Source organism: Trachurus trachurus (genome assembly GCF_905171665.1).
Source record: "Trachurus trachurus genome assembly, chromosome: 10".
Lineage (NCBI taxonomy): Eukaryota > Metazoa > Chordata > Actinopteri > Carangiformes > Carangidae > Trachurus > Trachurus trachurus.
Window position 1 is genome coordinate 33,399,678 of NC_139894.1, and position 72,089 is coordinate 33,471,766.

Below are 72,089 nucleotides of genomic sequence, written 5' to 3' on the forward strand. Positions count from 1 at the left end.
TGCGCGTGCAATCACGTTTGCACACGTTTTAATACACGCAAACCTTTAGTAAATCCGGCCCTATGGGTGTATAGTGCTGTAGATTATTGTGTGTTTTGGCTCAGTGCGTGGCTATGGAGAGAGATTGACCGTTGAATGGTGGGAGCCCATGTTGACACACTTAGTGGAACATAGATTTCCTACAGCAGCTATTCATTTGTTGTTTTCATGCAGAGAGCTGTAATGAATGAGGGGGAAAGTGAGAGGAATGGTTTACCAATGCAATTTGTTTCTAGAGGTCAGCATGTTGTTTTTTTTGTATCTGGCACTGTTTCTTTTTTGTTCTGGAAGTTTCCCCCTTTCTTTTCTCTCCATCCCATTGTATTTTATGACATTTCAGCCATGCAACAGTGACATCTGTCTCTCATTCTAGTCCAGAGTGAAATATCTCCACGTCCAGTGGATGGACTTAAAATTTGGTCCCAGACTTCAATTTTCATCCAGATGATATGTAAGTTTTTATTAAAGGGATAGTTCAACATTTTGGCAAATTGGCCAATTGCCATAATCCCTGTAGTTTTAGAAGTAGGTTCGTTACCTTTAATTGTCGGTGCAAACTATTTTAAGAACGGTGGAGCAGAGCCGTGAGCTGCTCAGAGCTAAGCTACGAAGGCTCATGGAATTTCTTGGTTTCCCTCATCAAACTCATAAAATCCACAATCCAACAACTCCAAAACTGACCTTGAAAACAACTCTGTCTCATAACGTTCTGTTATTATCTCATAGTGTGGTGAATGTGCAGGTCACAACTTGTCCACCAGAGCATTTTGGAGTTGTTGGATTGTGTATTTGATGAGTTTGATGAGGGAAACCAAGAAATCCCATGAGCTTCTGTAGCGTAGCTCTGAGCAGCTCGCGGCTCTGCTCCGCCGTTCTCTGTATGCATGTATGTATGGAAGTTCTGTATGTATGTCTTCTATGTCTTTTAACCACCAAGGGAGTTGCACTTCTAATTATGTTGTGTGTTCATACAGAGACAACAAAGGATTTTGTTGAACCTGAATCTAGATCCATAAAAAGTGGAACTTTTGACCCATCCAATATTTCATTTCACGAGCAAGAATCAAATCAGACTGAAGCTAATTGTTTATATACTATAAAATGAATAAGTAGTCTCTGACAGATGGGGATGAGGAAAGGGAACAGGACTAAGTTTTGAAAAAACATCCATGAAGACAAAAAAAAAAAAAAGAATATGAAGACGAAAAAAATATTTTAAGAAGCATCTCTTCATCTGCTGGTTCAACAGCTTGGCAGTGAAGGACATGAACTGTCTAAATACAATTGTAAAAGTTATTGAAACTCTAATAACTAACTGAGTTGAATTCTCTCAGAGAGAAACGTGTCCTCGAAAAGGCAAAATGTGTTATTAATCAAAACCATGCTCTGGACAAAGAATTTGCACAGTGTTACATGCAGCCTCCCAGGAAGATCAATCACCAATCAAACCAAAGTAATTTGTTCCTCTGCCATTAAGCTGTTGAACACAGAGTTGAACTGAATCAGTGCAGTACAATTGTAACTGCACTCATTCCCATAGGCCTCATCATGCTTCCTCTGGCACTCTGAGAGTAGCCTATGTGGTGTGTATGACTGTATGCTGCTACACTGTAGAAACTGAATTGAAAATAAAGTTATGTAGGCTATCTATATCTGTAACCAACACTTTAAGTAGATGTAAATTCAGCCGGCCTGTGTTGGCTGGCAGGCTGTGGTTTAGATGGCTCACAGTGGAGCTGGTGGGTTTAATGAAGAAGGAGTGACTGCAAAATATTTTTTGAAGCTTGACAACTTGTAAGAGCTCGTATCACCACTGTATCAAATGGGAACGTGAAGTAAATTACTAATCGGGTCGAACTGCTTATTTGGCAGGAAAAGATCCACTCCGGTGAGAGGTTGAAATTGCAGTGATGGCAAGATGGGCACATTTGTGGGATGTAGAGGTAAACTAAGAGAGAATACTGGAGGGAACCAAGTAAAATGGCAGCGACATTGATTCCACTGTGCTCAGGTCTTAGTTTAGAATATTAATGATGGCGAGGAGTCAATGAGAATTGACCTTTTTTCTCTCTATCTTTCTTGTTATCATGAGCATATCATATCCACCCAATCAATGTCAAGTCATCCTTAAGTCTGTTTGCTGTAAAGGCTTCTGTATGCTGTAATTAAGAATGGCAGAAAGTTGCAGCTGCAGTCTCTCAGCTTTCCTGCGTTACATTTATTCCTTTTAGTTTGACACATGCATCAGCAGTCCAGTGGTGTGTGTGTAGGTGTAGGTGTTTGTGTGTTTCTTTCCCTTTCTTTCTCTTTAGGAGTGATCTAAATCTGATGACCATTGTTTTGATGCAGCAAAATATGGTGGCCATCACCTTACTCCTGCAGGTCAATATAGACTAGAAAAAAGGAGATAGAGAGACCAAGAGACAGATTTAAAGATGTATTCAAACAATGAAGAGTGTGTGCCAGCAGATGTGTCTTATTCATGGAGGGATAATGCACCCACGGCAGAACATGGCTGACATTTCAGCCGGCACGAACAGGAACGTGGCACCCAGCTTCATGGGGTCAGCAGTGGGATGTAATGGAATATGATTGAATGTGATGGAGGAAAATGGCAGTAATAGCAGTGTCGGTGCTCGCTCGCTCGCTCGTGCGGAATCATGTGAGGAGACTTGATGAAAACACTGTCTGGCGGACGGACGGGTGAAAATGCACGTTGACAAAAATCAAAGTGTTGATGAACTGACAGGGAGACGTGGCGGATTCAAATCCAATCGGGTCTGACGGAGCAAATACTGAGCTGCAACATGAGACGACTGCAGAGGTGGAAACCCCTGCAGCAATAGTCATTACATTTACATCCTGCTTAGTACAATGTACTGCAATGTGAATGCAATAGAAGACAATACAACCACATCTTAAGGTTTACGTTGGGAATCGATCAAAAGATTGATATAATTCCTGTCTGCTTTCCTTGGTGCATGTAAACCCCCTCCACAACATAGCTATTCTGTTAGTTATTAGTTGTGAGGTTTCACAGCGGTTCATTGAACTAAATGAGACCATCAATAATGCTAACATTCTCATAATAACCGTACTGACATGCTGATTTTTAGCATCTCTGACTTACCATATTAGCCGTCCTACTTTAATGAGTTAGCAATCACTTGTGGAACCAGCTTCAAATGATTAGTTTTCTCTAGCTTTCAATGCTAAGTCTGTCTTTGTGAAAAGCTCCAGTCAGTGCACTTCATTGGTTCAAGTGCAGGCTTGGATAAGGTGAGTTAAATATGATCATATAGAACATTATGTGACACAAAGTAAAGCCTGTGCACTTCTTATCGCTTGTGTGTTACAGAATGTGGTGGTCAGAGGACGATGCACAGAAGAAAACTTGTTATGCTCTGAGTCTCTGGTTACTAACTAGCATTTGAGCCAGCACAATTAGCCATATTCACAGTGCCGCCATCTTCGCTAAACGTCATCACTCGGGGTAGGAAGACTCAACGCCGTCACATTTAAGCTATTTAATGTCCCGGTGTTCACCACAACATCTGATATCGGCTAAAAATACAAGCTTGTTAGCTTCTTCCAGGCTTGAATAACGTGAGATATATCTCGGGTGTTCATTGACTATTGACAGTTTTACTGCTTTCCTATCTTACATGACATTAGCTAGGGTGTCATCAACATTCACGTTACTGTTATCAGTTGCAGCTAATGCAGACTAATGTATTTTTTTTTATGAAGTCGCCAGCTAATATGGAATGACTCTGGGCTAATGTAATTGTTTTCTCACCCCGAGTGTATCATAAGGAAAGATAGCGACGCTGTGAATATGGTCAATAATTATTAACTGTCATTAGGCAATTTGACCGTAACGTCTTTGTGGGTGCCCAGTGTCACCTTTAAATGGGCAACTTGCTGCCAATCAGAATTGAGTATTCACCCAGACCCTGGACTGAATTGAATCCACTGAATGCATTTATATATACATACTATATACACATGTTTTAATTTTCTGGGCTGGTATACAAAGGACTCTGGCCCGGTCAGCTCCAGGCTTTAACACCTGCAGTCGGGCCAGGTTTTGTTTTAATTCTCAGGCCCGTTGAGAACTTTAGGTAATTGTTCTGTGACAGTTTTGAAGTGTGCTGTTCTCTCTGGTGAGGCTGTCTGAGACGGCCGAGCCCATACCTGAGGTCTGCCTCGTTAAAGACTCCTAAAAACAACAACCACGGAAAGTTTACTCTCCTGTTGTAGTAATTTGTTGCACTAGTTTTGTTTGTGCTGCCCGCACACAAACAGGGCTGTGCGCTCCCATGAGAGTAAATGAAGTGAATTTCCTCAGGGAGTGAAACCATTTACAGTTTATGAAAAATGATTCCAAGTCAGGAGAGCAGCATTTGAACAGGACCGTGACATTGTTGCACCATCCCTCGATGATGTAAAAACATGTCCCCTCGCTCCCCATTCTGGAGCTGGAGCCCATCCAGCTGCAGCAAGCTGTCTGGGGCAGACTCACACAGCCAGGTCCCTGTTTAACACAAAGCAGCAGGGAGGGGAAAGCCCTTTCTGGAATGAGGGAAATCTGATAAAAAAGGAAATTGTTTTTTTATGGAGCCAAATGTTCCAATTAGTTGGGTTAGATGCCCAAACCAAATTCAATTGCTCCATAAAAACACCTCAATCAGAATAAACAGGCCCAAACAAAAAGGAATTTCATGTGGTTTCAGAGGGGTAGAATATTCCTTTTTACAGACCGATCAAAAGTAAAATTATATCACGTAAATGAGGATCTTGACTTCCTTAATTAAGATGAGGCCTGAAAAAAGTATGGCTCTGCTATTAGCTATGAGGCTTTAGACAACAGAAGTGGTTTTGACTAAATGCCCTTGTGAGACTGGTTGCATGTTATATTTGGCTTTGTTTTATTATCTTAGTTTAATGTGTTAGTATGCTAATATCAGTTGATTGTGAGTAAAAGGTCAGGAGATCATCCAGTTTAGATGTTATATCTGCATGGTTTATCTAACACTTGTTCAGTAAAACCAAAAAAAATATGAACCTCATGGTGTTGAAAAGCTGCAGACTCTCAAAGTAAGTAGGTTTTCTCCTCTGGGGAATATTAACATGAGGACAAAGTTTATGCCAAAACATCCCATAGGTTCCCAGACATTTGACCCTGAACCAAATATGGAAACCTGCTGCTGGGGCTATAGAGAAAAGGTCGGGAGGTCACCAAAGTATTTAGCATACATCCTCATTAGCAGTCAGATGGATGTCTGACCAACATTTCAATGCGATCAGTGTGAAAGTTATTGAGTTATTTATGGTTAGACTGAGCTGGTGGACTGACTACTTGACTGCCTTCAGTTACCCAGAAGCATTTCACATCAATTTCAAATGTGACTGTTGAAACAGCTAGAAACACATGTGTGTTCCAGCATGGCTGAACGAAACTGAAACATAGTGAGGTCTTACATGTTAGGGGGTTATGTGTCGAGTGTCAGTGCCCATTGAGTAACAGTATAAATGGTTTTGTATAGTAATTGTTCATTAATCAGTATGCAAGACTTTTAGTATGCAACACTGTTGCTCCAAAAGCACAGGATAAATTATAAAAAACACAATTTTATCATTGAAATGTATGGGAAAATTATAATGTATTGAGTTTTGAGAATTAAGATTTATTTTTAAATACGCTTGTTCTTGAACATGGACTTAAACAGAGGATTGGCACCAATAAATGGGACTGTGAGGTGAAGCACATTTGGACTGACTACGCCGGTACACATGGGAATACATTTGGTAAATCTGTACCACCTGCAATACGTAAGTAATGGGTAAATGATGAAATCATAGTCAGTAAGAAGGCATCAGATGTGTTTATGCCAGGATACAAATCATCATGTCAAGCATTTCTTTTTCAATTCAAACTGTGATCTTTTCCTTGTGGTAACCATGCCAACAGATGTAGATATGGCCAACTGTCATCATTGTAACCGTGGCGACTAATGACCAGCGGCCAATGACATGCTGCTGTAGAGGCACTATTTCAGGTGACTCTTAGTTGTTCAGGATGGTAGGTGAGTTGGTTGGACTACATTTAAAAAAAAAACTCACTCATGACAAATCCAGACTCCATTTGACCTAGACCCTTTCAATCAACAGCACAGTTTGTAGGAAACCACATGGAAAAACGTGCATTCTTCACTGTTGATATGGACATCATAGGTGTAGAGGGTGGTAACTGCAGCACCCTCATCACTTCACCTAAACAAGAACAACTGTGTCTTTGGCTCAACAAACAGCTCTCAGTTCAAAAGTCAGTTCTAAACCACCATTTGTAAATTAATCACGTTTGTGGACCATGGGGTTGGTGATTTTGCCTGAGATGTAATTTCAATATTTCAATCTTATCAAATATGATATTTAGAAATTTAAAAGACTTTGCTCAGAGTTGTGGTGACCTTCCATCAAAGGCCATTTTTAGAGTTGATGGAAATAAAAAGTTGAAGAAAAGAAAGAGTTTTGGTGACCTGATTGCTGTGGTGTAAATGAGCAGCCCTGACTAACCACTTGCCTGCATTCCCATAGATGGTGCTGCTGATGGTGATGGTGGCGCCATTAATGATAAAAACCAATGATAATAATTTAGACAGTGATGAGTGTGGTGAAGCCACCGCTGAGATTGGCCTAAATTGGTTCCGATACATGAATTGAAACATTTCATTTCTGATAACTGATATTTAACTCTGACACTTCTCTGTGATTAATTTCTCTCATTCCCGTTTTCGGCTGAAGGGCCCTCATCCATGTCAATTCACTAAGTGTGAAGCATAATCCTCGCTTATTACTTCTAATAATATTGTTCTACTGTCTGCATAATAATTACTTCTTCTACCGTTAGGCTGCAATTTTCCTCTTGGTAAATTACTAATTAAAAAGCTCATGTTTAGGTGATGGAAAATGAAAGCAAATAGAGTGATTACAAAGATGGAAAGTGCAGCCCGGAATGCTCGTGATCGTGAAAAAGACCCACAAATAAACCAAGGACCAGTGGAAAAGGTTATTACACATCTGCAAAAGCCAAGGTGATTTACTCTCTAATTGGGATAATGCCTTATGAAATATGTTTCTGTGAAATTAACTCTGCGACCTTCTGGCTGCTCTTTAAGGGCCTCTGGAACCTCCACAAAGACATGTGCAATACATTTCATTTCCCTAAGGAAGCCCGGAGGTCCCCAGGACACAGTTTAGAAGCTGCAGCAGATAGCTGGAGGCTACACAGGCCGGTGGCTGTGTACACTGTGGCATCTCAGTGCTGCAGAGCACAGGGCAATACATCTCAATTAGAGTTAGAGAAGCAACGCTCATGACCTGGTCATGAATTAGGCTGGTGACCAGAGCCCCAGTTTGTGTGTGTGTGTGTGTGTGTGTGTGTATCAACCCCAATTCCCAGAGCCTATTCTCCAGAATAGAACAGGAGGCCTGTGTTTCGCTCTTGCCCAGGCTTGATTGCTTGAGTCGGGTTTCTCCCCCCCCAACCCTTAAACCCTCTGCCCCATTAACAGGGCCGACACCTGAGATGGGAGGCCAAGCAAGCACACACAGTGTTTTTTTTTCTTCACTGAATTTGAGGAGACCGTCTGCTGATAACATTTATTTTCCATTATTTGCAGGATTGTTGTGTTTCTGAACCTCGGCCCTTTAGCTGGTTAGAAGAGGTCACAGTGACTGAATAATGCAACAGCACCACTCAAGAACTGGACTTCATTCAGTGGACTTGGAGATGTAGTGACCCATACGAACTATGACTATAAGATCTGGACTGGACCTGCTGTGATCTTGGTATTGCGAGATATCGTATCAAAAGAAAAATCTAGATATGATGATGATGACCTAGATTCTTGCAATAACTTAAAAAAGGATATCACCAGACTCTTTGACTTTGAAGCAGTGATGGATTGATACAACTTAACAAAACAGTAGAGAGCATGTAGTGAAAACCCTATTGTCTAGTCAATGTGGCTGTTGCCGCTAACACTTCTATAAAAATGAGAAAATACATCAGGACCTTGACAGCAGCAGGAAACATTATTATATCACATTACATTATATTGTTGCCTTTAAAATGATTAGATCGGGTATTCATGGGCCTTTCACACCGCCTGTTCAAGGCAGGGATAGTCACCAGTAAAGTTAAAGAGCTTTGCAGGTCAACACTTATAATGGCAGGAGTGGTAGAATGGCTGTTGTTGCCATATTTGATATTGAGGACCAGACACTAGCTGCTCTATTGTGCAAAGTGGAGGAGCCGAGACCTGCTAATACAGGCATAGTGGCTTGGACACTGATGCCAGCAATAGGAAAGTGTAATTCCGGCCCTCAGAATCACTATCAGCCTGGTGAGTTTTAAAGGAGACATGTTCTGCCCCTTTCCCACAAATTAAAATAGTTCCCAGTGTCTTAAAGACATGCCTCTGACATGCCTCGGTCAAAATACCCCAAGGGTCAAACATCACAGCTCTTTTTATCCTCTCAAAACAGCCCTGTTCAGAACGGCTGGTTTCAGTGCCTGCCCCTTTAAATGCGAAATGAGCCACTGCTCACCTTGCCCCGCCCCCTATACCGGTACCAGTACTCACAGGTAGGGGTGGTATTATTCAAATTTGAAAACTAACGACATCATTGGATGACAACTGAGGGAGCAGCTCGTAAAACCACATTGATTTCAATCTCGGAAGCCTGAAAACTACTTTTTTTTTGTCAGTTCTCACATTTTGGGGGCTGGAAAGCAATCAAAAAGTGATAATTCCATAATTTGTCCCTGTTAATGTTGTATGTTTCTTAACACATGCATTTTTGTGTGAATGCATGTATCAGTAATGTTGCGGTTGTTATCCAAAGGGTGGTGCTGACTAAAGCCTTGTTGTCATGATGGTCTTGGTGTGGTCTTTGAAAGGACAGATAAAGGGTCCATGATGGCCAGCATAAAGGAGCAGGCATCACTTTCTTTTCACAGTGTCTAATGTAAGATGAACAGATACGCCTCTCTGCATCTCGGCTGTTCTCCACTAGCACTGCCACTACACCACAGTAACAGCCTCCACCACCAGGACAATACATATGAGTCATCAGACCCACTTTCATCCTCCCTCTTCTTTCTTTTGCAGCTGGACTGAATTCACAATTACCCACAACATGCTGTCTTATACATTTGTGCATGTTCAGTTATAAAGCTGGTTGGTCTTGATGGACAAAAACCATCTGAGGCTCTAGTAACAACAGATCAGTGAGCCAATCAGAAGAGAGGAGAGAAATTATTTCAGCCAAGGATTAATAGATAACAAATCTGGATGTTGGGTCCAGGTGGGTAGGGTTTTGGTTTGTTGTGACATCACAAAGTTACAGAAGTCTTTACCGCTCATTTTAAGGTCAGGTTTCTGAATACAGTATGCATTCCTTTGTAGATTGAGTGTTATTGTAGAACCTAGAGCTGCTTCACAGTCAAACCAAGATTCTGTATGTTACCTTTAAAACTAGTTCAACTAGGACACAAAAAAATCAATTCAGTGGGAGAAAATGTTTCAAGTCCCAATCACTTTTATTTCATTTTCTAAAAAAAAAAAAAAAAACTAAATAAGTTCATTCCAACCACCCACTTTGAAAACAAACATTACTCACTGCACCAGTGTCAGCCAATGGAGGACGTTGGGCACACACACACATACAGTTAACACCAGTAAATCCAACAGAAACAGCCATCTGTCTGGGAAATGATCCACAACAGGGTTCTGTTTGAATTGGATTGAGTTCACCAAGGGGTTAAACTTTGTTGACTTGTATGTGCATCTGAATAAAGTGATGAGGTGGGCGCTAAAACATCTTAGAATTGGGATCGCCACATTTTTCACAATACTAAAAAAAAAAAAAGTGGTTGGGACTCTTTTTTGTTCAGGACAACATTGTTTGGTTCTGCCACTATCAGGCTGATGTTGAAAAGAGGAAGGTTGAATCAATATTGCATAATGTCAGCTCATGATAAACTGCAGAGAAATAAACATACATGCCACTGTTGAGTTCATCTCTTAAGGTGGTAGAGCTCCGTCTGTCTCGTTTGCATTTCCCCACACAGTTTTGCAGAATACGCAGATGCACATTGTATTTTTAAATAGTTACATTGTAAATTGCGCTCCCCCCTGGATGCACTCATCAAAGAGCCTGAACAGTTCTGCGGTCTGATGAGAAGTCCCCGAATGTGCGCGCTGATATGGAAAACTCAACCCTGACACAATGAAGACAGAATTAAACAGAAAAGTTTGACAAAAGAAACACCGGCTGTTTGTTTACTGCAATGGATTCTCCCCCCGTGGAGGCAGCTTCTTTCCCACTGAACCAGAATGAATGACAGCAAAAAGGGCTTCTCGTGCGGGGAGGAAGATGAGCGCCCCTATCTACGACTCTCCACATTAAGACCCATGAAGGAAACAGAACTGGAAAAAAAAACACCCACCCACTACAGCTTCATAGTTTCACTCCCTTGCTGAATCGCTCAGTAATGCAGGACTGTAAAGTCAAATTTTGTATATTACTCCAATGTCGGTAGTAGTATGAGACTGGAATTCAGCGGCAGCTGGTGTAGTTTTCTCCAGCGGCTACACCAAACTTCAGAATAAAACTTGACTATTATATTATACAGGGCCCATTCTAAGGCGTATTCCTCACTTTTCTCCACAATAGAGTACCAACATTGTAAAAGACCAATGCCACACATTTAGGCCCAGCTTCTACACTCTGAACATCACTTGGGCCCAGTGTGCGGTGTTTCTTGGACAGCTGCTGCTGCCACTATGGCGGGTGGGGATGGTGGTGGTATGTGTTGTGGTTCATTTGGGTTAGATTTTTTCTTTTTGATCAAAATTTTATTTCAATTTTCAAGTTAGAAGAAAAAAACATTAATGACTAATACCAAGGCACAAGACACAGAAAATAAAACAACTTTAAAGTAAATTAAAAATGGATAGAGAATAGCCTATACAAAAATAAATGGGTATGGGCAAAGCCACTGGATGGGTTGTTATAATAAAATAACACTCTTGGAGTCAATATTGACTTGTTGGCCACAGTTTAACTTTACTGAGAATGTCAGGTGAAGAGATAATAACGCAAGCATGAGAAGTCGAATATCAAACATACCATGATAGTATAATATATCATGGTATGTAACAATGTGTTTCATTTACATTGGAAGTCGGAACTCGCAGCTTGGAACAACGTTGAACGATTTCCAGTTGACGGAAGTCAGCAAAATGGACCATTCATAAAATGAAATTACAACGTTTATATACCTGAAGACGATAGATGTTTGAAATTCCGACTCCCGAGTACACCCGAACGCACCATCAAGGAGCTCCTATATCTGTATGTACAACTTATAACCAGAGTCTATGGGACAACGCAGAACATTTACTTTTCAAAGTATTTTTATTTTATTATTTAAAATCGTATTCAAGGTGCTGGGGAGTGGTGGGACGGCGCCCTAGCGCCCTCAGCCACTTGCTGGTGTCTGTTTCTTTCCCTAGCCTATATGATTTTGGCCTATTCCCACTCCATGATGTGTTTTTTCTGCAGTGGTCTGTGATGGCTGATTTGGAATGTTCCTGCTGTGCTTTGTCTTTTGTCGCTCGTCTCTGTGTTTTCCGTTTCTTTACCCCTTCAGGACGGACCAGGATGAAGGGGCGTTCATGCTGTTGCAGACTGGAGCACCATCCTGAAAAGGTGAAAAAAATTAAAAAAAAAGACAACCTCTTACCTTACATATACACACACTTATACATAAAAAATCCTATAGCAATTTGTAGACATAATGAACTCCATCGAGCTATGGAGAACTGCTGTTGGACATACTCACAATTCCATTCTTAGTAATTAATGGTCCAGTCAGAGTAGACACAGGGAATTTCAAAGTCTGAAACTGTATCTCTATACCATGTCTTCAGTGAACATTTAGAGTGTCTCAATAGATTCAAATGGAAACTAAGTCTGACCACGGCCAGAGAGTGTCAAAGACCACATAAGGAATAAGACGTAATAAGTAAATATGTGAGGGTGTAGGTGTAGAGAAGGAAGAAAATATTGCTAACAAGAATGTAGTGTGTTAGGTGACAAGTGTTACATTAAATGAAGCAGTATATTAACAAAAATGGCATCATACCATGAGAAACCGTGGGCTGTCTGTGCTGACAGAAATCCATTAACACACTTGACATTGGACAAATTGTCACATTTCATTGTTGCTGAAGTTAAAATGGCTGAGAGAAGATGTTTAAAAATATAATGTCTAGACGTGTCAGAGAAGAACAGTATGTTGCCATAACATTGTTTACAAGGCTATGAGCCTTGTCATCCGCATAGCTGCATCTATTGGTGAGTCCTAGCAGTGTGCAGTGGTTTAGGCTACCGTAGATGGCCATTTATTAGCCCGGGCGTTTAATATGCTAAATCGACTTGGAGCCCAGGCGTTTATAAGAACCAGGCGCGTATTTGCAACAGGCTACAATTAATTTTTGCAATGAGCAGCACCAAACCATCATGCAAAGAACAAGGAGGTCACCAAAGGACCACTGGAACAAAACTACTCCCGACATCGTTATTCACATCAAACAATAAATACAAAGACTGTGTTACGGCGACACAGGGAGCTGATCAGATCAGCCAATCAGATCAGTGTTATGAACGATAGCGGGAGGGGGGGTCGATCGCGGTAATTTCAACACTGTACATCACCGCAATTATTTGTCTTTGTCTATTAGCAGTCCAGCGCGACCTGTCCCGCTGGCGCACCTGTGTGTGTGTGTCCGCCTGCATGCGAGAGAGAAAGAGCGAGAGGAGGGGCTGACTGACAGAAGAGGTGAGAGCCGGTGATACGCTGTTTAAAAAAAAACTTTTGTTTTCTGTGCAAGACTATGGTAAACACTTAATCGCCCGGGCGTTTAATTGAACCGGCGTTTATTATGCCAAATGAGCTCGGACCCCGGCGGCTATTAGAGCACAGGCGCGTATTTGCACGCGGGCGACTATTTGGTCATCTACGGTATATCTTATTTCACATTGAACCCCTTTGTTGCACTAGTAACAAAACTAAACACACAGACATGTTGACCTATGACCTTTGAAATCTGTTGACCTTTGAAATCGTGAAAAAATTTGACACAATTTTCACTTTTGGGAGCAAGAGTTAGTTAGGTTTTAGACTCGCTGGAGGGGCTTGGTGGTCGAGTATATGCCTGAAGAGCTGATCGCTTTTTGACTCTTGACCGACATGATCTTTAGCGCATGCCATTCCTCCAGTCTCTCTCCCAGTTTTCCTGTCTCTCTACACTGTCCTATCATATAAAGGCCCCAAAACGCCCAAAAATATCTTGAGAAAAAAAAAAGTTTTAGACTTGCTCTCATAACTCTGTAAATCAAGTGAAATTTCTTATTTCTGAACTAAAATATCGAAATAGTTACTTGTTCGGTGACAGCGCTTACTAAAGTAACTCTCGAATCAGAAAGCATCAATCTGTGGCAGTGGGACTCGCTTTTTTTATTTCATTACTTTTCTTTTCTTTTCTTTTTCTTTTCCTTTCTGATGTCTTGTTTGATACCAATAGGTCATGATGTCTCTGTCATGTCTGGCCTTGTTCCCCTGGTACTTAAAGTTGCAGCAACAACTGAATAGTAGTTTTAAAAACCTTTATTGCTATTTAAAACAGTTGGTGTAATGGTAACGGAAAATGTACAACATGGAATAATCAATTTATGTAATATTAAAACTATATCATGTGTTTCTATTTTACCTATGTCTATTCACATTTCTTTATTCTATGACAGATGTATTTTTATGGCACTCCTGCATCTTCATAATTGTAAATACCTTGAATTTAATGATTAACTGTTCAATTAAAGAGAGTCACATCATAAGCTCCAAAAGATAAAGCAGCTCTGAAAGGCTGCACACTGACTCCAGCCTGCACAGCCTTTGTGAAGGGTCCCAGTGGTAGCCCAGCTCCTCAGCTGCCTCAGCCATTTGTCATTCCTGCTTTTTTCTTTTGAGGCTGAGTTAACACCGAGGCAAGGAAATGCCTACCACAGAGACAGGACCTGACTTGGCATCAGAGGATATGAAATCAGACATCTTGGATAATTTAACACAGGCCATATGTCCACAACCACTTCCCAATATGTGAGGAGTATAATTGTGCAGCCCAAGCTCTCATCAACAAGCTTCATTGTTAGAAGGAAATAAAAGCAGGGCCTTTCTATGAGCGGCACAGTTGGAAGTTGAATTTAAATTTCAAAATGGGAAACCTGAAAATGAGGCTGCCAGATCCTAATGAAGAAAATAAATGCATAGAACATTATTTTTGATGAGTTATTAGAGGGAGATGGTTAACACTAGAACCGCCAACTGCCGTTCATTGGACGACTTTGATTTTCATTTGTGCATAACTTTATTTAAAAAATACATTGAAGTCCACCAGTCTGTGACTTTTCCTAAAATGATGTTGGGCAGCACCCCGTTTTGTTAAATACAATTAATATTACTCACACAAAAAAATATCGATCATGTTTTCTCATTTTTACCTGTAACCGCCACGTTCGTTCATTGGACGACCAGAGAATTCACCGATTTGTGCCGACATTATTGGGCTTATGCGCTCTCTCTCTCGCTCTCCCTCTCTCTCTCTGTGTGTGTGTGTGTGTGTGTGTGTGTGTGTGTGTGTGTGTGTGCGTGCGTGCGTGCGTGCGTGCGTGCTTGCGTGTGTACGTGTGTCTCTGTGTGTACACGTGCGCAGGTTGCGCTGATGCACACTCAGGTCCACACTTCACACACGCACGGTGCAGAAATTATTTTCCAGACTGGACAGACTAGTTGTAGAAGAGGTGTAGCCTACATTCAGGGGGGAAATATCAATATGATATCAAAAGAAAACAAAATTCGTTTTATAAAGCCAGTATTTAGGAGCAAACTAGTGTAAAAACAGAGTCGCTGTGCTCTTCATGTAAAGCGCCGACGTGAGCGCACGCGGGGGGGGGGGGGGGGGGGGGGCGCAATCCTGCGTCGGTATGATGGACAGCTCCACCTGACATATCAAACAAAGATCACTAAGGACTATGGATGTTGCCGTAAAAGAGGGGGGAAAAAAAAGAAAAAAAGTCGTTTATACGGTGGAAACCTGGCTTTACAGGCGGGGGCGGGGTTCCTACGGTATGCCGCCCCCCCCCCCCACTTCGCGGAGGCTGCGGGGTGCAGCCTACTTCATGGCCCAGAGTAGCTGTTAAAAGACTACGACAAATGTAACACCTATACAGCACTAATTAACGCTTTATTACAGTTCGTCCAATGAACGACTCATGGCGGTTATAGGTATATAGTGTGCAACGGCGGTGCTAGTGTTAATGGGGTTGGTTCGACATTTTGGCAAATTTGCCAATTGCCCTAATACCTATAGTTGTAGGAGGTCAATTACCTTTAATTACTGGTGCATGTTATTTTGAGATCTGCGGGGCAAAGCTGCTCAGCAAACACAATGGAGGTGAATGGTACAGGTCCCCTGTTCCCCATCAAACTCTTCAAATACACAATCCAACAACTCCAAAACACTCTGGTGGAAAATTGTGACCTGCACATTCAACACACTATGACATAATCTGGTATGATTATGTAACATTATGACACATGAAGCAAATATTCAAAACTACTTTTGCTTTTGAAAGCACTCCGCCTAGCAGCCGTGTCTGGAATGTAGTTCCGGCTATGCATTTGCCTCCAAAACAACTCTGTCTCGTAATGGTGAATATGCAGGTCAAAACTTGTCCACGAGAGCATTTTGGGACAGGGGACCTGTACCATTCACCTCCATTGTGGTCGCTGAGCAGCTCATGTCTCACATGCACTGATAATTAAAGGTAATGAACCTACCCCTATGACTATAGTGATTATGGCAATAGGCAAATTTGCCAACATGTTGAACTATCCCTTTAAAGATGAACTACTGGTGGCGAAGACGATGACCGGACATGTGCTCTGAACTGTAGGTTCAGAATAAAATCCTTCAAACAGAAAAACTCAGTTTGTACATCTGTTGACCTAAAAGGCTGTTGCTCTGTTGGACTCATCCAATATCTCTCTAGGCTTCTGAACCTGTATGAATGTAAGAGCTATGGAACATTAGTGCAATTAATGTGTAGCTGCCATCAGACAAGTTCATTTAAATTAATAGTAAATAATCTTGAGTTAAAAAAACAAGAATAATTTATGTGTAAATGAGGGATTATATTTTTACACACCACACCTTCACAGTGCTTGAGATGGTAGAGCGGCAGTTGGTATGGGGTCTGGTATGGAAGAAGAAAAGAAGAATTAATTTTTCTTAAGTTAACAAGGCCAATGAGGTACTTTCATTTATTTATATACAAATATGAAAATTGTTTATATAGTGCTTTGTAACCTTCTAGGTGTGACCTGAAGCACATTTTTATGTTTATTCAGTTCTTATGACATTTTCCTCAGCGTGTTGTATGGGAAATAAATGCCTGTGACATGAAGAACGCCTTGTGCCATGATTTACTCAACAGTAATTACATGATGGCACATAAAAACATGAAACGATGCAGAGACAGATATGCATTTGTTACAGGCAACTAGGACACAGCAAATGAATTGACATTTACTATAAAATAGCTTTTGGGATTAGAAAGATTCCAATTAAAGAAGTTGAAGAAGCAGAAGTCTTGGTGATGGCACTAGACTAATTTATTTTGCATACCTTTAGCTCAGAATATTTCACATAACACCCCTCTAGAGCTGAATATTAGACAGTCTGTCATCATTTACTTAATCAGTAACAGTTCTTTTTACCTGTGGGAAAAGATCCAGTTTCCCCACCTTCTCGAGTGATGGGCTACATAGTGTGTATGTAGCCCATCGTGAAGAACCTATGAAAACATTACTGCATCATCCGTATAAACTGGAATTGTTCAAGATCAGTCATGCAGCATTGTACACGGCTGCTCACATCTTTATTCATTGTTGGCACATAACCAGAAAGGCCTCTGTAGGTTTGGGTTTGTCTTTATGTAATAAAGGTTATCGTCACTGCAAAGTGTTTGCAATATTTAAATTCAATGCATTTTTATTGATGTTGTGCATTTGTGAGGGACTTTGCACTAGATGAATGCATTACACAATTTCTCTCATCTTTGAATAGAACAATAAGTCAACCAGAGCACTGTGAACATGGTGCTGTAGTAGTTGTTATATTCTTATTTTCTCATATTGGTAGACTAACAGAACAGAACCAAGCACTTCCCTGTAGTCACCATTTTCAACTATTTGCTGCCATTTTGCATTTAAGGAAGCTGCAGTTTGAGCTGTGCAGAGCCATAGATTTGGGATTAGATCTACCATTGTATTATTTTTATACAATGCTTTACTTGTCAAAAGACAGTGTTTCTTTTTATTTTAGTTTTTTGTTTTTAACATCCTTAGACCTCCTGTCATTCATAGACAATAACAAAGACTGCATGCCCAAACGAAAGCTTATTGTAAAGGAAAAGAAAAAAAGTGGAGGAGGCAGCTCTGTGCCAAACACGGAGGCTGTTGGTGCAGCAGCTACAGTCATGTGTCAAGATTTCAACTTTACACTGCATTTATTTTAATATATTAGAATACAATAGTTGCTTCAGCTGTACACAGTGTGTTAAAATATCCACAGTACCCCATGTGATGTTCTGTCTATTACTCTGTTATTCTCTTAATACTGAGATTTGTTCACATCATTGTTAAATAAATTCAGTAAAATATACAGTATGTAGGCCTATAGTATGCAGTATGCAGATGAATAATGTAAATTAACTGTTGGCCTTCAAGTTTAACTATGTTCCATTTTTCCATCATATGTAAAATAATGAATTTCCAACAGGTTAAGACAACCAGCGTTTCATACATTAAAAAAAGAAACCAACCTTAGATTGGAGGAAGGGGCTGAATCTACCTGAAACTTGTGAGTTAGCATCAGCTCAACCACTACCAGTTACACAATCACAAGCTAAAAAAAACATAGACAAATAAAAGATGCTAGATGTGCTAATATATGATGCTCCGTGCTCTTCCATCAGGTAGATCCAGATTTCTAAATTAGTACAGCCAGAACTAGAATCGAAACTGATTGATTTCCAGGTTGTCTGGACGGACCTTTGTTAAAGCAGAAGTAAGTGATATATTTGTGTTAATATAAGTCTAAAATAGTGAAAATATACGCACATCCCTTGCTTGGGGTGCTGGGCCAAATGGACAGTAGTAAATAGAAAAAACAGCCCGCACAACCTCGTTTTTGCTCCAGAATATTTTACTGACACAACGTTTCGGGCTCTCAGCCCTTCATCAGGTAATCATCATAATGTGTTTCACCCGTGTAACATCTATATGTAGACACCCCCTGGTGACGTCATGTGACGTGGCGTCATTCACAAAAAAATAATCACACACAAAATGGCAACATAGTAGCCTGTGTGAGGACAACTGACCAATGGGGAAACATTTGACATTCATACATCATACATAATATCTGAAACGTCCTCCAAGAATGACATCAGGTTAAAAAGAACAGTGCGAAATATACATATACATATCTTGTCCCTCACATGCATCACAAAAAATGACTAATAGGGAACTCTTCATTCATGCCTCTAGGAGACATCGTGCCCAAAGTGAATATCCAAAAGGATTCTCGTTGCAACAACAGTCTATTCGTATCACCTCCTCGTCTTGGTCGTTTAACATGTTCGATTCCCTGATACGTGAGGGCTGCCACGTTGTGTTTTGCCTGCAGAAAGTGCATCGCTACTGGACTTTTTGGGTCCTGATTTCTTATGCTGCATCTATGCTCTGCAATGCGTGTCTTTAGTGCTCGATTTGTTTTCCCCACGTATCCTAAACCACACGGACATTTAAGTAAATATATAACATTGGTGGTGGTGCACGTAATAATGCTTTTGATATCAAAACGCTTCCCTGTAAGGGGATGCGTGAACGTGTGGCTCTTACTGGTGAAATTACATTGCGCACAATTGGCACATCTGTAATTGCCACCTGGGACCTGTGTGAACACAGTGTCCGGTCTCTGAGGGAGGAGGTCTGATTTTACCACAATTTGCCTGATGTTGGGGGGACGTTTGTATACGAGTCTAGGTGTGTCCTTAAATGTTATGGACAGCTTGGGATCACCGCTCAGGATATGCCAGTGTTTTTTTACAACTTGTTCGAATTCCCTTCCCAAATTAGAATATTGTAGAATGCATAACGGGCTGTTGTTGGAAGACTTTTTTCCTGTGGCCTGTAGACACTGGTCCTGTGTTACATCAGTGAATTTGTCCCGTGCTTGTCTTAACCAGTCTTGTGGGTAGCGTCTTTCCTTGAAACGCATATCCAAAAGATCTGCTTGATGTACATAGTCAACGTCTTCACTACATAATCTACGGATGCGGTTATATTGGCTGATGGGCAGGCTCCGTTTTAAAGAAGGTGGATGAAAACTGTCCGCTCTTAAGAGAGCATTTCTATCTGTGGGTTTTTTATATACTGTTGTTTTGAAACCTTTTTTTTCCCTTATAATCAGGATGTCGAGATAATTGATTTCATTCATATTAAACGACATCGTAAATTTTAAAGATTGATTACAAGTATTAATCCATTGAAAGAAATCATGAAGTGTTTGTTCATTTCCAGTCCACAACAGAAAAATATCATCCACATAACGTTTCCATATTTTAATGTGGGACAAAAAAGGATTTGTGGGACCAAAAACCATGTCTTGTTCAAATAGACCCATAAAAAGACCAGCGTAATTCGGAGCCATCCGACTACCCATCGCTGTGCCACGCACTTGGAGAAAAAAGTCACTTTCAAACATGAAAAAATTCCTCGTGAGAACCAGTTCGGCCAACTCTCTAACACAAAGTGTGGAAGGTAAAGACTGTGGGGCACGTTTGTTTAAAAAATAAGTCAATGCTCGTAGTCCATCTTCATGGGGAATACAGGTGTATAGACTCTCGACATCCAGAGTGACCATGATGACCTCACCTTCAATATTGTCTATGTCCTTAAGAGTATTGATCATGTCCATAGAGTCTCTTACATACGAAGACAGCGAAAAAACATGGGGTTTTAAGTGAGAGTCCACATAGGTAGAAATTTTCTCTGTCAGTGACCCTATTGAGGCCACTATAGGTCTACCTGGGGGGGACTCAAGAGATTTGTGTATCTTTGGTAAAGTATATATCACCGGAGTGACCGGGTTCTCAATTTTCATAAAATCCAAAGTCTTTTTGTCAAAATCTCCATTATCAAAAAAATGCTGTAATTTATTGTGAATCTCTGTTTTAAAGAGAGGAGTGGGATTTGACGACAACTTTCTGTAGAATGTGGCATCTTCAAGTTGTCTGAGAATCTCATTTTCATAATCCACACGATTTTGCAGTACTATGGCCCCGCCCTTATCTGCGGGTTTGACGACCACTGTATAATCATTTTTTAGTTCAATTAAAGCATTTCTTTGTTCTTTCGGGAGGTTATTCATGGTTCTATATTCTCGTTTTTTATTCATGATATGGATCACATCTTTTTCCACGAGACGACAATAAGTTTCTAAGGAGGGGTTTCTGTTTCTAGGGGGGCAAAACGTAGATTTTGGCCGAAACAATGATTTTGTGTTAGTCTCATTCACATTAGCGGAGGATGAGTGAATAGGCCCATCCGCAATCACATGTCTCATCGCCAAATCATTCGGACCACTGAGGGGGCTATAAAATTCCCTCAACCTCAGGGAGCGGAAAAATTTTTGAAAGTCAATGATGGTATTAAAGTCATTACATTGTGTAGTGGGGACGAATGACAAACCTTTGCTGAGGGCTGATTTGCAAGATGTGCTTATGGTCTTACTGGACAGGTTGATCACATTCAATGTTTCATCCTGCTCCGTGTGGGGTAGGGGGAGCGATGCCTTTCTCTTACTCCTCCGGCATTTCCTCCAGGTCTTCTCCCTCCTCGTTCTCCTCGCCCTCGTTGTCCTCCACGGCCCCGGTTCCCTCTCTCTAAAAAACTTCCCCGTTGGGAATAAACTCCATCGCTGAACTCAGACTCGAAGGAGGATGTGTCTGAAAAATCAGGAACTCTGCGTCTCCAGGTGCGTCTTTCGCCGGCACGGGGAATCCTCTGTGACGTATCTGGGGGTGTGTCCCGGGGAAACCCTCTCCATCTGTACACCTGGGCATCCTTGTAGTCCTTACTGTCACGTTCAAACTTTTTGATTTTTTGAAACCTCAGTTTTGTCTCCATCTCCGTCTTGAAATGTGTGAGTTCGCCTTCTAATTTGGACAGTTTTTCTTTGTCAGTGACCATCTCATTCAGTTGCGCACTCGTATGGTTGATCTCTTCTCGTGTCATAGACAACTGCTCAGACACTTCCTGGATCACCAACGCCATCAGATCGAATGAGCATTTGTTCATAATTTGGCACCACTGGTCGCAGAATTTCTCATTCGTTTTGCCGATCGTTGGTGCTTTCTGTATTCTCAAACCTCGAGGGATTTGTCTCTTTCGTAGATAGTCACTGAGTGTCATGGCGTGTAGATGTAGGCGCGTTTCTCTATCATAGAGGCGTCTCAAGTTTTTGCCCAGGCCCTCACTTGTCTGAAGGCTTTCTGTGGCTTCATCAAAAAGAGAGTCTTTCACCATAATCCTGTTGTAATCCTCTGTGGAAAAGTCTAATGTTTTAGAAAGTTCATGGTTATCTCCTGATGTCATCTTGAAACAATTCTTGTGGAGTCTCGTCCGGAGTGCCGTATCAAAAAGATATCAAAAATAGTGAAAATATACGCACATCCCTTGCTTGGGGTGCTGGGCCAAATGGACAGTAGTAAATAGAAAAAACAGCCCGCACAACCTCGTTTTTGCTCCAGAATATTTTACTGACACAACGTTTCGGGCTCTCAGCCCTTCATCAGGTAATCATCATAATGTGTTTCACCCGTGTAACATCTATATGTAGACACCCCCTGGTGACGTCATGTGACGTGGCGTCATTCACAAAAAAATAATATAATCACACACAAAATGGCAACATAGTAGCCTGTGTGAGGACAACTGACCAATGGGGAAACATTTGACATTCATACATCATACATAATATCTGAAACGTCCTCCAAGAATGACATCAGGTTAAAAAGAACAGTGCGAAATATACATATACATATCTTGTCCCTCACATGCATCACAAAAAATGACTAATAGGGAACTCTTCATTCATGCCTCTAGGAGACATCGTGCCCAAAGTGAATATCCAAAAGGATTCTCGTTGCAACAACAGTCTATTCGTATCACCTCCTCGTCTTGGTCGTTTAACATGTTCGATTCCCTGATACGTGAGGGCTGCCACGTTGTGTTTTGCCTGCAGAAAGTGCATCGCTACTGGACTTTTTGGGTCCTGATTTCTTATGCTGCATCTATGCTCTGCAATGCGTGTCTTTAGTGCTCGATTTGTTTTCCCCACGTATCCTAAACCACACGGACATTTAAGTAAATATATAACATTGGTGGTGGTGCACGTAATAATGCTTTTGATATCAAAACGCTTCCCTGTAAGGGGATGCGTGAACGTGTGGCTCTTACTGGTGAAATTACATTGCGCACAATTGGCACATCTGTAATTGCCACCTGGGACCTGTGTGAACACAGTGTCCGGTCTCTGAGGGAGGAGGTCTGATTTTACCACAATTTGCCTGATGTTGGGGGGACGTTTGTATACGAGTCTAGGTGTGTCCTTAAATGTTATGGACAGCTTGGGATCACCGCTCAGGATATGCCAGTGTTTTTTTACAACTTGTTCGAATTCCCTTCCCAAATTAGAATATTGTAGAATGCATAACGGGCTGTTGTTGGAAGACTTTTTTCCTGTGGCCTGTAGACACTGGTCCTGTGTTACATCAGTGAATTTGTCCCGTGCTTGTCTTAACCAGTCTTGTGGGTAGCGTCTTTCCTTGAAACGCATATCCAAAAGATCTGCTTGATGTACATAGTCAACGTCTTCACTACATAATCTACGGATGCGGTTATATTGGCTGATGGGCAGGCTCCGTTTTAAAGAAGGTGGATGAAAACTGTCCGCTCTTAAGAGAGCATTTCTATCTGTGGGTTTTTTATATACTGTTGTTTTGAAACCTTTTTTTTCCCTTATAATCAGGATGTCGAGATAATTGATTTCATTCATATTAAACGACATCGTAAATTTTAAAGATTGATTACAAGTATTAATCCATTGAAAGAAATCATGAAGTGTTTGTTCATTTCCAGTCCACAACAGAAAAATATCATCCACATAACGTTTCCATATTTTAATGTGGGACAAAAAAGGATTTGTGGGACCAAAAACCATGTCTTGTTCAAATAGACCCATAAAAAGACCAGCGTAATTCGGAGCCATCCGACTACCCATCGCTGTGCCACGCACTTGGAGAAAAAAGTCACTTTCAAACATGAAAAAATTCCTCGTGAGAACCAGTTCGGCCAACTCTCTAACACAAAGTGTGGAAGGTAAAGACTGTGGGGCACGTTTGTTTAAAAAATAAGTCAATGCTCGTAGTCCATCTTCATGGGGAATACAGGTGTATAGACTCTCGACATCCAGAGTGACCATGATGACCTCACCTTCAATATTGTCTATGTCCTTAAGAGTATTGATCATGTCCATAGAGTCTCTTACATACGAAGACAGCGAAAAAACATGGGGTTTTAAGTGAGAGTCCACATAGGTAGAAATTTTCTCTGTCAGTGACCCTATTGAGGCCACTATAGGTCTACCTGGGGGGGACTCAAGAGATTTGTGTATCTTTGGTAAAGTATATATCACCGGAGTGACCGGGTTCTCAATTTTCATAAAATCCAAAGTCTTTTTGTCAAAATCTCCATTATCAAAAAAATGCTGTAATTTATTGTGAATCTCTGTTTTAAAGAGAGGAGTGGGATTTGACGACAACTTTCTGTAGAATGTGGCATCTTCAAGTTGTCTGAGAATCTCATTTTCATAATCCACACGATTTTGCAGTACTATGGCCCCGCCCTTATCTGCGGGTTTGACGACCACTGTATAATCATTTTTTAGTTCAATTAAAGCATTTCTTTGTTCTTTCGGGAGGTTATTCATGGTTCTATATTCTCGTTTTTTATTCATGATATGGATCACATCTTTTTCCACGAGACGACAATAAGTTTCTAAGGAGGGGTTTCTGTTTCTAGGGGGGCAAAACGTAGATTTTGGCCGAAACAATGATTTTGTGTTAGTCTCATTCACATTAGCGGAGGATGAGTGAATAGGCCCATCCGCAATCACATGTCTCATCGCCAAATCATTCGGACCACTGAGGGGGCTATAAAATTCCCTCAACCTCAGGGAGCGGAAAAATTTTTGAAAGTCAATGATGGTATTAAAGTCATTACATTGTGTAGTGGGGACGAATGACAAACCTTTGCTGAGGGCTGATTTGCAAGATGTGCTTATGGTCTTACTGGACAGGTTGATCACATTCAATGTTTCATCCTGCTCCGTGTGGGGTAGGGGGAGCGATGCCTTTCTCTTACTCCTCCGGCATTTCCTCCAGGTCTTCTCCCTCCTCGTTCTCCTCGCCCTCGTTGTCCTCCACGGCCCCGGTTCCCTCTCTCTAAAAAACTTCCCCGTTGGGAATAAACTCCATCGCTGAACTCAGACTCGAAGGAGGATGTGTCTGAAAAATCAGGAACTCTGCGTCTCCAGGTGCGTCTTTCGCCGGCACGGGGAATCCTCTGTGACGTATCTGGGGGTGTGTCCCGGGGAAACCCTCTCCATCTGTACACCTGGGCATCCTTGTAGTCCTTACTGTCACGTTCAAACTTAATACACTTAATCGTGTGGATTATGAAAATGAGATTCTCAGACAACTTGAAGATGCCACATTCTACAGAAAGTTGTCGTCAAATCCCACTCCTCTCTTTAAAACAGAGATTCACAATAAATTACAGCATTTTTTTGATAATGGAGATTTTGACAAAAAGACTTTGGATTTTATGAAAATTGAGAACCCGGTCACTCCGGTGATATATACTTTACCAAAGATACACAAATCTCTTGAGTCCCCCCCAGGTAGACCTATAGTGGCCTCAATAGGGTCACTGACAGAGAAAATTTCTACCTATGTGGACTCTCACTTAAAACCCCATGTTTTTTCGCTGTCTTCGTATGTAAGAGACTCTATGGACATGATCAATACTCTTAAGGACATAGACAATATTGAAGGTGAGGTCATCATGGTCACTCTGGATGTCGAGAGTCTATACACCTGTATTCCCCATGAAGATGGACTACGAGCATTGACTTATTTTTTAAACAAACGTGCCCCACAGTCTTTACCTTCCACACTTTGTGTTAGAGAGTTGGCCGAACTGGTTCTCACGAGGAATTTTTTCATGTTTGAAAGTGACTTTTTTCTCCAAGTGCGTGGCACAGCGATGGGTAGTCGGATGGCTCCGAATTACGCTGGTCTTTTTATGGGTCTATTTGAACAAGACATGGTTTTTGGTCCCACAAATCCTTTTTTGTCCCACATTAAAATATGGAAACGTTATGTGGATGATATTTTTCTGTTGTGGACTGGAAATGAACAAACACTTCATGATTTCTTTCAATGGATTAATACTTGTAATCAATCTTTAAAATTTACGATGTCGTTTAATATGAATGAAATCAATTATCTCGACATCCTGATTATAAGGGAAAAAAAAGGTTTCAAAACAACAGTATATAAAAAACCCACAGATAGAAATGCTCTCTTAAGAGCGGACAGTTTTCATCCACCTTCTTTAAAACGGAGCCTGCCCATCAGCCAATATAACCGCATCCGTAGATTATGTAGTGAAGACGTTGACTATGTACATCAAGCAGATCTTTTGGATATGCGTTTCAAGGAAAGACGCTACCCACAAGACTGGTTAAGACAAGCACGGGACAAATTCACTGATGTAACACAGGACCAGTGTCTACAGGCCACAGGAAAAAAGTCTTCCAACAACAGCCCGTTATGCATTCTACAATATTCTAATTTGGGAAGGGAATTCGAACAAGTTGTAAAAAAACACTGGCATATCCTGAGCGGTGATCCCAAGCTGTCCATAACATTTAAGGACACACCTAGACTCGTATACAAACGTCCCCCCAACATCAGGCAAATTGTGGTAAAATCAGACCTCCTCCCTCAGAGACCGGACACTGTGTTCACACAGGTCCCAGGTGGCAATTACAGATGTGCCAATTGTGCGCAATGTAATTTCACCAGTAAGAGCCACACGTTCACGCATCCCCTTACAGGGAAGCGTTTTGATATCAAAAGCATTATTACGTGCACCACCACCAATGTTATATATTTACTTAAATGTCCGTGTGGTTTAGGATACGTGGGGAAAACAAATCGAGCACTAAAGACACGCATTGCAGAGCATAGATGCAGCATAAGAAATCAGGACCCAAAAAGTCCAGTAGCGATGCACTTTCTGCAGGCATAACACAACGTGGCAGCCCTCACGTATCAGGGAATCGAACATGTTAAACGACCAAGACGAGGAGGTGATACGAATAGACTGTTGTTGCAACGAGAATCCTTTTGGATATTCACTTTGGGCACGATGTCTCCTAGAGGCATGAATGAAGAGTTCCCTATTAGTCATTTTTTGTGATGCATGTGAGGGACAAGATATGTATATGTATATTTCGCACTGTTCTTTTTAACCTGATGTCATTCTTGGAGGACGTTTCAGATATTATGTATGATGTATGAATGTCAAATGTTTCCCCATTGGTCAGTTGTCCTCACACAGGCTACTATGTTGCCATTTTGTGTGTGATTATTTTTTTGTGAATGACGCCACGTCACATGACGTCACCAGGGGGTGTCTACATATAGATGTTACACGGGTGAAACACATTATGATGATTACCTGATGAAGGGCTGAGAGCCCGAAACGTTGTGTCAGTAAAATATTCTGGAGCAAAAACGAGGTTGTGCGGGCTGTTTTTTCTATTTACTACTGTCCATTTGGCCCAGCACCCCAAGCAAGGGATGTGCGTATATTTTCACTATTTTTGATATCTTTTTGATACGGCACTCCGGACGAGACTCCACAAGAATTGTTTCAAGATGACATCAGGAGATAACCATGAACTTTCTAAAACATTAGACTTTTCCACAGAGGATTACAACAGGATTATGGTGAAAGACTCTCTTTTTGATGAAGCCACAGAAAGCCTTCAGACAAGTGAGGGCCTGGGCAAAAACTTGAGACGCCTCTATGATAGAGAAACGCGCCTACATCTACACGCCATGACACTCAGTGACTATCTACGAAAGAGACAAATCCCTCGAGGTTTGAGAATACAGAAAGCACCAACGATCGGCAAAACGAATGAGAAATTCTGCGACCAGTGGTGCCAAATTATGAACAAATGCTCATTCGATCTGATGGCGTTGGTGATCCAGGAAGTGTCTGAGCAGTTGTCTATGACACGAGAAGAGATCAACCATACGAGTGCGCAACTGAATGAGATGGTCACTGACAAAGAAAAACTGTCCAAATTAGAAGGCGAACTCACACATTTCAAGACGGAGATGGAGACAAAACTGAGGTTTCAAAAAATCAAAAAGTTTGAACGTGACAGTAAGGACTACAAGGATGCCCAGGTGTACAGATGGAGAGGGTTTCCCCGGGACACACCCCCAGATACGTCACAGAGGATTCCCCGTGCCGGCGAAAGACGCACCTGGAGACGCAGAGTTCCTGATTTTTCAGACACATCCTCCTTCGAGTCTGAGTTCAGCGATGGAGTTTATTCCCAACGGGGAAGTTTTTTAGAGAGAGGGAACCGGGGCCGTGGAGGACAACGAGGGCGAGGAGAACGAGGAGGGAGAAGACCTGGAGGAAATGCCGGAGGAGTAAGAGAAAGGCATCGCTCCCCCTACCCCACACGGAGCAGGATGAAACATTGAATGTGATCAACCTGTCCAGTAAGACCATAAGCACATCTTGCAAATCAGCCCTCAGCAAAGGTTTGTCATTCGTCCCCACTACACAATGTAATGACTTTAATACCATCATTGACTTTCAAAAATTTTTCCGCTCCCTGAGGTTGAGGGAATTTTATAGCCCCCTCAGTGGTCCGAATGATTTGACGATGAGACATGTGATTGCGGATGGGCCTATTCACTCATCCTCCGCTAATGTGAATGAGACTAACACAAAATCATTGTTTCGGCCAAAATCTACGTTTTGCCCCCCTAGAAACAGAAACCCCTCCTTAGAAACTTATTGTCGTCTCGTGGAAAAAGATGTGATCCATATCATGAATAAAAAACGAGAATATAGAACCATGAATAACCTCCCGAAAGAACAAAGAAATGCTTTAATTGAACTAAAAAATGATTATACAGTGGTCGTCAAACCCGCAGATAAGGGCGGGGCCATAGTACTGCAAAATCGTGTGGATTATGAAAATGAGATTCTCAGACAACTTGAAGATGCCACATTCTACAGAAAGTTGTCGTCAAATCCCACTCCTCTCTTTAAAACAGAGATTCACAATAAATTACAGCATTTTTTTGATAATGGAGATTTTGACAAAAAGACTTTGGATTTTATGAAAATTGAGAACCCGGTCACTCCGGTGATATATACTTTACCAAAGATACACAAATCTCTTGAGTCCCCCCCAGGTAGACCTATAGTGGCCTCAATAGGGTCACTGACAGAGAAAATTTCTACCTATGTGGACTCTCACTTAAAACCCCATGTTTTTTCGCTGTCTTCGTATGTAAGAGACTCTATGGACATGATCAATACTCTTAAGGACATAGACAATATTGAAGGTGAGGTCATCATGGTCACTCTGGATGTCGAGAGTCTATACACCTGTATTCCCCATGAAGATGGACTACGAGCATTGACTTATTTTTTAAACAAACGTGCCCCACAGTCTTTACCTTCCACACTTTGTGTTAGAGAGTTGGCCGAACTGGTTCTCACGAGGAATTTTTTCATGTTTGAAAGTGACTTTTTTCTCCAAGTGCGTGGCACAGCGATGGGTAGTCGGATGGCTCCGAATTACGCTGGTCTTTTTATGGGTCTATTTGAACAAGACATGGTTTTTGGTCCCACAAATCCTTTTTTGTCCCACATTAAAATATGGAAACGTTATGTGGATGATATTTTTCTGTTGTGGACTGGAAATGAACAAACACTTCATGATTTCTTTCAATGGATTAATACTTGTAATCAATCTTTAAAATTTACGATGTCGTTTAATATGAATGAAATCAATTATCTCGACATCCTGATTATAAGGGAAAAAAAAGGTTTCAAAACAACAGTATATAAAAAACCCACAGATAGAAATGCTCTCTTAAGAGCGGACAGTTTTCATCCACCTTCTTTAAAACGGAGCCTGCCCATCAGCCAATATAACCGCATCCGTAGATTATGTAGTGAAGACGTTGACTATGTACATCAAGCAGATCTTTTGGATATGCGTTTCAAGGAAAGACGCTACCCACAAGACTGGTTAAGACAAGCACGGGACAAATTCACTGATGTAACACAGGACCAGTGTCTACAGGCCACAGGAAAAAAGTCTTCCAACAACAGCCCGTTATGCATTCTACAATATTCTAATTTGGGAAGGGAATTCGAACAAGTTGTAAAAAAACACTGGCATATCCTGAGCGGTGATCCCAAGCTGTCCATAACATTTAAGGACACACCTAGACTCGTATACAAACGTCCCCCCAACATCAGGCAAATTGTGGTAAAATCAGACCTCCTCCCTCAGAGACCGGACACTGTGTTCACACAGGTCCCAGGTGGCAATTACAGATGTGCCAATTGTGCGCAATGTAATTTCACCAGTAAGAGCCACACGTTCACGCATCCCCTTACAGGGAAGCGTTTTGATATCAAAAGCATTATTACGTGCACCACCACCAATGTTATATATTTACTTAAATGTCCGTGTGGTTTAGGATACGTGGGGAAAACAAATCGAGCACTAAAGACACGCATTGCAGAGCATAGATGCAGCATAAGAAATCAGGACCCAAAAAGTCCAGTAGCGATGCACTTTCTGCAGGCAAAACACAACGTGGCAGCCCTCACGTATCAGGGAATCGAACATGTTAAACGACCAAGACGAGGAGGTGATACGAATAGACTGTTGTTGCAACGAGAATCCTTTTGGATATTCACTTTGGGCACGATGTCTCCTAGAGGCATGAATGAAGAGTTCCCTATTAGTCATTTTTTGTGATGCATGTGAGGGACAAGATATGTATATGTATATTTCGCACTGTTCTTTTTAACCTGATGTCATTCTTGGAGGACGTTTCAGATATTATGTATGATGTATGAATGTCAAATGTTTCCCCATTGGTCAGTTGTCCTCACACAGGCTACTATGTTGCCATTTTGTGTGTGATTATTTTTTTGTGAATGACGCCACGTCACATGACGTCACCAGGGGGTGTCTACATATAGATGTTACACGGGTGAAACACATTATGATGATTACCTGATGAAGGGCTGAGAGCCCGAAACGTTGTGTCAGTAAAATATTCTGGAGCAAAAACGAGGTTGTGCGGGCTGTTTTTTCTATTTACTACTGTCCATTTGGCCCAGCACCCCAAGCAAGGGATGTGCGTATATTTTCACTATTTTTGATATCTTTTTGATACGGCACTCCGGACGAGACTCCACAAGAATTGTTTCAAGATGACATCAGGAGATAACCATGAACTTTCTAAAACATTAGACTTTTCCACAGAGGATTACAACAGGATTATGGTGAAAGACTCTCTTTTTGATGAAGCCACAGAAAGCCTTCAGACAAGTGAGGGCCTGGGCAAAAACTTGAGACGCCTCTATGATAGAGAAACGCGCCTACATCTACACGCCATGACACTCAGTGACTATCTACGAAAGAGACAAATCCCTCGAGGTTTGAGAATACAGAAAGCACCAACGATCGGCAAAACGAATGAGAAATTCTGCGACCAGTGGTGCCAAATTATGAACAAATGCTCATTCGATCTGATGGCGTTGGTGATCCAGGAAGTGTCTGAGCAGTTGTCTATGACACGAGAAGAGATCAACCATACGAGTGCGCAACTGAATGAGATGGTCACTGACAAAGAAAAACTGTCCAAATTAGAAGGCGAACTCACACATTTCAAGACGGAGATGGAGACAAAACTGAGGTTTCAAAAAATCAAAAAGTTTGAACGTGACAGTAAGGACTACAAGGATGCCCAGGTGTACAGATGGAGAGGGTTTCCCCGGGACACACCCCCAGATACGTCACAGAGGATTCCCCGTGCCGGCGAAAGACGCACCTGGAGACGCAGAGTTCCTGATTTTTCAGACACATCCTCCTTCGAGTCTGAGTTCAGCGATGGAGTTTATTCCCAACGGGGAAGTTTTTTAGAGAGAGGGAACCGGGGCCGTGGAGGACAACGAGGGCGAGGAGAACGAGGAGGGAGAAGACCTGGAGGAAATGCCGGAGGAGTAAGAGAAAGGCATCGCTCCCCCTACCCCACACGGAGCAGGATGAAACATTGAATGTGATCAACCTGTCCAGTAAGACCATAAGCACATCTTGCAAATCAGCCCTCAGCAAAGGTTTGTCATTCGTCCCCACTACACAATGTAATGACTTTAATACCATCATTGACTTTCAAAAATTTTTCCGCTCCCTGAGGTTGAGGGAATTTTATAGCCCCCTCAGTGGTCCGAATGATTTGGCGATGAGACATGTGATTGCGGATGGGCCTATTCACTCATCCTCCGCTAATGTGAATGAGACTAACACAAAATCATTGTTTCGGCCAAAATCTACGTTTTGCCCCCCTAGAAACAGAAACCCCTCCTTAGAAACTTATTGTCGTCTCGTGGAAAAAGATGTGATCCATATCATGAATAAAAAACGAGAATATAGAACCATGAATAACCTCCCGAAAGAACAAAGAAATGCTTTAATTGAACTAAAAAATGATTATACAGTGGTCGTCAAACCCGCAGATAAGGGCGGGGCCATAGTACTGCAAAATCGTGTGGATTATGAAAATGAGATTCTCAGACAACTTGAAGATGCCACATTCTACAGAAAGTTGTCGTCAAATCCCACTCCTCTCTTTAAAACAGAGATTCACAATAAATTACAGCATTTTTTTGATAATGGAGATTTTGACAAAAAGACTTTGGATTTTATGAAAATTGAGAACCCGGTCACTCCGGTGATATATACTTTACCAAAGATACACAAATCTCTTGAGTCCCCCCCAGGTAGACCTATAGTGGCCTCAATAGGGTCACTGACAGAGAAAATTTCTACCTATGTGGACTCTCACTTAAAACCCCATGTTTTTTCGCTGTCTTCGTATGTAAGAGACTCTATGGACATGATCAATACTCTTAAGGACATAGACAATATTGAAGGTGAGGTCATCATGGTCACTCTGGATGTCGAGAGTCTATACACCTGTATTCCCCATGAAGATGGACTACGAGCATTGACTTATTTTTTAAACAAACGTGCCCCACAGTCTTTACCTTCCACACTTTGTGTTAGAGAGTTGGCCGAACTGGTTCTCACGAGGAATTTTTTCATGTTTGAAAGTGACTTTTTTCTCCAAGTGCGTGGCACAGCGATGGGTAGTCGGATGGCTCCGAATTACGCTGGTCTTTTTATGGGTCTATTTGAACAAGACATGGTTTTTGGTCCCACAAATCCTTTTTTGTCCCACATTAAAATATGGAAACGTTATGTGGATGATATTTTTCTGTTGTGGACTGGAAATGAACAAACACTTCATGATTTCTTTCAATGGATTAATACTTGTAATCAATCTTTAAAATTTACGATGTCGTTTAATATGAATGAAATCAATTATCTCGACATCCTGATTATAAGGGAAAAAAAAGGTTTCAAAACAACAGTATATAAAAAACCCACAGATAGAAATGCTCTCTTAAGAGCGGACAGTTTTCATCCACCTTCTTTAAAACGGAGCCTGCCCATCAGCCAATATAACCGCATCCGTAGATTATGTAGTGAAGACGTTGACTATGTACATCAAGCAGATCTTTTGGATATGCGTTTCAAGGAAAGACGCTACCCACAAGACTGGTTAAGACAAGCACGGGACAAATTCACTGATGTAACACAGGACCAGTGTCTACAGGCCACAGGAAAAAAGTCTTCCAACAACAGCCCGTTATGCATTCTACAATATTCTAATTTGGGAAGGGAATTCGAACAAGTTGTAAAAAAACACTGGCATATCCTGAGCGGTGATCCCAAGCTGTCCATAACATTTAAGGACACACCTAGACTCGTATACAAACGTCCCCCCAACATCAGGCAAATTGTGGTAAAATCAGACCTCCTCCCTCAGAGACCGGACACTGTGTTCACACAGGTCCCAGGTGGCAATTACAGATGTGCCAATTGTGCGCAATGTAATTTCACCAGTAAGAGCCACACGTTCACGCATCCCCTTACAGGGAAGCGTTTTGATATCAAAAGCATTATTACGTGCACCACCACCAATGTTATATATTTACTTAAATGTCCGTGTGGTTTAGGATACGTGGGGAAAACAAATCGAGCACTAAAGACACGCATTGCAGAGCATAGATGCAGCATAAGAAATCAGGACCCAAAAAGTCCAGTAGCGATGCACTTTCTGCAGGCAAAACACAACGTGGCAGCCCTCACGTATCAGGGAATCGAACATGTTAAACGACCAAGACGAGGAGGTGATACGAATAGACTGTTGTTGCAACGAGAATCCTTTTGGATATTCACTTTGGGCACGATGTCTCCTAGAGGCATGAATGAAGAGTTCCCTATTAGTCATTTTTTGTGATGCATGTGAGGGACAAGATATGTATATGTATATTTCGCACTGTTCTTTTTAACCTGATGTCATTCTTGGAGGACGTTTCAGATATTATGTATGATGTATGAATGTCAAATGTTTCCCCATTGGTCAGTTGTCCTCACACAGGCTACTATGTTGCCATTTTGTGTGTGATTATTTTTTTGTGAATGACGCCACGTCACATGACGTCACCAGGGGGTGTCTACATATAGATGTTACACGGGTGAAACACATTATGATGATTACCTGATGAAGGGCTGAGAGCCCGAAACGTTGTGTCAGTAAAATATTCTGGAGCAAAAACGAGGTTGTGCGGGCTGTTTTTTCTATTTGTTAATATAAGTCTTAAATAGTTATATCTTCCGACAGCAATCACTTACATAGAGTGTTTGGTCTGAAACACGGGTCTGTCAGTCACTCTGCTCTGCTCTGAGCCGAGGAGAAAACATTTCTCGTATCCTACAGTTTTTATCCAATGAGGAGAGAGAACGGCATGCAGGGCTGTGTGTGCAGCCAAGGGACGCCGTGAATGTGGTGACGTCGGGACGAGGACTGTTATGGTGCGTTCAAGGCAACCCGTAACTCGTGTTTTTCCGACCTGTGAAGTCGTACCAGTTCGATCTGGTACGAGTTCACCGGTCGGAAGTTACGAGTGGCCGTTATAGTGACTTTCACAGGTAAAACAGGTCGGGAAAACACGAGTGGGTTGCCTGGAACGCTACAAAGTCGTAAGTTGTGACTTGAAGCTGTAATTTACGGTTTCAAAAGCCTGCCTGGAACGCAGCATTAGCCAAAACGACCGGATCGCTTACTTCTGCTTTAATATCATAATAATAATATATCAGTAACACCTTAAAATATATGTATTTTTTTATTAAGTATTCACTTTGCGCTCAAGGATGAACTGATGGTTTTGGAGGTCACAAGTCATGACCTTGTGAATACAGCATCTCCATAAAGCCTTAAGGGAACTTATTAGGGGGTAAAATGATTTGAATTTGGTTGTCAAAGGTCAAGGTCATGCTGACCTCTCGCTCAAGATTTCACACTGATGGTTTGACAAAATGTTACACAAACAGTTCATGTCTTTTATGACTCTGGATAAATAGAGATGCAAATGGAACCAGTCTGAGTGGCAGAGACAGACAATTTCTTTAAATGTTCAATGTTTCCTGAGACACATTACTGGATGGAATGGAGATTGTATTGAAAAGAAAGAAAGAAAGAAAGAAAGAAAGAAAGAAAGAAAGAAAGAAAGAAAGAAAGAAAGAAAGAAAGAAACAAACAAACAAACAAACAAACAAACAAACAAACAAACAAAGAAACAAAGAAAGGAAGGAAGGAAGGAAGGAAGGAAGGAAACAAAAAAACAGTTCAAAACAGCTGTTATTTTGAAAAAAAAAAAAAGAATGAATAAATTGCCAAGAGGCATTTTTACATTTTAATTCATGATGATGTCCATATAGACTTAAAAGAATCAAAGCCCCATTAACAACATAAGTATCCTCTCATACAATATATGAAACACATCAGCAAAAACATCAGGTGGTTAATAGCTGAAATGCTTCACCTGGGCTTTAGAGATCACAGGCTTTTATTGCCTCCTAAAAATATCAGACACACTGGCTGAGGTCGAGGATGAACACTAGAACCTAGGATGTCTCCATTTACCACAACATGAGCTTGAACTGGCCGTTTACAGTTCATCAGTTTGTACCAATGACATGAAAGCACAACAAGCACTATTGGACATTGGTCAACAAGGAATGCTATCAGGAAAACTACAAGGAAAGATCGAAATCCAGGTTTGTTACCGTCAAATCAATGTTCTAATAATAACCTTTATTTAAATAGCTTCTTTTAAGACACATTAACGAAGCACTTTAATTAACAAAGCACTTTACAGGAGACAATAAAATGATAGAGGTTGGGGATGATTGATTGTGGGGAAAGAGTTTAAATAAATAATTGCATGAAACAGTCTTAAATTAATAAATTAATCAATATGAACAAGAGGATGATTTAATAGAAGTAACAGTCATAAAAAGTGTATTTAAGGAGGATTTAAAGAGGATAAAGTGTCTAATTTCCTCTGGGAGTTTGTTCCAAAGAAAGGCCTGGAGTTGTAGAAGTGCTAACAGCTTTGGCTGAGAACCTTAAAGGCATAGTTCAGTTTTTTTGAAGTAGGGTTATATGAGGTACAACTGCCCCGTAAGTATAATATCTGCAGCAGACAGCTCTCTGCTCTCCCCCAGTTCGCCATACCAGTGCATATAGTGCTGGACACTATGCATTGAACTAAGGGGATAAAGTGTACGTTATGTACACATTTTCTTTTAGAGTGCATCGTGTGGTTGGTCTAGAACTAACTAACTCACTCCTATTCCTCCGCACAGGCAGGCTGAGTGACGCGCAGTATCACTCCGCCTCTTCCACACATCGGTAAGAGTCTGACCCAAACAGCTGATACACTCTTAGAAATAAAAGTGCTAAGTAGAACCATATAAGGTTCTTCGGCTTGTCCTCAAACACTTTCTTCGGGAAAGGATCAAAATGGTTCTTACTGGAACCCTTAGTGTTCCTTTTCTTCAGGAAAAGGTTTTTCAGAAGTTGTTCCAGGTAGAACATCAGCCTTTCGAGGAGAACCCTTTTAGAACCCTTATTTCTAAGAGTGTAGGTGGAGTGATACAGTGATTGAGATCAGGTCCAGATCAGTGGCTAATTCTGTATAGTAATACCTTAAAATCAATTCTAAAAATGTACCAGAAGCCAATGAAGCGACACCAAAATGTGAGTGATGTGTCATCTTCTTTTGTTTGTTTTTTTCAAAAATCTGGCGGCCGTACCTGACACGCCGCAGCACTGTTGGCTCAGACGAGTAGACAGAGTCCAAAGAGGAGATCAAAGCATGGATATCAGTGTTTGGATTCTTACAGGATAGGATGGGATTTGATTAGAAACACTTTAGTGATTTGTCAGAAACATAATCAGCTTGCCTGCAGACATCATTGAGAACAGTTTAGTCGGATGGGACGGGGTTTTAAAAAAACAAAACAAAACCCAAAGAGCTGTTCCCCGTGCACATCTCTCTCCCACCCACAAACATCTCTTTTTACCTCCACCCCTGCCTCTCTCTGTCTCTCTCTCCCTCTTGGAGCTCTCTCTCACTCAATCTCTGTCTCCCTCCAGCCTCTCTCCACCCACTCTCTCTCTTTTCATCTCTTTCCTTACACACTCATGGCCTCTCTCCATTTACCCCTCCGTCCTCAAACTAATTGAGGCAGGTGGCTTCTTTTATTCCCTCTCTCCAAACCTCTCAGCACTGCAGTTGCCAGGCATCTCGATTACATTGTGTGCGAGTGTGTGTGTGTGTGTGTGTGTGTGTGTGTGTGTGTGTGTGTTTGAATGTGTGTGAATGTGCATGGGCACCTTTATTGGTGATTCTCTTTTTTGTATTGGACCTGAATCCACCGCTGTTGAATCTCTATGCAAGTTGTGTGCATGTGTGTGTGTGTGTGTTTGTGTGTAGTTGTGTGAGTCGATGAACATTAAAGTGAGATCCTAATGGCTCTTTTCTCTTCCAGCAGTGGCCTCTCCAAACGCCACTCTTTGGGCCTCAACATGCAATTAATCAATTCAGCTTGGTAAGAGGATCTATTTATACCAACACACACACACACACATACACAGCACCCTGCAGCGGTGGGGGTGTGCAGAGTGAGACAGATATAGAGACCTAAACAAAGACAGACAGACAGAGAGAGAGAGAGAGAGAGAGAGAGAGAGAGAGAGAGAGAGAGAGAGAGAGAGAGAGAGAGAGAGATGTAACCACTATGGATTCTGTCAATTAAGGAGGATACTGGCAAAGCTAACAGTCCCATAAATGGTACCCATCAAGCCCTGATGCATCCCACCAATCAGCCGGGGTGAATAAAAGTCAAGCCACCGCTCCTGACACCGCTTCGTTTATTTTTGTGTGCGTTCTCCACAGTTCAGTACACATTTCAGCTGCAAACAGATCTCTGATGTGGAACGGTCGTCCACAGGATCCATTCTTCCACCATCATCATCATCATCATCATGGTGGAACATATCCACCATGATGATGATGATGATGGTGGTTGTTAGAGGGGATAGAGCCTTTTCCACTACCGGCCCCAAACTGTGGAATGACCTCCCTTTGCACATAAGACAAGCTCCCTCACTGTCCATTTTTAAAACTCGTCTTAAAACCCATTTTTATTCCTTGGCTTTCAACCCAGCATGAGACTCTGTGTGTTGTTTTAGTGTTTTAAAATGATTATTGTTTTTAGTGTCTATATTGTTTTTATGTCTTATATTTGTACTGTTTCTACATTGTTTTTTATTATGTTCTATTCTTACTTGTGTACAGCACTTTGTTTCAGCTGAGGCTGCTCTTAAAGTGCTTTATAAATAAAGTTGAGTTGAGTTGAGAGGTCAAGGTCAGGTTTATTTATATAGCACCTATAGAACCAAGGTGCTTTACAATTAAAACAATTCCAGTTACAGTTTAAACATCAGATAAAAGCACAAACATACAAGCATAAAATATAGGAAACAATAAAAAAAACTGTAATGATAAAACAATCAGGGGTTAAAAGCCAGGGAGAAGAGGTGGGTTTTCAGTAGGGATTTAAAATGTTCTAAATTTGGAGCTGTTCTAATGGAGAATGGTAAGTTATTCCAAAGTTTAGGAGCGGCGACCGCAAAGGCTCGATCGCCTCTTGTTTTTAGCCTTGACTTCGGTATGCTGAGGAGGAATTGGTCAGCTGACCGTGATGTTCTACACAGAGTGTGGGGAACAAGCAGGTCACCTAGATAAAGGGGAGCCAAGCCATTGTTGGTCCAAAAGCGCCCATACAGTGACATCATTTTCATACTTATGAAACTTAATCAAAGCCCCCAGTTCTAACCTTATCACCGCCCCCGCTCCCCTCGAGATATTGTGTCACAAAGCGTTGATACCCTCCGACTTAAACATCTCTAATGTTGTGTCATGTGTCCAGAGGATGTTTCCCCAGAAACATTGAAATGTGTCAACATGAATTTAAGCAAATTCCACTCAGGGATTGTTTATGTTTTATGTTTTTATCATTATAAAGCAGTTTCTTCTACTATGGTCTGGAATGACAAAGTGATTCTCCTCATATGAAAATAGAAATACTTGCTCTTCTAACTTGCTATTCATTTCCCCTGCAGCTCTATGTCAGGATGCTCCCAGTGATTTCATTGGTCGTTGATCCGACATAACATCAGATTAGTGATGCAGTGTGAGCCCAAATACTGCTGAGTAACCCATCGTTCTCTATCGTCTTGAGACTGTCTCTCCACTCAGTTACATATTCCATATGTACGGGATATGACCCCCGCTGCTTGTCAGGGCACGTGGATATTTCTTTAAGACACACCGGCTTGCCCGGCCACGCCCCATTGCGTAGCTATAAAGCGCCTGCGCCGGCGTGTAATCACTGATTGTTTGATCTCCACGTTGTACGTCAGGGTGCTGTGTCTCACAATCCGAGAAATTATCACTGAAAGAGGAGCAATAGATATAGCAGTGAATCCGCTTACTTGTGTGAGTCGGGGCGTCTGTCACTGGCAGCCTCCCTGGATTGCTGTATCCGAAGCTCTTTCTGTCTGTCCTTTTCAACAAAAAGAAAAAAAAGAAAACCATAGCCTGTCTGGTCCGGCCGGAGGTTCTCTGGCTCCCAGCGGCGGTGGCTGTGCTCCTCCCGGCGTATCGCTCGCGGCTCGTGAGCTAACGCGCTTGGTGGATACACACGGACTGCGTCCGGTACTGTGCTCTCTCCCCAGCGTATTGCTCGCGGTTCGTCAGCTGACGCGCTTGGTGGTTGAGTACTGACTGGGTCGGCAGTGTCTCCCATCGGCGTATTGCCCGCGGCTCGCGGGCTGACGCGCCGGGTGGATTCACGGCGAACATCGTAGCTGTGTGGTTGAGCCGGAGCTCTTCAGCTCCCGGCCTCGGCAGCGTTCCTCACCGGCGTATTGCTCGCGGCTCGCGGGCTGACGCGCCGGGTGGATTCACGGCGAACATCATCTGTGTGGCTGAGCCGGAGCTCTTTGGCTCCCGGGCCGGCCTCGGCAGTGTTCCCTCACCGGCGTATTGCCCGCGGCTCGCGGGCTGACGCGCCCGGCGGCGAACGTCTGTCTCCCTTCTCCAACAGTTCGAGCACTCTCACCCCATCATAAGCGTACGGTTCCCACAGGGCCGGCACGCAAAGTACACTCACAAAAGCAAATTAAAAGCAAAGTTAGCTGCGGTGCTACAGGCTACCTGTAAACAGGAAGTGTGGTACTTCCTGTTTCCGGTCCTGGGCAGTATGGCAAGCCAGGAGGGCTATTGCTGTGTGGGCTGTGGGGTGGCCATGCCCCTAGAGGATGGGCATGATAGTTGCGTGCTTTGTTTGGGGCATGAGCATGCCTTGGCCTCAAGTGAGAAACCTCAATCATGCATGGACTGTTTTATTCTGCCCCCACATACTAGGGAGGCTCGGTGTCGTTTCTTTGCCCCAAAACGCTCAGGCCCTCAGGTTTCTGAGGGGCCGAGGCGGAAAACTGGCAGAACGGCTGCAGCTTCGGAGGGGAGGGGGGAGTCTTCAGGGGTCCGGCAGACTCCTCTGCTCCCCCTTCGGCCCATGGTGATCCGGCCTCCGCTCAGTTCTTTCCTGCCCCCGTCTTCAGGGTTGGACAGGGAGGAAGAGGCAGAGGTGCGCCCTGCATCAACCCAGGTGCCCCTCCTGCTTGATTTTAAGGAACTGCTGTGTCAGCAGTTCCATTCCCCAACTTCTACCCACAAGTGGTCTGCAGCATGTCGCCGGTTTTCTGACATGCATGACAGGGACCAGGTTGCTTGTGGGACAGTTCCCCCGGTGGACCGAACCCTCACCCCACTGGTTTCCCCCTCCAGCTCCATCCTTGGCAACGCCACCTGCTCCAGCAAGAACTGCAGGCGAATGGATAGTCTGCTCGCTAAGCTACATAAAGCTATGGCGGTGCAGACCCGGTTGGCCAACACTGGGGCTATTCTGTCTCTTTACCTCCGTGACTTGTCTCGGCAGGTTCAAGATGACACAGGTGCGGGGGCGGAGCTAAACATGGCCTCCTCATGCCTCTCCTCCGTGATGAAGGAGCAGGCTGAGGCAGCAGGCTGTGCTTTGGCTTCCTTCTGGGTGGCTAGGCGCCACCTGTGGCTGTCTCAATCCCTGCTGCAGCAAGAGGATAGAGACTGCCTGCTTAAGGTGCCGGTGGAACCTCCCGCTATGTTTGGGCCCCATGCTACTGCTTTGTTGCAGCAGGCACAGGAGGGCCGCCGCTGTGCAAGGGAAGTTTCAGTGGGCCTTGCCAGGCGTACCACAGACATGGTCTCGTGGTCTCAGCCGGCACCAACTCCAGTGGCACCAACTCCAGAGGCCTCAACATGGCAAGGGGATCTCAGACCTGCGTTGGAGGCTTCCCGTCGGCGTGGGTACCCCCGACGGGGCAGGAGGCGAGGACCACCTGCCAGGGCTGAGGGGTCCTCTGAGCGTCCCCCAAGGTCCTGACAGCCACCAGGCCCTGGCCAACCAGCCTCCTCCGTCTGCCTTCCGGGGTATGGTTCGACTTGGGACTCTGCCTTCGTCTCGTGGTGGAGGGACCGCCTGCACCATGGGTTCCATGGTGTGGGCGGCCCCTCTCACATGCAGCCCGTGCAGAGATGTCTGCTGGGCTTGCATTTGTGCCCGCAGGGGTCCCACGGGACCATAGTGGCGGTCCCTTGGAGGCTTCACAGGGCCCCCAGTGTCGGCGGGTCCTGGCAAACATCAACATGGGCCAGGCTCCGGCGTGTGCTGGGCGTGGCCCGACCTCACATTTATTTGTCTCCCCTCGGCCTTGCGTCTTGCAGGCTGAGTGTGCGGCTGCTCTGTGGCCAGGCTGGCCCCTGCGTCTTGCGGGGCCATTGTCGGTCTCCTTGGGTTAGTCCTGCGTCTTGCGGGCTTCCATGGCAGCCCTTTCCCTCTCAGGGTTGGCCCTAGCGCCTTGCGGGGCCTTCTCCTGTGAATTGTATATATTGTATATTTGTACATAGTTCGTGTGTTGCACGTTGTGGTGTGGGATTGTGGTTGCACCGTCTCCTCACGGGGTGTCTTAAAGATCTATCCCGTACATATGGAATATGTAACTGAGTGGAGAGACAGTCTCAAGACGATAGAGAACGTATGGTTACATGGTAACCTTGGTTCTCTGAGTGAAGAGACTGTCTCTCCAGTCCTTAGGCCGCTCGGAGACACGTTTCGATCAAACTATCAGTGATTACACGCCGGCGCAGGCGCTTTATAGCTACGCAATGGGGCGTGGCCGGGCAAGCCGGTGTGTCTTAAAGAAATATCCACGTGCCCTGACAAGCAGCGGGGGTCATATCCCGTACATATGGAATATGTAACTGAGTGGAGAGACAGTCTCTTCACTCAGAGAACCAAGGTTACCATGTAACCATACGATCTCAATATTTGTTGCAGGCTCCAGATCAGATTCCTTTCGTCCAGAGCTGGCCTGTGGCATAGGGAACTGCTCAAGGTGCTATCCATCCAGGGGGCGCCACAAAAGAGGAAATATAAAAGAAAGTGTAACTTTCACTATTCTTACACTGGAGCACTGCCAGTCACCCTGGAAAAATAAAAAAAAATTGCGATGCCAATTGGCGCCCTCCCTTTGTGTGCTGTCCAAAATGTATAGTTTGCTTTGCCACATGTCATCTTTCTCTTCAGCCAGACAGGTGATCCATCTAAAGATAATTTGCTCACTGAACCTTTAACCAATTTTGAGGCCTTTTTTTTTTGGTAGAAACACCAGATTTTAAACTACATGTGAGGACACCTGGTTGGATCAAAAAAAGAAACGGTAATACTTAAAAAAAAAAAAAGGGTCTGGAACAGCCTGGATTTTCCAAGTTTGATTTCCGGGTGCTCCCTGAATTTGTTTGAATATTATGATTTTTATTTCGATGTTCAGTGAGGGAGAGAAAGAAGAAAAAAAAGTGCATCAAAACGGCTAGAGCCTTTGTCACATCAAAATACAGTATAAGCTTTAAAAAGCAGTGGCATAACATGACTAAAGCATGAAAAAAAACAAAAGAAACATTCAATTATGTATGTATGACACCTGAGCTCATAACAAATAGCTGCTCATTCTGTCTCTGAATAAGTCAATAAATAAATAAATAAATAAGGAGGTTTATTCTCACTAACTTTCCATTATTCTCAGATGATTACATCGGTAATGAAGGATAAACTTCAGTGTTGTAGCACAAATATTATAATCAACGCACACAATTCCAAAAATTGCAGTGAGAACGTGATCAACTCAGCAACTGACACAACTGACTCAAAATAACAAACTAGCCACAAACACATATACATGCTGCTGATGTTCCATGGCTGTTGTTTTTCTTTCTGACCAATGAGATAACAGTTGGTTTGGACCACTTGAGACTGTTACTATGTGAACACAAACGACCCAAAAGATCCTTGAATCGGAACAAAGAAAATGAGCCACATGTCTGAACACACCCTTAAAATCCTTCACTTTAAGGCTAACGGAATGAAGATGAGGATTGGACTATGGGAAATATGACGGACAAGTACAAGAAAACTGACTGATATTTACAAAGACCTAGTCAACAGCAAAAAATAAGACTTTTAAAGAACTCCAAGCCAGTATAAATGTTAAGTTTGTGTCTGTATGTCAAATAAAAAAATAAGTAAAACAAGAAAAATCCTTCACTTTGGGGCAGCGACTCATTCCCTACCCGGAGTTGGCAGTCCACCGGTTTCCTGCTGAGAACCATGGCTTCAGATTTGGAGGTGCTGATCCTCATCCCAGCTGCTTTACACTCGGCTGGGAACCGATCCAGTAAGTGCTGAAGGTCGCAGGCCGATGGTGCCGTCAGGACCACGTCATCTGCAAATCGCATGCAGCTATGCAATCCAGAGACCATGCTTCATGAATATAGCAAACTAAGAAAACAAAACAAAAACAAAGTGGAGGTCTCCTTTACCCAGGGGAATCTTCGCTCCGCCTGGCAGGGTCTGAAGAACATGGCAGCGGTGAACTGTATTGCATCCAGTCACAAACCCATCCAGGTTGATGGCTGCAATACAACATCTTTACCCAATGACCTCAACTCATTCTTCTCAAGATTCGAAATGGACAACAGCACAGAGCTTAAGACCATCATCTCCTCACTCCATCCTGGTGACACCACCATCACCTTCAGCAGGGAAGAGGTGGTGAGAGCCCTCAAGAGGACAAAACTCAACACTGCCACCGGACCTGACAACATCTGTGGGCGGACCCTGAAGCACTGTGCTGAGCAGCTGGGGGAGGTATTCCAGCAGCTGTTCCAGACCTCCATGAACTGCAGCACAGTGCCCCGGAAGTGGAAACATTCCACAGTTATCCCCATCCCCAAGAAGGGCCCCACTAAGGTATTAAATGATCTGAGGCCGGTGGCCCTTACCTCCCTGGTGATGAAGGCGATGGAGAGGATAATTAAAAACTCTATCACCAAGTCTGTTGAGCCTATGATGGATCCATTGCAGTTCGCGTACAGGGCCGGCAGGGGAGTGGATGATGCCAAGATATTTATCCTGGAGACCATCCACAAACACCTGGAGACCCCCAACACCATCGCCAGGCTCCTGTTCGCAGACTTCTCTTCTGCATTTAACACCATGCAGCCACACATCCTTGCTGAGAAGTTAAATACTCGCTTTAACTTGGACCACCAGGTCATTAAGTGGGTTATTGACTTTTTAACCAACCGGTCTCAGAGGGTGTTTGTCAATGGTTCATACTCCAACATCCTCCACACCTCCACCGGCTCCCCGCAGGGCTGTGTCTTATCGCCCCTGCTCTACATCCTCTACACTGATGACTGCAGGTCCACTCAGCCAAACTGCCACCTGGTGAAATTTGCTGACGACACAGTCCTGCTCTCTCTGCTCTCTGTCCCTAACCTGCACCATGGCTCTGTATTTCAGGATTTTATTACCTGGTGTGAGGGCGCCTGTCTCCAGCTGAACTCTACCAAAACCAAAGAGGTCATTGTAACATTCTCCAGCAAGCAGAGACAATTAGCAGAGGCTGTCACTACCACCATCCAGGGGGAGCCTGTGGAGTTGGTGGAGGAATACAGGTACCTGGGCACAACATTCGACGGCCTTCTAAGGTTTTCCTCCAACACCGAGGAGATCATCAAGAAGTGCCACCAGAGACAATACCTGCTCAGGAAGCTGAGATCGTTTGATGTGAACAAAGATATTCTCCTGACCTTCTACCACTCCTTCATTGAGAGCGTACTTACATTCTCATTCATCTCATGGTTTCACTCAATCAGCCTGCAAGACCGGACACGCTTACTCAGCATCACCAAAGTCTGCTCTAAAATCATTGGACACCCTGTTAGAGCTTTGTCTGCCTTTTGTGACCAGCAAACACTCCGCACCGCTCACAGGATCCTACACGATTCCTCACACACATTACATTCTGTGTTCGAGTGGCTCCCATCGGGACGCAGACTGCGTTGTCCGCGCTGCAGGACACAAAGGAGGAGGGCCACCTTTGTTCCCACAGCAGTCCAACTTATGAACAATGACCCCTCCCTGTCTCAACAACCTTGCCCAGCCCCCGCCAGACTGAATGCACATAGCACTTTAACATGATGCACAGAGCACTTTGAAATTGACAGCTGCTATAATTTTTTACTGAAGCACTTTGTGAATGTTTCTATGTTGTCTGATGTCTTGTTTGTCTTAATGCTGCTCTTTATGCCTTTTTAAATTGCCCCTTGGGGACAAATAAAGTGTTGATTGATTGATTGATTGATTGATTGACTATTTATTTATTTTCCATTTAGTCACTGCTCTTGCTCTTTTTTTATGATCATGTTTTTTTATTTTTTCATTTTTCTTTTTCTTTTTTTCTTTTTTCTTTTTTTTTTTTTACAATATACCCACATTAAATCATATACGCAACATAATTTACATACATACAACCATGCATTTCATAAGCATATTGCGGGCAGTGTAAAAATAAAGAATAAAAAAAGAAAGAGAAAAAATATATAAATATAATATAGCTACCCTCCCCTCCCCTTGCTGGATTCAGTCAATATCTGAACATAAAGAATAAAATGCATAGCAGATAATTTGATTAATTACAGGAGAATTGTATCCCTCCCTCCCTCCCTCTCCTCTTTAACTAGTAAATAGCAAAAATAATACACTGAAAATAATGAAAATAGTCATGAGACAAAGGTGATCCCATCAATTCACACTGCTAGTAGTATCTTCCAAAATAAGTATGCTGGCACACCTACATACTCATTTTATCATACAAATATATTCATTTTATTTAAAAGTTTCTTTGTTTTCATTTATTCTAACAGGCCTCTTTGATAGCAGCCATTCTGATTCGTCACGGCGGGGAAAGACCAGGTGCTACTAATAACATTAACAATGGTGCTAAGCTGTTTTAAGTGTTGCACTAAACCATGACAGTGTGAGACGGCACCACAACACCATGAGCCTGAAAGTGATGCAGCTAGATGGAATTCAGCCATCATTCAATTTATTTTCTACACTTGTGCTTTTACCACTGTCACATGTCAACATCATCATCTGTGAAAATGACTTGCTAATAGAAAGCAGTTTGTGTCACACTCCTGACAGATCTCATGATACACGTGTAGTCGTGTGAATGCAGCACAGGTATGTGGCACACACACACACACACACACACACACACACACACACACACACTGGTGGGCTGGGATATTTACAATAAACCTGATCTAAAAATAGACACTGATATATATCTGTGCACAGTGTACAGTCTGGTGACAGTCAGTCATGGTATGCCATGGTCTTGTGTGTAATCTCTGGTGTGCACACAGAGACAGTGCGTCGAGGACAAAGTCCGGGAACAAACGTCCCTCTGCTCTGTTCTGTTCTGTTCTGTTCCGCGGCTGACTGCAGACTCTGTTGGGACACTTACGATTTCCTCCATTCTTCAGGCTCCGTGCTTCCTTCAGCACATTCAATTTGAAATAAAATAACGGCTACCGCATTAAAGTGCCAAGCCTCGGCTCGTCAGCTCGGTTGACAATAAACTACCCCTTAAATAGGACCTTCAGTGTCGTTGAAGGATCACTCAAGGCAGAACCGTATTTCACTCTCACTACCTCTGTCCTAAAGTTTCAAATGCACCAGTAAATATTCCCGATATTCCTCGCTGACCCCACGCTTGGATCAGCCCCCTGAAGCATGGCACTTCCCTCCAGACATGTTTTAATGGAGTGGTTGTGGAAGCCCAGAGGAGGTGGTTACCAAGTAAAGTAGAATAATTTATTCTGCAATAATTCCATAACACAGTGACAGACTGTATGTCTGACTATCTTGGTCATGGATTTAACAGTTTCTGTAATAAAACATGCTATGCTATCGTTTATGATGGCATCTGCCTGATACACTATATATCAGTAGCAGGAGCATTATGAAATAGGTGAAAATCTAGAAAATCTAAACTTTATTGCTACAGGTCATGTGACCCGAAGCTATTTGAACACACCATTATGCCAAATGCTGTATGCGAACCTGATGACGCCACATGCGAAATGTGTTGTTCGCCGCAAATAAATGAAAGTAGAGCCCTAACAGTGGGATATTTGACAAGAATATCCCTATAAAAAGTTCATGCTACAGTGATATTCTATCATGAAAGCAGGCCTTTTAAGTAGAAGGATGCAATGGTTATTTATTCATCTCATACAAAAGCTAACAACAGTGGTGGGTATAGCACAACAAAAATCTCAATGTCTCAATAACTTTATCAAATTGTTATCTTGGTCTCATGATGTCAAAATGTGAACATGGTGGAGAGAAGAGGACTGTACAGATTGTCATTGAACCAGAACATTTAGTGGTTCAATTGTCACTGAACCACTATGTTATTCATTAAGTACTGAAACATTGAACAATTGGACATGTGCATTCAAAAGTTTAGAGAAGGTTAAATTAAGTTCACCTGTAATGGTTATGGGTCATGTTAGGTGCATTCTGAAATTTAATCCAAAAGCCAAACATCCCTAACTTGTTGTATATTGTTTATGATAGCCTGCACCGTTACATTACATGAAAGTGTATTGTGATTTGCTTAGTCTTATTTTTCTTGCATCTAACTGCAAACTTCAAACTACATTTCCCAGAGGGCGTGGCTTCACCTATCAGGGTGTGTACTCAGGTGTTTTACATTATGACCCATGTGTGAACGTATCTTGATCTATTTCTGTTCATTATTTGCTGTCCCATGTACAGTAAATCCATGCTCCAATGAAAGTCTGAAATTCACTGATTTAGTGTGTGGATACTCTATGTCTGGCCTCTGTAATAAAACATCTGAAAGCCAGAATGGAAGCTGTGTGGTCTAATTTGTGCCTGTGATGTGAAAATGTTTAGGATAGCCTATAGAACCCTGTACTTATCATGAGCTATGGATGTCTGAACTCACAGTGAGAAATTAATGCTGCACATACTGTAAAGCTGCTCTAATATCTGACTGAAATAAAAAAAAAAGCTATCACAAAGTGAAGGAGTGGAAAAGAACTTCAGTTCAGTTATTATTCACGAAATACGATCCTTTAAAATAAAAATTAATCTCTGCTGAATCCCTTTTTTTTTTTTTTTGAGCCAATTTTTATGAATTATTTAGCGATCCCAGTATGTGTGGAGTGGAGTGTTGCATTTACACTTTGTTGTTAATGTAGCCAAATTCCTCTGCCGTGGGTTTTGGGTGATTGAATCTGCCCTTGAAAGTCCGTAAAATGTCAGTGAATGAAATTAAAAATGGGTGGGCAAATAATGCCCCTGATAATTAGGAATACCCTTCACCTGGGTCATTTTACACAAATAGGACTTTTTCTTTTTTCAGTGGCAATATCGGAGCATGAATGTGACCAGTGTGTGTTCCCCGTGGACAACCACAGTGACCCATTTTGTCATTGTGGTGGAGGAAAGAAAAAACTGAAAAGAAAAAAAAAAAATACGAATGAAGAAAAAAAATAAAATAAAACAAGTACATTGAAAAAAAAAAAAAAAAAAAAACATGATAACTCCAGTCAAATGTGAAATATACTGTACAGTAAATACAACTAAATCGTCAATCATTTATAATAAACTGTATAATGTCATTCAGATTAAATAAAAGAAGCTGTCCTTGTGGTGAGAAAGGTGAAAGGAGGTCATTTATGTAACCAACTATGTGCAGCCGTGTTGTGCATTGAATTTCTTTGCATTGATTTGATTCCATGGCCATTATCATTCAATACTTATAGTTTCCTGTTGTGTGCGTCTTTAGAATATTGATTAGAGAAAGTTAAGCACCACAGCAGAAATCCAGTTGTAGCTCTTCACTGCCATGAAAAAGGGTCAAGTGGATCTGTCAAACTCTTTCTATATATTTTTTTTTTCTTAACTTTCACTTGAAACTGGCTTGACTATGTGTGACAAAAGTGATCTTGACAATTTTCTAACAAACCAATTGTAAGAACATGACTCACTGTGATGCTAATCCTGTAATAGCAAATGACCCTCACTGATTGTATTTGGATTGTATTTACTTCCTACTTACTAAAGAAGGCCGAGGAATAACTGAGCAGAGGGAGAAATCATCGGTCTAGAATGAAGAATAACATGTGAACAACAGAAACACGAGCAAATTGAAATAAAACAATACCATGATAAATCAAATCAAATCAAACTTTATTTATAAAGTGCAATTTATGTATAAGGTAAACTCAATGTGCTGTACAACATATAATTATGAAACAATTAGAATAAATAATCACAAAGTGTGAGTACGGAAATAGCACGTGTACAAATGAAAACCATGTCAATCACATATATATTTCTACACACACACACTCAAAGCGCACACGCCCACACAAGCTTCACCAAACGCTGTTGGAAAAATAAATGTTTTTAACCTGTTTTTAAAAGTGGTCACTGATGCTGCATCTCTCACTGTCTCACGCATGGTGTTGGTCCATCTGCGTGGGGTAACTATAAAAAAGCTGCCTCCCCTTCCTTAGCCTTGGTGTGAGGAATGACTAAGTCTGTTTTCACTTATTGGATGTGAAAATTGATACATTGTTTCATTTTTCAGCTTGGTCATTTTGCGTTCACATAATTTCTTCACTGGACGAAATGCTGCATTAGTGCTGTTATTGGTCAATCTATTTTCTGGGGGACCTGTTAAACAGCGTCATGTTTCCATGGTAACCTCCCAGGAGAGAAGAGAAGAGTTGAAACAGAAAAGTAAAAGAAAAGTAATATCATGGCGGCTACTCTTTTTTTCTCTCCTTTTGTCAGCTCCAGTCTCACAGTCTCAGCACAGATCAGTGGACGCTGCTGCCGCTGAGTTTTTAAAATTAGTGCTCGCGATTCTTCCCGTGACAACTCTCTGGCCAATCAGTGGAAGGCAGTTGGCTGACCTCACGTTTTAGTATCGCTTCGGCTCCCTTGGAACCAGGGCTGAGGCGTTGCCAAAAAAGTACCAGTTACAAGGTAGTAGTGAAAACCAAAAAAAAAAAAAAAAGATTAGAGCCGTGACGTGCTGTACTGTGCTAGTGGAAAAGCGCCATAAGTTACCACTGCCTGTCGACCTGATGATTTCTTATCTACTGTGGGGTGAGGCCATGTAGATCTTGGTAAAATAGGAGTAGGACTTTTTCTGTCCATCAAAATTATAATATTTTAACATTTCTCTAAAATTGCCTTTTTTCCATCATTAATACAACTGATGCTGCCTATAATACTGTGAATTCTAAAGAGAGGGGGGCTTGGTCTAAGCTGTGGTTTTACCCATGCGCGTGATTCATCACACCCAGAGTATAAAGACACACAAAACACACATGATTCATAGCCTACCACCTTGTAACTGAAGCAATTACAGGAAATGTTAACTTTGTATTATGTAATGCAGGTAGTTGGTCAGTGGTATATTATGGTACAAAGTCTTGTCTTCATTCATTGCTTCATTGCATAGGGAAATAGAAAGGAAGACCTCCCTCTTATAGAACAGAGACAGGCTGTGGGCTATGTGAGAGACCTATATACCACCTGGACATAGATTTGAAAAAGAATAATCAACCAGGATGAGCCTCAAGGAGGAAAGCAGGATCGTGTCATCACCCTGTCTCTTTCCTTTCTATTCAAACTGCGTTTTTTGTCAGTCAGTGGAAGACACGGTTCAATTAAGTTCATGCACATATTGTTTTTTTTAGAATCCACCCCCGAGGTAGACATCCCAAAAAAAAAGTAAAAACACCACATTGGTCTTTTTCATCTCCTTTTTAGATAAGTTTGCTCAGAGGACAAAATCAAACTCATTAACTCTCCGTAACGGCGCGCCAAAATGAATCTGTGTGAGGAGATCAGCCATTTGCACACGAGGTGATCATTTGCAGTTTGTAATAACGATGCTAAAGGGACTGTGTCAAAATCACAGTGACACTAATTGAAAAGTCTTCAGAGGGCCACTTAATGTGTCCCAGATGATGATACTGACATGCCTTCTCCAGTATGTGGGGATGTGATGCGTGTTTGTTACACATTTGATGGAAACCTTTTCAATCTGATGCTGCAGGTTCCGGGGCCTGTGGTATTAATTACCACTTATAAAGCAATTATCTGCAGTCATAAATGAGGCTGAGACGCGAGTTAAACTGCACATGTGGGCTTTCTCAAATTCTTCAATTTTTTAAATACCTCTTATTGCTATTCTTATAAGACCATGTGATGACTCAGTCTTGTTATCATCTTCTGTCAAATGTGTCACTGCTCTAATTTAGTTTTTAGCATCGTCAGCCTCCTCCTCCCCTGTGTCAGGCCCTCGACTGTTCACTGTAAACATGAACGTTTCTGCTGGTCCTAGTTGCTCTTCATACATGGATATGGTATATGAATTGCATTTATGTAACACTGATCTAGCGCTTTCAGGGTATAAAATTAACTTTTTGACTGGCAGGTAGGTCAAAAATTTTACCGGCCAAAATATGTTTTCACCGGCCACTGAACTGCTCACAAAACAAAGTCATCAAAATCAGCAGTGTTTTCCCCATTGCATTATAGTTAGGCAGCTGCCTTAACAACACACACCTGCCTCCTAAACTAAATTGTTGCAATAAATATATATTTAAAAAAATAGGTTTAGATTAGCTGATGGAATGACAACAGACATTACATAAATAGGCTTTCAGAGGAAGATATAGTGATGTGAGTTTTGAAACTTAGCCTACATTTAATTCAGACTGAATAAGTGGTATGTTTTTTTTTTTTTTTTTTTTGGGGGGGGGGTTGTAGATTGCCTACTGTTCATCCTACAGTAGCCTATAGAAGGATGCAACTTTCTTTTGAAATATCAAACAAAGAGAACTATGGACTGTGGAAGTTTGAACAGCCTAAATACAGAAGTTATCATGACGTGAATAATATGTTGCGGTGTAAAAAAAAAAAAAAAAAAAAAAAAAAGACCGTTGATCCGGTGGAAACCCGGCTTTACGGGCGGGGGCTGCGGGGGTATATAGCTACTTTACGGCCCAGAGTGTCACTGACACTGTCGAGCCCAGTGTTTGTGTTTTGATCACAGAAGAGAGTGGCAGAAATTCAGAGTTTCACCTGATCACGGGCAGAGTCGGCACCTCTTCACAGGATTGCGAGTGGGGTGATGCTGCATTCAAGTGAAATTGGAAATACGAGACAAACCCGGTCCCGTATTGATGCAAAACAGGACAGGGTTATTTAATCTGCAAATACAGGATGATTCCATATAGTCGGAGACATGTGGTAACCTGGTAACCCTGCCCCTCACCGTCGCGATGTGTCGCCACATAAACACGTTACCACAAACTAAGGTTGCTCGCCTCTGACCGCCTCCTCTGAATGACCGACTGAGCGCGAAGTTACAGCAGAAAACTTGATACATTTCTTAAATGTCGAATCACGGAGGATAAACGGGGCAACTCCGACATTCTACACACCGTCAGTGGATCTCCTGTAGCTGTAAACTGTGTTCGTTTCACTGTTCAGCATTTATGATGACAATTATATAGTGAAGTTGGCATATTCCAGCTGCCGGCCAATGGCGAGTGGCCTAATAATTTTACTCGCCAAATCATATTTTTACCCGCATTTGGCGAGTGGCGGGTGCTAATTTTAAACCCTGAGCGCTTTACACCAGCGTATACTAGTCACAGTCACACATTTACGCACAAGCTTTTATATGGCACATTTTTTTCTCTACCTACATCTCTATACATTCACACACAGATGGACAACTTTATAGTTTGAGTTTAAAGGAGACATATTCTGCACCTTTTTCACAAATTAAAATAGCTCCCATGTGTCTTAAAGACATGTATGTGACATGTTTCGGTCAAAATCCCCCAAGGATCAAACATCACAGCTCTTTTCATCCTCTCAAAACAGCCCTGTTCAGAACGGCTGGTTTCAGTGCTTGTCCATTTAAATGCAAATGAACCACTGCTTGCCCCACCTCACCCCTTCTACTAGGGGTGGTAATATGTAAATTACAGATTATTTTGTCAATTTCTCAAATTTTGGGGGCTGGAAGGCAAGACAAGCCTTATATATTTCCATAACATGTCTCCTTTAACATTTAGTTTAGAGGATTTTCCTAAAAAACAATATAAATCCTGTTTAGTCATGTGTGGAGGTGGCTGTGTCTGCAGATTCCACCTGCTCCCCACCTGTATTTTTATGTTTTGGTGTAGTCGGGACGTTAACTGGGAAAGTTTTATAGTCATATCTATTAAAATATATGTATTTGCTTATTCACCTAGCCTCACCTTAAAAATAATAAACACATAATAAACTACACGGTTACACAACTATCACACACATCATAATTATGCTTAGTAAGCAACATTGTTATTGTGGCACAGGGGTGTGTGGTGGCTTCTGCCTCCCAGCAAGAAGGTTCTGGGTTTGATTCCCAGTTCTGGGGCCTTGATTGGAGACTCCAAACTGCCCGTAGGTGTGAATTTGTTTTGTTCTGTTGTGTGATTTACCTTGTGTTTCTTCTCTTTGGCTGCCAGAATGGTGCACTGATAAATCTCTGTGTCCATGTTCCTTGTGCTTTGTCTGATTTCTTGCCTTTTGACCTCTTTGCTTAGTTCTCTGGACTTGGAACAGGATTATTATCTTTATTTTTCTGGGCTTTTCTGCACTTTCAGTTCAGCCTATCATCGTTGAAGCCTGTGGTTCCTTTGTTTAATGAACCAGTCAGCTGCATTTCCTCTGCTCATCATCTGCAGGAGTCCTTCCCCTGTGTTTCATAACCTTGTTTGCAGCAGTTGTGACAACATCTATGTTTTGTGTGACATACTTGAGCAGGAATAACAATTAAAAAAAAACACTGCTATCCCAGCTGCAAATGGACTGTCAGTGCCAGATGCTTCAACTTACTACAGAGTACTTGATGCCTGCTTGATAATTCATCTGCAATGTTTATGATGACAAGACATCAGCCTGCTATCTGCAGACAGCTGGCTGTAGTGTTAGATACCCCACAGGGACTGAAGAAAATAGAATCTGCGTTTTGCTTCACATTTTGCAGCCAGAGATAATGTCACCTGAACAAAACAGACTGAGAGCTCAGATCAGATCTCTCTGAGTCAGCTCTTCATCCTCAGTCACGACTGGCCTGTAAAAGGCAACGGGTCTACAGACGGTACCAACTCACTCTGCAGTTTAGCACATAGGCTGTAACTACTAACGTCACGGTGTGTCGTGACTCAACGTGGCTAATAAAGCCAGCTATCAACTCTGCTGCTTGTGCAAATTATTACAACTTAATTTCACACTAGGCATCAATTTTCCACCTCATGCAGCTCAGAGTGAACCACTGAAAGAGCAACTGATAATATTGAATGCAGTACAGAGAAAAGGTCTGGGTCTTGGTTTAGATTTTGATGGATTTGGAGAATTAGGAAGTGGAAATGTGGAATCTATATAGGATTTTTTTTTTTTTTTTTTTAGCATTGGACTGGCTGGTGGCTTTTGTTATTCTGTTATTGTCAAATTCGTTGCTACTGTGTATTGTTTGTTTTTGCACAATTAACAAGATTACATGTACATACAGAGGGGAAAAAAGTATTGAACGCGTCAACATTTTTGAAAGGAAATATATTTCTGTAACAGACTGAAGGACCGCGACCACCGGTGGGGCCGGTGTTCCCGACCTGCTGTGGCCGAGAGACCATCACATTCCGCAGCGAGAGGCTGTGACACGGCACGGTGCGTCTGTGTTATTATTGTTTAGTGGCGCTCCCCCCGCCCCCGATGGTGGTTTTGTGAATAGAACAACAATTGTTGTATATATTTATCTTACACGAGCCCTTTGATCCAGAAATGCGGGTGTCAGAAGAGCGACAGACACAAACAGAGCACCTTTCATAAAAGACGCTCTATCTCCTTTTCTAGAAAAAAAGGAGGGATTTTGGTGAAACCCAGCCATGTTTAGCTTGACTTTTCTCAGGAACAGAGGCACGCAGAAACAAACGGTTTGCGGCCATTTGAAGCAGAAAATTTCAACTTTCAAATGAACCACAGTATGTGTTGGTGGCAATAATATAGAATACACTGTGGCTCTACAAAAATCGTCAAAAATTGTTTAAATTGCCGGTACACTTCACTAAATCTTTGGAAAGGAGCGCAGCACTCAATGAGTTAACACACTAAAGGCAGCATCTCCTAGATAATCCAACAAACATGCTCACTTCATGCAGCGATGTGTGCAAAGGTATGAAGATGCAGGGTTTTAACTTCTCTCTCTTGCATGATGCTGCCTACAATACTGTGAATTCTAAAGAGAGGAGGGCTTGGTCTAAGCTGTGGTTATACCCATTTGCGTGATTCATCACACCCAGAGTATCACACACATGATTCATGACCTACCGCGCGGTGAGTGAGGGTTAAAACGGAGAGGATACGGCATGCGCCCTGTAGCAACAATAGAAACAAAAAAAAAGGCATGCGATGAGGAGCTGCGTTTCACGAGATGGAGACATTAAAAACCAAGAAGTTAAGATGAAGATAGATGAGCAGGCAGAAAGAGAGTTCAAGGTGCTCATTAAAATGAAGGGAATAAGCCCGGGCTTTGACTCAGCTCACTGAAAATGTCAAAGGATCTTAGAAAAGAAATAAATGAGATGTGTTGCATGCTCGTACGCTTACCAATGGAATCCTGATGATATTCTGCAAATCTTTGGAAGGGGGCAACGAGATTCATAGCGAAGGTAATGTGGAGGTAATGTGGAGGTGGAGAGATCTGAACCTGGAAGGAAATATTTACATGTAGCACTCATGACATGATTCTGCAGCTGTGTGCAGAGGCTAGAGCCTTTTTTTTTTATATATTTTTCTAAGTATTGTGCTATGACCAGGACTGGAAAGGATTATATGGCTCCATGAGTCCAAGTGTATCACTTGTGAAGGAATCACTTAGCATTATTCCACGGATGCAGACATTGTACAAGAGCAGAACAATCACATGAACTGCGACTGGAGAAAAAAAAAAAATCCTGTGTGCAGAAAAGTCTGAGCTGGCAGCAGCAAGTGCAGCAAACATGGTTTGGCGTCAGTGATAAACTATTAAGGAGGTCACGCTAAGGACATTCAGTGTTTATGAACCAAAAAGGCTTTGTACTGTCCGCCTGTTGACTCAGCTGCACATTGACTTTGCTTGTTGCTTATTGTGTGTAATCATATAAACATTGAGAAAATAATAATTCTGTTCATGCATTTGTGACTTAAACTTGGTGTTTGCTCGGTGAAGTTGAAGTTTGTAACGGCATAGATGTTGATTAATAAATGTTTAAGGGGGTATTTCAACATTTTAGCAAATTTGCCCATTGCCACAGTCAAAGCAGTAGGTTTGTTACCTTTAACTGTAGGTGCAAGCTGTTTTTCGATCGGCGGGGCAGAGACGCAAGCTGCACAGCTATTTGGTATTTATGGGTTTCCCTCATCAAATTCATCAAATGTGACCCGCTCTGGCGAAATGAGTCGGAAGTCGCAACGTTCTATTTTTAGATAATCAGCTGATAACGTGGAAAATCAATAAAAACTCAAAAAAAATGTTTTTTGCTAATTTCAAAGAAATGACATTCAAAAACAATCTCTCAAAGTTTCATAGTCCAGATAATTGAGGAAAGGCACGTAAATGACTATTAAAGTTGACTTACAACTTTTAACCCTCTAGAGAGGAGCACAACATGAGGCTAAATAACTTCTGAACCTGATAGGGACGAGCTGTAAACTGCATCTGAATCGTCAGATTCTCCGCTTTCCGACGGTCCTTGAATGGTGCATTTATGACAACAAGGGTAGCCACGTGAAATTACGTAGTACGGGACCAGATGCTCAGCTGAGCTGTAGCAGCGATGCTAAACCGAGCGTTAGCATCAATGCTAAACCGAACGTAGCATGCTAACGCTTGCAGATGTTTTACTAAACATGAAATATCTTCTGAAGCGTTTATGATAGAGACGAGCTGTAAACAGCATCTGAATAGATACATTCTGCTTTCCGAGGGTCATTGAACGGTGCCTCTACAAGGTAACGTTACGTGTAATCACATGGTACAGAACAGACGCCAGATTCACGGAAGGCTTTAAACCAGAGACGTTCTAAATTTTTTGAACGCATTTTTCTCAGGTTTTCAATCGAAAGCAGTGAGTGGAAGACCATCATTAAAATCGCCATATCTTAAAAACTATCCAATGTATGACTTTGACTAGGGTATCATTTTAAAGCTTATGTTCTCCTCTTTCCATTGATACCAAAATCTCAATTTTGAAATTTGGGTCACTGCGACTCATTTTGCTGGATCAGGTCACAAATACACAATCCGACAACTCCTAAACACTCTTGTGGACAAGTTGTGACCTGCACATTCACCAAGCTATGAAATTACAACATATATATCTATGTAACATTACGACACACAAAGTAAATACTGTGTCTGGGATGAAGTTCCGGCTACGCATTTGCCTCGAAAACAACTCTGTCTCGTAATGTTACATTATTATCTCATAGAGTGACGAATGTGCAGGTCACAACTTGTCCATGAGAGTGTTTTGGAGTTGGATTGTGTATTTAATGAGTTTGATGACGGAAACCCGGAAATACCATATGCCTCCAGTGTTAGCTGAGCAGTTTTTATCTCTGCCCCGCTGATCGAAAAACAGCTTGCACCGACAATTAAAGGTAACGAACCTACTACTATGACTATGAGGGCAATGGGTGATTTTGCCAAAATGTTGAACTATCCCTTTAAGTGGATTATTGTGCTGCAAATAATCCTCTAGGCCTGTGGTGGTGGTGGTGGTGGAGAACCTCAAAGCCTGTCCTCTAAACCCCAATACACAGTGGCAGAGGAAGTGAGTGTTGTGGCTGCAGTGCAGTCTGGTTTTATACTGTTACATAATAACAACTGAATGTACCAACAGTTGCAAACACCTGCCCTCAGTGTGGGTAAATGTATCCACCTGCAGGATCTATCCTCTGGCTGTTACTCAGGGGGTGAAAATACCTCCAATCTTGTTTGAATTGTAAAGAAATAAAAACACCTGAATTGCTTGTTTGAAGTCGCTGAGTTGACAAGTAGCCGTAACCCAACATAACTCTGGCCCGGTGAATACATCTGTGATTTGTGAAAGAAATAAAGTGCTCGAAGAACTGGGTTGTACATCCGCGTGTTGAAAAATGAAAATGACTTCAGATAAAATTCAGAGAGTTTCACTGTGCCTTATGGTAGCCTTACCAGAGATGTTGCTTCCAGGGAGAGGCCTACTCTACCACTACTAAATACAGTGGTGTTTTTATTCATTGAATGTAAAGTCAGAAGGTTTGTTCAGTGTCATTTGTAAACACAACATTCAAATTGCCCACCCCCTCAGGCTCAACTGCCCTATCCCCTCCTCCTGGACTCACCCATAGTCGACTGCTGTTCACATGGAACCTTCTTTACTTCGGCCTTTGAAGTTCTCCTTTGAATATTTGCTACTACCACCAAGATAGCAACTATTTATCTGGGACTGTTCGTCCCTGGCAATGAGTATAGGAGGGCCACCATGACTAAAATTGTGATAAACAGACTGGACAGGGAGGTTCACAATGCAGAGACAGAGGCAGGCAGGTACTGTAATGGCAAGTTAATTTAGGCTATTCAGTCCGAAGTCCATAAAAACAGTAGATCCAATATTGACAGGCAGGGGTATCAAAATCACTAGACAAAGTTGTTAACCAGAAACCAAACTGGGTCGATGTAAAAAAAAAAAAAAAAGAAAGAAAACACTAGGAAAGATTGCAGGAGAGACATTAAGGTAATCACAAATGGTGGGAAACTTGACAGGAAGGGGTGAATGACAAAATCAAACAGGAAATAAATGCTACTGCACACACCAACAGTGTCATTGATACAATTGTATTTCTTATATTATCTTGACTAAAACTAGACCATAATGTTCAATATTCTGTTCAGCTCTAACTGAAATATTCAGTGACTAAATATGACAAAAATAAAATACACATCTTGGAGTTTGTGTTTGTTATTACAAAAAAAGGATAAACAGGAAACACTTTTAAATGTTCCAGTTCAACCAACAAGCTGCTGTTTTGATGATGTAATGTTTAAGTGTGAAGTCTTTCCCTTTTGAGCACTCAACACCTTTGAGTTACTCACTGCTGGGAATTACTGATTGTATGGCAACCGCAGGTCTAATTTGCTCACAATAACATAATTCCTCTCGCCACACAATGATGAACAACTCAAATTGGCCGGCTCATAATCCCTATTAATTCAAACACTTACAACAAATCAACCAACAATAGAAATGGACGCACGTCGTGTGTATTTGTTCACAGGAAAACCTTGAGAGTCAAACAGAACACTGTGAAGTAAACACACTTTATAGAACTGACCATCGTGTTCACAGAATGGCTCAAACACAAACAGTTTATTTCCTACTCATCCTGACAAACTGACAGCCCATAATCAACGGGCATCATTAGAGAATACTTTTTAGAGGTGACCTTACGTTTATTTTGTAATAACTGGATATGAAAGTAAAGAGAATGAAAATGGACAGAGTGGAAGTGAAGACTCAGACACACTGAGCTCACACACTGCCTATGTTATGTACACAGTATTACCAAAGTGGCTTATCAATAACAAAGAGCTGTTAACATGTCATCAATTAAAAAATGAAATGGTCAGATTCAGTTGTGCCTGTAACAGAACCAGAGGTTTCACTGGACCAGAGCTGAGCTCCTTCTCCTTCAATATCATCACATTATACACACATTTCTTAAATTCCCCAATGAACCCAGTCACATATTATTAAAACCATTTTTCAACATGATGAGGTTAAGGTCACTGAAGCTCCAGCACAGAGAAACAGTGAGTTCTTCAGAAGTTTTTCGGTCCATCATGAGAAATATCCCTAAATCTGTTTTTGTCATTCATTCTGTGGTTACGGTGTCTCTGTCCCTCTGCAACTTTCTCATTATCCAATGACTTTTTTATGTAAATCCGCTTTTTTCAAAAAAGCATCAATGCTTTTGTACCTTATTACCAAAATCTATTGATAAACTTTTGTTTAACCCACCTGTCGTCCTTCTGGCTCAAATTGACCCAATCTGTTCCCTTCCTCCATCCTTCCTTCTTTCCTTCCTTTTTCCTTTCCTTCTTTCCACAATCATTTTTCCCTCCTTCCTTCCTTCCCTTCGTCCTAACTTCTTCTTCCTTCCGCTTTTGATCCAACGGACCTGGTCTGTTCCCTCCCTCCATTTTTCTTTCCTTCCTTTTCTCTTCCTTCTTTCCCTTCTTCTTTCTTCCTTGAACACATTTATTATCTCCCTCCCTCCATCTTTCTTTCCATCCCTTTTCCCTTCCTTCTTTCCACAATCCTTTCTGCCTCCCTCCCTTCCTTCCATCCCCTCGTCATTACTTCTTCCCCAATCTGTTCCCTCCCTCCATCTATATTTCCTTTCTTTTTCCCTTCCTTCTTTCCTCCCATTGCTCCTTTTGTCCTTCTCCCCCTTCGTCTTTCCTGTGTTCCTCCCTTCCTTCCTTCCTTCTATCCCTTTGTCCTTCCTTTCATCCTTCCTTCCTTGACCCCAGAGGACAACAGGAGGTTACAGTAAGGTAAGTAAATAGAAGCCAACATGTGTGACCAAATAATGAGCTGATGCAGAAGTGCAACCAGTGGAAAACATTTAGCTTCTTCAGCCAGGAAAGCTTTAGAATAATAGACTGGAATGAGAAAATGCTTCAAGTTTTCATATACAGTACTTACCTACAGGTCTGGTATCAGCCATCAAGCACTAAAGAAGTTCATAGCGAGGGCATGCAGAGTTATGGACCTCAAATTATTCCTCCCATCGTCAATCTGTCAGACTGATGGGGAACAGAGACCAAACAAACCTTCTCCCACAAACAGAGATATACTTTCAGTTCACCAGAGAGATGCTCCTCTGGATCAGGGGTCAGATTCTCAGCTCCAGAGGCTCAACACATGAAATTACATGACAATAAGACATTGTGATGATCATGACTGGTAAGCTGGGGTGTCAAAAAGACGTATACAAACTCAAACAAGTCTCCTCTCTCCTTCTTCAGATAACAGAGTCCTGGACTACGACCCACATTCCAGTCCTGAGTGGTGAACAGCAGGAGACTCCTCACAGAGGCAGGTCGAGTAAAATCAAATAAGTTTCCACGTAATGACCCAATTCCCAGAGTGGCTGAACTACAGCACGTAGTTTTCAAAACCATATCCCTCATGTGACCGTATTGTCAGTCTTCTTCGCACAACAGACTATGTTGTGACTCATAATGTTTATATTATTACCAATATATCCAAATAAGTGTTGTGTATTCCATGTTTAGCCTCTCTAAAGCCAGGGACACACCGCCCCGACCATCGGGCGTCGGGCCTCGTCGGACGGCGTCGGGAGCTCGTCTGTTTGGTGTGTTCACCTCCGTCGGGGAGCGTCGGGTCTTGTCGGATCTCGTCGGGGCCGATTGAACATGCTCAGTCGGGACTCGTCGGCCGTCGGGAGAGTAGACTCGTCGGGTACTCTGATTGGCTGTGTGCTAGCTATGGCGATTCTGATTGGCGGTGCCCTAAGCGAATCAGCGCAGTGTGTGGGACGGACAGAAGTGACCACAGTAAACAAACGGTGTCCTAGCCTGTCCTACAGTAAAAATGGTATACAAAATAAAAAGAAGAGTAAAGCAATATATTAAGCGGCAATATATATATATATTTAAACATCAAAGATGTTCAATCAAACCCACATAGTTTGAAACAACGTTCAAAACACACACAGCTCACAACTAAGCATATAAAGCCCGCTAGCTTAATGCTAACGTGTAATGTAAAACACCATAGACGGGCTAACAGAAATTAGCATCGGCTATCGCCAATTCGCGGCAACCGAGCCACGGCGTGCTGCTAAAAACTGTTTTAATTTTGGCTTTAGCGCCGTTAACACGTGGCTGGTTAAATTGTTTTGGGGAGATAAATGTTGGTCTCATTGATGAAATTAACTGTGGCAGTGGCATTGTTTGAATGAAAAGTGAGCAGGGCTGCCCCTGGTCTGTATTGGTCTGTATTTCTATGGGGGAGTCCTCGCCACTCAGTCGCTCTGGTCGGCAGTCGGGGCAGTGTGTTTCACTTTTTCCTTTCTCCCGACGAGAGGCGACAGACTCGTCGGCCAAAGCCGTCTGCGTCGGGAAGCGTCGTGGCGGTGTGTTCCTGGCTTAAATCTGTCCGGCTTCTTGTGGATGGGAGGAGCAAGGGGGCTCTACAACCATGTTATGTGTCAGTTTACCCTAGACTTGGGGCATACCACTTACATACATGCACCCATGCCATGCTACATACTGATTACTGATTATATTTTTCTGGAGACCCTATTTGAAGAATTGGAGAAATTCCCTTATTTAAAGAAAAAAAAAAAAAAGGAATCAGCCAAGCAGAATGGTTGACTTAATCCAGACTGTGGAAAAACCCCTGGTAGATCTCACAGAACTTACAAATACAGGCATCATAAAGTCTTATCAGAACAATGTTTCATCAGTTAACCACTAAACTTACATTGAAGTCTTAAAGGATGTATAATCATTGTTCCTTCTGTAATCATTAGTGCCATTAGACTCTCTTTATTTACACTGAATTGTTGTGCTGATGTGTTTTTGTTTTTGTTTTTCTTTTTTTTTTAAGTGCAGACTGGGGATCCATTGAATGGGGAAGTCAAAGCTTCACAATAATCAATAAAGTATTTTAATAGTGTTGTTCTCTACGATGACTGATGCCCCATTTTCAGTGAGTGCTACTCATGAATTATGGTTTTCATGCTACAACACCAAATTGCTCAGACCTGTATGAACTCTGGGTCACATTTTCACGTTTTGAGTCATTAGATGAATCGATAAGTACATGTATAAGTCCCAGACCAATTATATATATAAAAAAAAGCAAGACATGAAGCGTTTGATAAAATATGGAGATGAAGTAAATACTGTACAGGGAGAAATAAGAAGGTAAATGAAAAGTGAATATGTGCAGTAATGAAGTCATTATCATCATCAAAGTTAAAAACAGTTCTTCGAGGCAGTTCAGTGGTGGAACTGTGAGTGTGAATGCTGGGAGTAAGGCCAGCTGGGAATTAAGACAGCCTCCTCTTGAAACATAATACTCTGCTGAATACAAGAGAATGAGAGCAAAGAAAAAACAGAGGAGTCATGAAAAAAAGTAAAGCAAGTGCAGCAGCTGGCAGCAAATTAAAGCCGGACGCAAACGTTACTTTGTCCAGGAATTTAGTAAAAGGCCGATCAATAAACCAGTTTCACTACATAATGGAGCTAAAGTTGGGAGTTGTAAAGAGAATGCGAATAGGTTTGCAAAGCTTTTTCAGCTAAATAGTAAAGAGAGAGTGTTTGAGAACGAGGAGATGAGGAAATTAAGAAGAGTCAGAGTAGCCAGTGGCTAGGAACTCAGGCTGTAGTCTAGTGTTAGGAAGTTCAATAAGCTCAACCTTTGTGTGTTTGGGTTCATGTTTGAAGTTACAAATATATTTTTGTTGTCTTTGTCATTATTCCTTCTTCTTTCCTTCTTTCCTAGATAGTTAACAGTTGTAGGTAGTGGTGCAGAGGACACAGTAAGACCAGTAAGTCAGTATCATACCACTATATGTGGTTTGTTAAACCTACAGTTATCTCAATCTCAGTCTCAGTCTCAATCTCAAACTCAATGACTTTATTTGTCCCCAGTGGGGCAATTGGCTGTGCAGCAAATGGGGGAGCTAACAGAACATACAGAATATAAGCACAAAATAAAATAAAATAAATACATAAAACAATACTGAACAACAACCATTATCACAAATACATACACATTTCATACAAGGGATTATAGTTTCTAGTTATACCACTAGAAATACCAAGATGGTCTGATGGATTACTTTCTGATGTAAAGCCTGGAACATATTATTATTATCATTATTATTTACGTTATGTACATTTATTCCTCTGCCCATCATAGCGGTCATGAAGACAGCTGTCACACAAGGAAATGATTATAGTCTATAAGCAGTCAGCAACATCTAAACTCACCTTTAATTATAGCATATAGATAATTTTATATTACTATAACTGAAAGTGTGTATATCAATTCTCTGTCTCTGATAATAAACTGAAGGCAAAACAAAAATAACAATTCAATAAATTCAATGAAATCCGGATGCAGATGTACGTAAAATGTGACTATGGCTTGTGTGTCAGGCGGTGCTGTCTTGTCACTCAATCATAACACTAACCCGCTCTTCAATCTGAAATGAGCTCACAGTTTGTGTCCATTACTCTGTTTATTGCATGTTGAATATCATTACTTGACATTCTTGCGCCTATAGTTCCCCCCTGGTAGTTTTATTTTAGTATCTGATTATGCAGAGTTTGTGTTGGATGTTGTTTTGTGTTGTTCAGGGAACAGCAGCCAGTGCTGGCATTGAGACAAGGCCTGAGTCCTTAACCTAGAAACAATGCACAGGCTGTTTGGAAACCAAGAGAGTCCAATTAAAGTCTCATTTTTTTAGGGTTATGTTATAGTACATGTTAGAATAAGTTCAAACTATGGCAATAATTTATGTTTATTACAGTCTTACAGAGAGTTCCCTTATAAATATGTTGATATCTACTTCATCTGTATTCAGTGCGCATTGTGAAGGACACAAGTGAGTTTGGATTTAGTGGCTTTGAATCAATATGCTGCATTGTGCTTCAGAACATATAATCCACCATATTCACTGGCAGTTGTTTTCAGTTTACATGGGAGCAGCTCCTGCTAAATCCACTTTAGGTTCTAGAGCACCATATATCTGAAAGCACAGGTCTGCGCGGCTCCATCTCCAACCATTCTGCACATTATGTTCGTTAAAATCACCACTGAAATGGCTTCTACCTAGAAGCAGAGCATTTGGAGGCGAGATAAAACTCTTAGTGCTCTGTTCTGCCCAGGAGGTTGTCTTAAACCCACTGCTTCTGAACGGCCTCCTCCTCCTCCTCATCCTGTCCTCAAGCAAGTAAAGCAATCACTGACTTCCTCTGATCCAACTTTATTCCCGACATGTTATTTCCTCCTTTGCATGGGAGAATGCATTGCCCCATATTCCTGCGTGATCACAGACTTGTATCTGCTTCATCTGAGCGCTACACTCTGTTTGTAATATTTATTAAGTGCACTGCTTTGTCTTCATGTGAAGAGATGAAAGAGTGAAACATGGCTCCCATTAGCAGACACTGAGGAATAACAAACATATTATACATTTTTGAAAGACTCTGTTATTCCAATGTATTTTCTCACATTAAGGAGGTCAGTAACTTGACTTTAACCCTCGGAAGGGAAGTGGCGGTTGCATTTTTTTTTAGGGCTAATGAAAATGACTTCACTTTATCACCAAAGACTGACTGATATATAATGATCATGTTTTTTTCTTTTCTTTTTGTTTTCAGCCTTAATTATTCTGTTTTAAATACAGCAGTGATTCACATGTTCATAAACACATGGTAACAGTGTAAATCACTGCTGTTCATTTTAGTCAAATGTGCAAAATGCAAACAGTTTACATATAATATTACTAAAGGAAAAATAAAGGTAACACTTTATAATGATATTATATATTATAATATTACGAATGAATGAATACAGAATTATTCATTTATAACACATTAATACCCATTAGTATGTAGTTTATAAATACAGTTGCTGCTGCTTATTAATGATGAGTAAAATATTTTAACTGTGTATAAACTACATACTAATGACTTATTTTAAAGTGATAACCAAAGAGAGAAAAAGAAAAAAACGAAGCCACACAAATGAAACAAACACACAAACAAAAGCACTTTATTTCAATGAACTACCGTACATGCACAAACTTACACAATGTTTGCAGGATTATTGCTGCCACCCATGCTTATTACATGAGGATCACACTGGTTGTGTACTATTACTGCTGGCCAGTTGTGAGTTATAGGGTAGTAGGATTGTATGAATAAGCTCACTCCTCTTAAAATAAATATATGCTGTTGTTCATTCAGCTCAATGTAATAAATCCTGACACATAAACAGCTGTGTTTAATTAAACTCGGCGGAGAGCGTAGCTGAAGAACATCAGTGTGTATTCTTACTAAGAATAACTACACGACTATAGCAGACGGTCCTATTTTTCCCTGTGCACTTGACTTTTGTCCTGTAGCTATGTGTCTACATCACATCCCTGTTGTCTCCGCTAAATATCCAACACAACCCCTGTGATGTGTTGCAGGGTGCCTGTGGGTTTGTCTTGCCTGACCTGTTCCACAAAGGGCAAAAAAATCTCACAAGATGAGAGTTTGATTTATTATATTAAAGTCTACATTAAAACCAAGGAACCCGTGTAGCTTGAGGGGATATAATGAGGCTTCAATTATAAAGTTTAAGGGGAACAGTTGAAATCTGAAAAGGCCATGTCCTACTCATCTCTCACACCATTTTGCCTAAAAGCACATGTAATGAATGCTTCACTGGCCTCAGGAATATTTCCAACATCTTCAGTAACACATCTGCTCAAAAAGTCAATCCTGCCCAAGTTGAGACAAATCAACCGGTTGTGCTACATCTATTCTTATCTAATACTTAATGTATTAAGTGTTTAAAAGGCAGCTTGCAAGCCTCAGTCTTCTGGTCTGGGAATTGCTCGTACACAATGCCCTCCTTGATCCAAATCTGTTGTGCTTTAAGCCACTCCACACAGAGACGACCCTGGATCTGTCACAGAAGCCCTGAGGGCAGCTGAAGCTCCAGTCTTCAGGTCTTGATCTTGTCTTGCTGTGTGTTCCTTCAATGTGTCCTGACAAGGACATACATCTTTATCCCACTCCTCCCCCACAGTATAGTGCCTCAAGGACCAGTACTGGGGCCCCTGTCTTTGCAATATTTTGTGGCATTGTAACATACTGAGGCACGATCTAGAAACAGATAATTATAGGGCAAGTAGTAGAGGTGACCCTCTACTTCTTAATGTATCAGTAGCAAAGAAAACATGTATAATTCCAGCAGAAACTGATTTTATTTCCAGTGTTGCAGACTCCAGAGGTAGCACGACCTGACCTTCTTCTCCTGGGTTAATGTGCCTGAAGACCCAACCTTCTACTCTCTGTCCTCAGTGACTACTCATTATAGTCCATCTAGCTAAGTGGCTTCAGCTTTATGGGTACTTTTCCCATGAAGGTGCAGGTCAAAGTTTGGATTTTACTCTGTTGGTGAGACCGGAAAAGCCAGATAAGCCCTGGATGACTTGGATGATCATGTTCCCTGTATTTGGTTAGGCTTGTCTTAATTTGTGTTTTTTTCTCTATAGATACAACATCTAACCCAATACATATTACAAACAGAAGAAATCCTAAATAAAAAGCCATAACTTAACCTCAACCTTCCAACAGAAAACATAATATCACTCTTAGTCACTCAGTCTGGCCAGCATGTCTCCTCTCCAGTGTCATTTATTGGAATGAACATGATGATACATGGTTTTTAATGTCTCTGCACTGGTGACAGCCAGAGCCAGAGCCAGAGCCATATTGTTCTCTGGTCGTCTTTCCCATTCTTGTGGACAGACAGTCCACACTCACAGTCCAAATTTGGCACATTTACTCAGAGATGAACTGATTAGATTTCGGTGGTCACATGTGAAAGGTCAAATGTGTAGCGATCTCACGTTCCTGTGAATACAATAGTCGTCGTTGAGGAACATCCAGAGAGGATTTCATTACTTCTGAGTCACTCTGACCTCACAAAACCTATTTTGGGCCATAACTCAAGAGTTCACACCGTAATTATGACACAATTCAACTAAAAATGGCTATACATATGAACTCATGATGATTACTGACATTTTAGATCCAATAGGTCAAAGGTCATCTTCACTGTGACTTCATTATATTCAGAAAAAACTAACTTCTAGCCATTATTCAGTGCTGTAACTGTGATGTTGATGAGGCTTTGGATACCTGGTGTTTATTTCACTTTTGTTAAAGGTCTGGAGAAACAACTTTTCCTACATGCTCACACAAAATTCTTCAAGATTTTATTTTATTTGTGTTGGTTATTCCACACAAGGGATTTTCAGAAATTTTTTTTATGTTTGTTTGTTTGTTTTGTATTGTCATGTGTTCTTCATACTGATTTGAAGTCGACAGAGTCTGTTTGCAACCAACGGGGAATTAGCAACATTTCAATCAAAACATGATGACAGTTCTATTTTCCTTATGTTGCTGTCACTGTCAATCAAATCTGATCAAACCAGCCCCACATAGCTCCCAGGAAGCACATTGGCTGAGTTTTTATTCCTCGTACTCATAATAAACAAACAATGCCTCTGGATGTTATTTCTGAACATTACCTCTTTTTTTTATTGTTGCATATCATGTATATTTAATGATATAAAGAGATGCTTAATACACAGACACACTTGGAAATACACAGAGGGGCACACTACAAACATGCACCTGTGTTTGCTGCTGACCCCTCTGGCTCAAGCCCAGCCAAAGATGATTAGTTGATACAAAGCAGCATTAAACATAATTACTCCCATTAGGAAAGTGCATAGACTCCTCTCCTCTCTGCTTTTCTTTTTTTTTTCTCTTCCCATACCCCCCTCCTCTCTCTTTTCCCAGCCTCTCTTGCTCCCTCGCTCCCCCCGGTCTCTCTGCCACCCACACACAGCCCAGCTTCGGCTGGTTGCAGACTGGGAGTTGACATTCGGAGAAACCATTAAAAGTGCTCATTATTGAGAAAGAAAAAGGAGGGCAGGAATCAAAGAGATAGCTACTTATTCACTGCTGGGGTTCCCTGATCTGTTGTGCACTCATTCCCCAGCCTCTCTACCTTTCCCTTCACATCCTCCATCTATCTCTTTCTATGTTTCTTTCCGCTCTTTGTTCTGTGGCCTCAATTAAGCTTCCCCCTCCAGCTCTTTTATACCACTGTCAAAAAAAATGTTTTGTCTTGTGAAAACACACAAAAACAAATCATGTTAAGAGTGTGAAGATATCTTAGTTGTTATGAAATGTTATTTCCTGTGATGTTGAAGGCAATATTTGCTCTTTTTTCCCCCCTCTGGCCTTCACTCACACAAGACTTCCTCTTCTGTCCTGTGACGGTCAGGTTGTGGGGATTTCCAGAGGATCGGCTGATCCGAGCCACTGAAGTGCACACTGATCAGCTGTCAGCTTTACTGCACAAGATTATTCATCCATATTCCGAATATAATCTGGTGAGAATGGTTTTACATTTAAAGGTCCAGTGTGTAATAACTGGCAAGGTCTATTGGCAATATCTGAATAAGGCTACTATCCATGAATAGTTCATTGTTAAATAGGTAGCTAATCAACAGAACTAACTGTTACAAAAGAAAACAATTACAACAAGGGAGAGAAATCCAGTTCATGTATAACGGTTAGTTCTGTTGTCTCTTAGACAGGTCCTTAGAGAGAGAGAAAGTAATTTCTCAGTATTCTACCAAGCTCAATATTCATAACATGAATATTATGTAGCCTATGTTTATCTATTTCTTGATTATTTATCTAATTAATGATGTTAAAGCCAAAGGTTATAGCTATAACTAATACATTTTCCAAAAATAATACATCCACAGAACGTCTAGAGGGGTGCACAATAAAAGTATTAATTTTACTGAAAAAAAATAGCCTAGTATAGAAATGATTGTTTTATAAATTTTGACGGGTCCAAAATTTTACGATGGCAACGTCAACATGAAATTATCTCTGCGCCAACAGCATTAGTACGATGAGCTTAGGAGCCAGATCGTGATTGTTCTGTGGGGAAAATGGCAGTGTTCTAATGCTAATGCTAACCAACGGTGAGCTGGTACTGTAACGTTTCAGGTGCAGGCGGCAACACTGGAACTGCAGCTCGTTAAATGCGGTTAGCGTTAGCTTAGCCTTAGCTACTAGCCGCTCCCTATAGGCGTTACCTGGCAACCAGTACAATTGAAGGATGGAGCGAGAGCAGGCGAGTGTGAGTGTGACACGTACTGGCCAGGAGCCGGGAGGACGTATGTACCTAACCCCTTTAAATTGTGTGGTGTAGATTTCCCTTCTGTTCTACACAGTCTGCCATGTCTTTGACCTTTTTATCTGTCATTGGCTGTTCAAGCTGATCATGTGACCGCCTACCTGCTCACACTGAGCAGCCAATGAACTGAGCTGACGGACAAGCATTTTGCCCTTTTTGGCTGACATGTGTTGACATGTTTTTATAAGATTAGCCATGTAGGCCTACTATTAACGCCGTTTTACCCTCTTGAGTGCCTCAGATCTCTTCCAATTAAGTCCTACTTGGATCCCTAAATTGAAGAGCACCAAACAGAACTCCATGCATTTTTGGCTCATTGGTCATTTCACGAGATATTATCTGGATTGATATATAAATAATATTTGGCTATATGGTCATCATTTTCATTGTTACTTGACTATAATGTGATCTCAATATGCAAAGCTGTGTTCTGTGGTGAAGGATACACACTGACACATGTGCATGACGCTGAAGAAAAAGCTACTGATCCTGACACCGTGTGTACACAGTATGAGCACCGTGTTAGAGCAACGGAGCTGAGTCGATGTCAGGTTCACTGGCCTATAGAGCAGGTAAAGGATGAACAGTTGTGTGTTCTGTGTTGACACCTGAATGATTAAAATAGAAGCATAACTATCAGAAAACAAAAAAAAAGTGTTTGGATGGCTGTCTGTGTAGACATGTTGTATAGAGGTAGTCAGAGTCAGTGATGTTTTCCAGCACTAATGCTTGTTTGACTACTACCCAGCAGTCTCAGGACCTTTGTTGATGCTGTCACAGCTGTCCGTCAAAAAGCTGCTGCTCTGTGAGCTTCACTTACTTTATCAGTGAGGCGGAAGACTTTGTCTGTTGCTATTTGACGGGCAGCTTGAGATATGTAAAAGCCAGACTCAGGTTACCTTTCAATATGAGTGCAGTATTTCTTTTAGAATGTAGCTGAAGTCCATCCAGAAATCCCCCTGTCTCCTGCACTCTTAATTGTCTGTCAGTGGTTTTCTGTCCACTTTAATGATAATGTGAAATGTCCCAATAGAGGCCGACTGCACAGATGACATTTGCACTTGAAATGAATAATCAAATCGAAGAGCAAATGGACCAATGTGTTGTATTTAGTAGCCATTATATTTAACCATACATTGTACTGAAAATGTCCTTTTTCATTTTTACATTTTGTACTTAAACTTCGGTGCAGCAC